Genomic DNA, 72,089 nt, shown 5'->3' on the forward strand with positions numbered 1-72,089 from the left:
CAATGGCATTACCATCACTGAATCCCCACTATCAACATCCTGGGAGATACCATTGACCAGAAACTGAACTGGACTAACCATATAAATACTGTGGCTACAAGAGCAGGTCAGAGGTTAGGAAGCCTGCAGTGAGTAACTCACCTTCTGACTCCCCAAAGCCTGTCCACCATCTACAAAGCATAAGTCAGGAGTGTGATGGAATACTCCCCACTTGCCTGGATGAGTGCAGCCCCAACAACACTCAAGAAGCTCAACACCATCCAGGACAAAGCAGCCCCACTTGATTGGCACCACATCCACAGACATTCACTCCCTCCACCACTGACACACAGTAACAGCAGTGTGTACCATCTACAAGATGCACTGCAGGAACTCACCAAGGCTCCTTCGACAGCACATTCCAAACCCATGACCACTACCATCTAGAAGGACAAGGGCAACAGATAGATGGGAACACCACCACCTGGAAGTTCCCCTCCAAGTCACTCACCATCCTGACTGGGAAATATATTGACTGTTCCTTCCCTGTCGCTGGGTCAAAATCCTGGAACTCCTTTCCTAACAGCACTGTGGGTGTACCTACACCACATGGACTGCAGCGGTTCAAGAAGGCAAAGTCAATTTAAGGATGGACAATAAATATTAGCCTTGCTAGTGATGAAAACAGAATTAAAAATATACACTCGCTGCTCTCTAATATTCTGTGTTACACAAACTATGGAGTTTCTAATGTACCACTCGGCTGGTTTTACTGTGCAGTATGATTATGGAAATCTGCTGACAGTCTCTGTCCTATCTCCTTTTGCCTGAACAGGCTGCCTTTTGCTTCAGAGCAACAAGTTGATTTGCAGAGTTAGTTTTCACTGTCAGCAAAGCTGTGAGTGTCCTGTCCAGTCACCCGTCCACCATCTGCTGACAACCAACAGTTTTTCCAACTTTAGTCATGAGTTCTTCATTCCAGAAGCATCCAGAGTGCTGGTCTATTCAGTATCACAAGTATATAAATGGGAGTGGTTTCTGGGATCAACACTCCTGCAGCTTTGTGTGGAGACAAGATTGCAAATAGTCGGCAGTATGGATCTTGCCATTCAATATCCCTGGTTCAGGCGTTCCCTGACATCTTTCTATCCAAGCCGCCTCTTTGATCAGTTTTTCGGAGAAGGTCCTTTCGACTATGACCTCTTTCCTATCTTTTCTTCCACCATCAGCCCCTACTATAGGCTGCCAGTATTCCGGAACTTTCTAGACTCGGGCATATCTGAGGTAAAAATCTCACTTTGTATAACTAAATTAATGATAAAGTGGCAGCAGTGTAATTCCAGTAATAATGAGTGACTTTCTTCAGAAACATTGTGTGTAATTTACTTCAGACATGTTGTTAAATGATTCTGTTCTATTAACATTTCAGGTTAAAATTTACATTGAATTAAGCAATAACTTGTCCTAGTAAATAGTTATCATTACTAATTCATCATCTGCTAGAGTTGAAAGATTTTGATTGCTCTTGTTACTGACAATTGTGCAGCATGAAAACGAGAGTGAGGGAGAGGGTGAGAAAGATGCTGAGGGAGAGGGTGAAGGAGAGGGTGAGGGAGAAGGTGGATAGGTGGTGAGAACAAGGGTGTTGGCAGTAGGGGTGAGGATGGGTGTGGTGCATATGGGCAGCGTGAGGGTGGGTAGGGTGAGGGTGGGCAGGGTGGGGGTGGGTAGGGTGGGGGTGGGCATGGTGGGCAGGGTGGGGGTGGGTAGGGTGGGGGTGGGCAGCGTGGGGGTGGGTAGAGTGAGGGTGGGGGTGGGGGTGGGGGTGGGGGTGGGCAGGGTGGGGGTGGTTAGGGTGGGGGTGGGTAGAGTGAGGGTGGGGGTGGGGGTGGGGGTGGGGGTGGGCAGGGTGGGGGTGGTTAGGGTGGGGGTGGTTAGGGTGGGGGTGGGTAGAGTGAGGGTGGGGGTGGGGTGGGGGTGGGCAGGGTGGGGGTGGGGGTGGGGGTGGGCAGGGTGGGCAGGGTGGGGGTGGGTAGAGTGAGGGTGGGGGTGGGTAGGGTGGGGGTGGGCAGGGTGGGCAGGGTGGGGGTGGGTAGAGTGAGGGTGGGGGTGGGGGTGGGGGTGGGCAGGGTGGGGGTGGGTAGAGTGAGGGTGGGGGTGGGTAGGGTGGGGGTGGGCAGGGTGGGCAGGGTGGGGGTGGGTAGAGTGAGGGTGGGGGTGGGGGTGGGGGTGGGGGTGGGGGTGGGGGTGGGCAGGGTGGGGGTGGGTAGAGTGAGGGTGGGGTGGGCAGGGTGGGCAGGGTGGGGGTGGGGGTGGGCAGGGTGGGGGTGGGTAGAGTGAGGGTGGGGGTGGGCAGGGTGGGGGTGGGGGTGGGTAGAGTGAGGGTGGGGGTGGGCAGGGTGGGGGTGGGTAGAGTGAGGGTGGGGGTGGGGGTGGGGGTGGGGGTGGGTAGGGTGAGTGTGGGCAGGGTGGGCAGGGTGGGCAGGGTGGGGGTGGGTAGAGTGAGGGTGGGGGTGGGCAGGGTGGGTAGAGTGAGGGTGGGGGTGGGTAGAGTGAGGGTGGGGGTGGGGGTGGGTAGGGTGAGTGTGGGCAGGGTGGGCAGGGTGGGGGTGGGGGTGGGTAGAGTGAGGGTGGGGGTGGGCAGGGTGGGGGTGGGTAGAGTGAGGGTGGGGGTGGGGGTGGGGGTGGGTAGGGTGAGTGTGGGCAGGGTGGGCAGGGTGGGCAGGGTGGGGGTGGGTAGAGTGAGGGTGGGGGTGGGCAGGGTGGGTAGAGTGAGGGTGGGGGTGGGTAGAGTGAGGGTGGGGGTGGGGGTGGGTAGGGTGAGTGTGGGCAGGGTGGGCAGGGTGGGGGTGGGTAGAGTGAGGGTGGGGGTGGGCAGGGTGGGTAGAGTGAGGGTGGGGGTGGGTAGAGTGAGGGTGGGGGTGGGCAGGGTGGGTAGAGTGAGGGTGGGGGTGGGTAGAGTGAGGGTGGGGGTGGGGGTGGGTAGGGTGAGTGTGGGCAGGGTGGGCAGGGTGGGGGTGGGTAGAGTGAGGGTGGGGGTGGGCAGGGTGGGGGTGGGTAGAGTGAGGGTGGGGGTGGGGGTGGGGGTGGGTAGGGTGAGTGTGGGCAGGGTGGGCAGGGTGGGCAGGGTGGGGGTGGGTAGAGTGAGGGTGGGGGTGGGCAGGGTGGGTAGAGTGAGGGTGGGGGTGGGTAGAGTGAGGGTGGAGGTGGGCAGGGTGGGGGTGGGTAGAGTGAGGGTGGGGGTGGGGGTGGGGGTGGGCAGGGTGGGGGTGGGTAGAGTGAGGGTGGGGGTGGGCAGGGTGGGCAGGGTGGGGGTGGGGGTGGGTAGGGTGGTTAGGGTGGGGGTGGGGGTGGGCAGGGTGGGCAGGGTGGGGGTGGGGGTGGGTAGGGTGGTTAGGGTGGGGGTGGGGGTGGGCAGGGTGAGTGTGGGCAGGGTGGGCAGGGTGAGTGTGGGCAGGGTGGGGGTGGGTAGAGTGAGGGTGGGGGTGGGGGTGGGGGTGGGCAGGGTGGGGGTGGGCAGGGTGGGTAGAGTGAGGGTGGGGGTGGGGGTGGGTAGAGTGAGGGTGGGGGTGGGCAGGGTGGGCAGGGTGGGGGTGGGGGTGGGAAATGCGTGCTGGTGGAAGTGTGTGCATAGTGAAGGCTGGCAGAGAAATAGAAAAAGATTGAAGAGCTAGCGGGTGTTGTGTTTTGGCCCCTGTTAGAAGCTGTGATCCGATAAATTGTGAATCTCTAATCGTGAGCTTTGAAATCCATTTGCCTTGGTTTTGCCCACTTACTTAATCCATCAATGTCTCTTTGTGATTTGATGTTTCCATCTACATCCTTTAGAGAGGCTTCTATCTTTGTGTGATTAGAAGACTTGGATTTGGGGCTTTCTTATTCCATTAGCTAAGTCATTAGTAGATACAGTGAATAGTTGAGGCCCTTGTGGGACACCACGAGTCTGTCACACTGTGCCAATGAGAGGACCTGCCCATTAGCCCTACTTGCTGTCTCCTGCCAGTCAGACAATCTCCTAACCAGGTCAATCATTTCTCTTCAATTCCATCAGCTTCAACTTTAGCTCACAGACTTTGATGAGGGACTTTATCAAATGCCTTCTGGAAATTCATATAAACAAACAGACATTCCCCTGTCCACTATCTTAGTCACTTCTTGAAAAAATTCATTCTGATTCATCAAGTATGACCCACCCTTTATAATTGCATGCTAACTCTCTCTGATCGGCTGAAAATTTTCAAGAAGGCAGCTCACCACCACCTTCTCAAGGGCAACTAGGGAGGGGCAGTAAATGCTGGCCCAGCCAGTGACACCCACATCCCATGAAGAAATTTAAAAAAAAAGATTGTCAGTCAATAAATCCTTAACCATAGACTCAAGTAACTTCCAGACAGCAGATGTTAGGCTCATGATCTATAATTCCCTGGCTTCCCTTTCTTAACAATCATAATGATCTACAATTTACCAATCTAAGGAATAGTTGCAGAATCAAGGGAGCTTTGGAAAGCATTAGCTGGGGCTACTGCAATGTTCTCACTGACTTCCTTCAAAACTCTGGGATAAAACCATCTGGTCCTGGCAATTTGTAACTCTTTAGTGTCATCATTTCCCTCTACACTGTCCCCATCAAACACTCCCAGGACAGGTACAGCACGGGGTTAGATACAGAGTAAAGCTCCCTCTACACCGTCCCCATCAAACACTCCCAGGACAGGTACAGCACAGGGTTAGATACAGAGTAAAGCTCCCTCTACACTGTCCCCCTCAAACACTCCCAGGACAGGTGCAGCACGGGGTTAGATACAGAGTAAAGCTCCCTCTACACTGTCCCCATCAAACACTCCCAGGACAGGTACAGCGCGGGGTTAGATACAGAGTAAAGGCGCAATGTGCCTTTACCTCAACCTAGCAGAATGGCCTCTCTCACTGCTGAAATGATATTGAGGTTTGAGTGAGGGTAGATTTGAAATTCACTGGGATACTGTCTGGAAAGAGGAAATACAAATACAAAGAAAATCTTAAATTAATTTTCTTTTTAAACAAACAATGCAGATTACAAGCTGATACGACAGAAATGTTTAAAATTATGAAAGGATGGGACAGAGAAGATAGAAGCAAATAGTTCTCAGTAATTCAGGGGTCAAAACAAGGGGCCAGAGACACAAGATTAAACGTAAGAAATTTAGAATAGAGTGCAGGAGAAATTCTTCACACTGAGAGTCATGAGGCTGTGGAATTTACTTCAAGGGTTTGAGACTGAGACAGAAAATGTTAACATTGGAGAATAGATTGGCTAGGTGGATGTAAGTGAAGATGATGAAGTGAGATTGGATTAAGCTGGGTAAATCTGGTTGGATCAGCCTGTTTGTGAGGAGGGGAACTGTCAAGATAGACTGGTTAGGCCGAATGCTCTGTTTCTTTGTTGTATATTTGATGTGCATCCATGAATATATTGAATAATTTTCCTCATTGCCAACTCTGGTGAAGAGTGATACAGGTACTTCCTATAATGTTCCAAGATGGAACTCAGTCTTTTGTGTGTGGTGTTACTGGCTACGAATATTGTATTTCAGGTCCGGTCTGAGAGGGACAGATTTATGATTAACCTGAATGTCAAACACTTCTTACCTGAGGAGCTGAGTGTCAAAATTGTTGATGACTTTGTGGAGATTCATGGGAAGCACACAGAACGACAGGTGGGTTTATGGACTCACTCCTAGATTTTTCTCTTGACTTTAGATCACCTTCCACCAAGTATCATTGGGTGGGGGGGTGCATTGTGACCTCACTCCACTCCCCCTGCCAGTGTCACTCACTCACTGCAATTCCGCAATCCCACAAACTCCACAAGAAGTTCGGCTACTTCCATCATCCAGTGGCTGAATCCGCTGCCTTTGCAACTGAAGTGTTACAATCAGTGGAACTAGCTGAGGAGTGGAAATGGAGGGGACCCTGAGTCCAGGCTCTGATCATCCTTCTAGGCCCAGTAAGATTCACCACATGGATCATTTTACAGTTTCTAGCAGCTGCTGCTTCAGTTTCCATTCAGTGTCGGAATTCTAGCTGTGACAGCTGGAGTGACACAGAGGAGGCAGCTGAAGTGGAAAACCATCGGAGAAACTAATCCATCTTGAAGCTGGTGGAATATCTGGATGACGGGGAGGAGTGGGATATCCAGTGGTGGATGGGATATCCTGCGGCTGGGTGAAGTATCTGGAGGCAGAGCAGATATCCTGGTGGGGTTGGGGAGATAAGTGTGTGGGATATCCCAGCGAGCAGGATCTCCAGTGTAGTGGGATATCCAGGGTAGTGAGATATCCTGGGGACTGGGATATCCTGGGAAGCGGGATATCCTGGGACTAGTCTCCCTGAGATGGAAGCAAGGTGTGAAATTGCTGCAGCTCCTTGTGAATTTGTGGAAGACTTGACCCCCTGTTGAACATAGGAACATAGGAAATAGAGGCAGGAGCAGTCCATTTGGCCCATTGAGCCTGCTCCACCATTCAACTAGATCATAGCTGATCTTCTACCATAACCCCACCTTCCCGCACCATCCCCATATCCCTTGATATCTTTAATATCTAAAAATCTATCAATCTCTGTCTTGAATATACTCAATGACTGAGCCTTCACAGCCCTCTGGGGTAGACCCCTGTAAGAATGTTGTATGCTTCAATGAGTTCACCTCTCATTCTTCTAAACTCCGGAGAATACAGCCCAATCTGCTCAATCTCTCCTCATAAGACAATCCCACCATACCAGAGGTCACTCTGGTGGACCTTTGTTGCACTCCCTTTAGCACAAGTATATCCTTCCTTAGGTAAGGAGACCTAAACTGTACACAATACTCCAGGTGGGGTCTCACCAAGGCTCTGTACAATTGCAGCAAGACATCTTTAGTCCTGTACTCATATCCTCTTGCAATAAAGGCCAACGTACCATTTGCTTTTCTAATTGTTTGTTGTACCTGCATGTTAGCTTTCAGTGACTCGTGAACAACGACATCCAGATCCCTTTGGACATCAACATTTCCCAGTCTCTCCCCACTTAAGGAATACTCTGCATTTCTGTTTTTCCTACTAAAGTGGATAACTTCACATTTTTCCACATTATATTCCATCTCCCCACTCACTTAGCCTGTCTAAATCCTCTTGAAACCTCTTTGCATCCTCCTCACAACTCATATTCCTACCAAGTTTTGTGTCATCAGCAAACTTGGAAATATTACATTTGGTTCCCACATCCAAATCATTGATATAGATTGTGAATAGCTGGGGCCCAAGCACTGCTCTCCACAAGTCACAGCCTGCCAACCTGAGAATGACCTGCTTATCCCTACTCCATTTCTGTTCATTAACCAATTCTCAATCCATGCCAGTGTATACCCCCAATCCCAAGTGCTCTAATTTTGTTTACCAACTTCTTGTGTGGGACCTTATTGAAAGCCTTCTGAAACTCTAAATACATCACATCCACTGGTTCCCCCTTATCTATCCTGCTAATTTCATCCTAAATAAACTCCAATATGTTTGTCAAACATGATTTCCCTTTCATAAATCCATGTTGTCTCTGTCCAATCTCCCCATTATTTTCTAAGTGTCCAGTTAGCACATCCTTTATAATAGATCCTTGCATTATCCTCAGTACTGATGTTAGGCTAACAGATCTGTAGTTTCCCACTTTCTCTCTCCCTCCCTTTTTAAACAATGGGGCTTTTCCAGTCCACAGGAATCATTCCAGAATCTATAGAATTTTGCAAGATAACCACCAATACATCCACTGTCTCTACAGCCACTTCCTTCCACACCCTGGGATGTAACTCATCAGGTCCAGGGGATTCATCAACTTTCTGTACCATTACTTTCTCCAGTACAATTTTCTTACTAAATGCTAATTTCTTTCAGTGTCTCCTTCTTGCTGGTTCTCTGGTATTCCTGGGATGCGTTTTATATTCTCCTCTGTGAAGACAGACACAGAGTCTTGTTTAGTTTTTCTGCCATTTCCTTATTCCCCATTATAAATTCTCCTGTCTCTGCCTGTGATGAGCCCACATTTGCCCTTGCTAGTCTTTTCCTTTTTACATACCTATAGAAGCTTTACAGTCTGTTTTTATGTTCCTCGCTAGTTTCATATTCCATTTTCTCTTTCTTTATCAGTTTCTGGGTCCTCCTTTGCTGAATTCGAAAATGCTCTCAATCCTTAGGCTCACTATTTTTTTGGAAACTTTCTAAGTCCCTTCCCTTGATCTAAAACAATCTTTAACTTTTCTTGTTAGCTACTGTTGGATCACCTTCCTGTTGGGTTTTTGTGTCTCAAAGCAATTTCTATTTGTTGTAAACCATGTATCAATTCTTTAAATGCTAGCCATTGCCTGTCTAGTGTCATACCTGTTAATGTAGTTTCCCAATCTAGCACAGCAACCTGACTCCTTTTTCTTTGTATTTTCATTTCTTTATCTTAAAGGTGCTAGTTTCAGATTGAATTACATTACTTTCAAACTCAATGTAAAATTCCATCATATTATGGTATCTCTTCCCTAAAGGCTCCTTTACAACTAGATTATTAATTATCCCTTTCTTATTGCACAATACTAGATCTAAAATAGCCCATTCTCTAGTTGATACCTCAACATACTGTTCTAGAAAACCATTGCAGACACATCCCAGGCATTCATCTTCCACAGCCTTTGTGCTAATTAGGTTTGTCCAGTCTATGTTTAGGTTGGAGTCCCACATGATCACTGTATTACCTTGTTACATGCATCTCTAATTTCCTGATTTATACTGTGCCCTATATTGCCACTACTGTTTGGTGGTCTATAAATAACTCCCACCAATGTTTTCTGCCCCTTGCTGTTTCTTAGCTCTACCAAAACTGATTCTACATCTTTATCTTCTGATCTAAGATCCTCTCTCACTAATGCACTGATCTCATCCTTCATTAACGGCACTACACCATCTCCTTTTCCCTTTTGCCTGTCCTTTGTAAATGCTGAATACCCTTAAATATTCAGTTTCCAGCCTTGATTACCCTGCACTATGTCCCCGTAATGGCAATTACATCAGACCTGTTTACTTCTATTTGTGCCGTCAACCTTATTACAATGAATTCAGATAGAATGCCGTATTTTATACTTAGTTGTTGCTGGTCTTTGTTTCTGTTGCCTTCCAATTTCACTTACTACTTTTCTTCCAACGATTGCCAGCTTTGTTTTTCTCCTACCCAAATCCCCTCTCAGGTTCCCATTCCACTCACAAGTTAGTTTAAACGCTTCCCAACAGCGCCAGCAAATTTCACTGCGAGGATATCATTTGGGGCCCTGCTAATGTGTTACCTGTCCTCCTTGTACAGGTCCCACCTGCCCCAGAACCAGTTCTAGTGCTTCAGAAATCTAAAGCCCCCACCTCCTGCACCATCTCTCCAGCCACAAGTTCATTTGCTTCATCTTCCTATATTTGTCCTACTAGCACTGGGAGTAATCCTGAGATAACTGCTTTTGAGATTCTTCTTTTTAATCTCTTTCCTAACTCCCTTAAATGTGATTTCAGGACCTCATCCCTCTTTAAACCTGTGTCATTGGCATCAATGTGGACCATGACCTCTGGCTGTTCACCCTCCCCCAAAAGAATGTCCTGCAGCTGTTCGGTGACATCCTTGACCCTGACAACATTCCATCCTGGTGTCACATCTAGGGCCACAGAAGCACTGCTTGGTCCTCTAACTATCAGGTCCCCTATCGCTCTTCCACTCTTCAATCTCCCCTCCTGTGCAGCTGAGCCACCCGTGGTCCCACAGACATGGCTCTGGCTGCACTCTCCTGAGCAACCATCATCCTCACCAGTATCCAAAATGGAAAACTGATCAGTGAGTGAGATGGGCTCAGGGGACCCCTGCACAAATGTCTTTGAAACAGCTTTTTAAAAATTTAATCTTTTACGTCACGTGGGCATCACTGGCTGGGCCAGCATTTATTGCCCATTCCTAAATGCCCTTGAGGAGGAGGTGATGATCTGCCTGCTTGAACTGCTGCAGTACATGTGCAGAGTAGAGAATATTCCATCACACTCTTGACTGGTGCCTTGTAGATGGTGGACAGGCTTTGGGGAGTCAGGAGGTGAGTTACTTGCTGCAGGATTTCTAGCCTCTGATCTGCTGTTGTAGCCACTATATTTATATGGTTAGTCCGGTTCATTATCTGGTCAATGGTAACCTCCAGGTTGTTGATTCAGTGATGATAATGCCATTGAACATCAAGGGGCGATGGTTAGGTTCTCTCTTGTTAGAGATGGTCATTGCCTGGCACTTGTGTGGCGTGAATGTTACTTGCTACTTGTCAGCCCAAACCTGGATATTGTCCAGGTCTTGCTGCATTTGAACACGGGTTGCTTCAGTATCTGAGGAGTTGTGAGTGGTGCTGAACATTGTGCAATCATCAGCGAACATCCCCACTTCTGACCTTATGATGGAAGGAAGGTCATTGATGAAGCAGCAGAAGTTGGTTGGGCCGATGATATTACCCTGAGGAACTCCTGCAGTGATGTCCTGGAGCTGAGATGACTGACCTCCAACAACCACAACCATCTTCCTTTGTGCTAGGTATGACTCCAACCAGTGGAGAGTTTTCCCCCTGATTCCCATTGACTCCAGTTTTGTTAGGGCTCCCTGATGCCACACTCGGTCAAATGCTGCCTTGATGTCTCACCTCACCTTGGGAGTTCAGTTCTTTTGTCCATGTTTGAACCAAGGCTGCAAAGAGATCAGGAGCTGAGCAGCCCTGGCAGAACCCAAACTGAGTATCAATGAGCAGGTTCTCACTGAGTAAATGTCACTTGATAGCACTGTTGATGATCCCTTCCGTCACTTTCCTGATGATTAAGAGTAGACTGATGGAGTGGTAACTGGCTAGGTGGATTTGTCCTGCTTTTTGTGTACAGGACATACCTGGGCAATTTTCCACATTGCTGGGTAGATGCCAGTGTTGTAGCTGTACTGGAACAGCTTGGCTAGGGGCATGGCAAGTTCTGGAGCACAAGTCTTCATTACTATTGCCAGAATATTGTCAGGGCCCATAGCCTTTGCAGCTAATGAGATAAGGTGGGTTTTTTCATAGAGAACTGGGAGTTGAAAAGACCAAGCGTTGTTGAGTTAGTCAGTGACATTGTGGGGTCAACCTGCCTGGACATAGCCCAGCTAGAAATGCAGTTGGGGCTATAGCTCTGGGCTGGATCTCAGGAGAATATGTGCTAAAGCTCCTGTGATAATTTCATGAAGATAAATTTCTCTAAATTCAGACTTTTATTTCCCTTTGTGTGAAATTGTGCTTCCTGACATCACCCCTGAATGGCCTGGTTTTCATTTTAAGGTTAATGCCTATCAGAGGGAATAGTTTCTCTCTACCTATGCTATAAAATCCTTGGATCATTTTAAACATTATTAGATGACTCCTTAATCTTCTCTACTCAAGAGAATACAAGACTAGTCTGTGAAACCCATCTTTGTAATTTAATCTTTTTAACCTCAGGATCATTCTGGTGAATTTACACTGCACCCCCTCAAAGCCGATATATCCTGCTTGAGATGTGGTGCCCAGAAGTAATTACAGTTACTTTGGATGGAAATTGACCACAGCTTTATATAACTTTGGCACAAATTTCACTCCTTTGTATTCTGGTCCCTTTGGAATAATTACCAACATCCTGACTCCCCAAATCCTGACCACCATCTACAAGGTACAAGTCAGGAGTGTGATGGAATACTTCCCACTTGCCTGGATGAGTGCAGCTCCCACAACGCTCAAGAAGCTTGACACCATCCAGGACAAAGCAGCCCGCTTGATTGGCACTGCATCCACAAACATTCACTCCCTCCACCACCGACACACAGTAGCAGCAGTGTGTACCATCTACAAGATGCACTGCAGGAATTCACCAAGGTTCAAGAAGTCAGCTTGCCACCACCTTCTTAAGGGCAATTAGGGCTGGGCAATAAATGCTGGCCCAGCCACTGGCACCCATATTCTGTGAAAGAAGAAAATAAATTCTTGATTACTGCTGAAAACAGAGACTTTCTTTGGTGAAGCTTCTCGTCTTGCACTCATAACAATTAACAATTTGCAAGACAATACCACCAATGTCAGCAAAAATGAAATATTTCTTCTGTATAAGAAGAGAGTGCTGATTGTTTGGCAAGTAGACACTGATTGGTAGAGGCATTGCCATTGAGAATGCACCAGTGGATGGTGACTGACAATTAACTGCCAAGCATTGTTTGCCATTTAAACCAGGCAGCTTGACCCTGATTGGTCAAGACATTTGCCCTGGGGAATGAATCAGTGAATGACTGTCACTTATTTTGTTTAACTGAAACAGGTGCAATGTATGTATATGTTCTTTCTCTCTGCAAAGAACAGAGCCTGTGTATTAATATATGTAGCTTCCAGTATACGCTAATGCACCACATTGCAAGCCCATGGACTCATTTTTGTTAGCAGTCTCTTGTGCGGAACATTATTAAATGCCTTCTGGATCAGCATATAAGTAACATCCATAAACATGCCGAACTCTCCCATGCAAATATACGAATTGGGAGCAGGAGTAGGCTATTCGGCCCCTCTAGCCTGCTCCACCATTAAAAAAATCATGGCTGATCTGATTGTGGCCTCAAAATTTTCATCTACATAGAATTTTACAGCACTAAAGTAGACCATTCACTCCAACAGGTCTACACAACTCCCCCAATCAGCTTCATCTCATTCTCTCAATATATCCTTCTTATTTTTAATTTGTTCATGGTATTTGGGTTATCAGTGCCTTTGTTATTTTTTGTGATCCTTCATTTTGGGCTCTCCCACAATTTGAAGCATTTTCTTTATGCCTACCTTATCAAATATCTTGATAACTTTAAAGATCTCTATTAGGTCACCTCACAGGTTTCACTTCCCCAGTATCTTCAGCCATTTCTCAGAGTTAGAACTTATCAGCTCCAATGTTATTCTTGTAATTTTTTTGCACCTTCTTCCATACCTTTATACTGTTTTATAATACGGAAACTAGCACTGTGTACATGATTAATACAGCATGACCACTTTTCAATTTTATTCCTCTAGAAATGAACCCCAGTGTTTTGTTTTAATGGTCTTTTTAACCCGTGTTGCTATTTTGAGTGATTTGTGTGTCTGAGTTACTACCTCTACTTTGCTCTTCAAACCCATTTAGACTCTTTTTATCCGAACAGTATGTGTCATATTTATTCTTCCTACCGAAATACACAATCTCATATTTATCTATATTCAAATCATTTGCCAATTACTCACCCAATGTGCAAATTTACTAATATCTTACTGTATTTGGTCACCTGATTCCTCAGTATAAACTTCAAACACCCTGCCCCACCCCCCCAAACTTACAATCTGGAGTCATCCAGAAAAAATCCTTTGAAATACCACTTCGCGTCTTTTGTCAATCCAATTAAATACCTTTAATTTATACTCTTTGCTTTCTAACCAGGTTTGTTAGACATGAATTAACTGTCAAAAATTTGTGCTGGATGTTATACAATGATACAACACGGAAGGAGACCATTTGACCCATTGGGCCTGTGCCAGCTCTCTGAAAGAACGTGCCAATTCATCCCCTTTCCCCATCGCTCTGCAATTTTTTTCTTTCCAAGTATTTATCCAGTTCCCTTTTGAAAATTACTGTTTAATCTGCTTCCACAACCCTTTCAGACAGTACATTCCAGGTCACAATTCACTGTATAAATATTTTTTCCCCATGTCACCTCTGATTCTTTTGTCAATCACCTGAATTCTGTGTTCTCTGGTTACCAACTCTCCTGCTACTGGACATTATGGGTGGAATTGAATGATTGCGGTGGTGGGGCCTGTCCACCAGCTGGAGAGCCAGAGCTGGACCGACCGACCCAGGAAAGAGGTCGGAGACAGCCACAGGGGAGGCTGGATGCCGAGGAGGGTAGATAAAAAGGCCTGACTAGGTGCTGTGAGACTTAGACCCCATTAAAATAAAAACAGAAAGGCCCTCCAACCCTCACCACTTATACCCCCTCACCCCCTCATATACTCTTCATTATGTTGACTGAGAACCCAGAAATCCAGTGCTTTTGTTGAAACACCTGAGCCCCCCAAAAAATATTGCTTGCTTGACAGCTCTGGTTCTCTAATCTCTGCTGTCAATTTCACAATCTTTATTTACACAAGGTTAAGTGGTTTCAAGGGTTTGTGGTTTCTGTTATTGATACTTTAATGGATCTGGATGGTTGACAATTTTATTGCCCTGTAGTGAAATTACTTTTTTTTAACATAGTGGAAAATAATGAATGAATGACTTTTTAAAAAAGCTTTTTTAAACAAACTACTGTCACTATAGGGTTCATTGGTTCTATACAGCGTATAGTAGGGCAATTAGCATAGAAATGCCATTGCTTGGCATCAGAGGCATGAGGGGCTATAGGGTATGGTGGGGGGGGCCTTACCTTGGCATGGGAGATGGGTGGGGGGGCTTACCTTGGCATGGGGGATGGGTGGGGGTCTTACCTTGGCATGGGGGATATGGTGGGGGGGCTTACCTTGGCATGGGGGAAATGAGAATGACCTTTTGAACTCATCTTTTAAAAATTGAACCTCATGCAGACTAGGGTTCATGACCCCTCTGAGAGGCCGTGAACCATACCCACAACTCTTTAAAAACCTGGTCCAACTCCCAGCAAATTGCTGAGGAGTAGGATGGGTCTATCTCTACAATGGAGCCAGTCGTGTGAGGGATGCTGGGTGTGGGCTTGCAACCTGATCCAGGCCGCACCCTTTAAAGGCACTCCTGACAAACAGGTAGTGCAGGAATGGGCTCGGGAATCCTGGAATTGAAACCTACCGTCAAATTTTGAAGGGCTCCCGAGTCATCCTGACTCGGTAAAAATCTAGCCCAATGATTGCGTTTATAAAGTAAAGATCCCATATGTTTTTGTAACAGACTCTCAAATTGTCCTCCCACTTTCACAAATGCCCCCAGGTCTCAGTCTTTCTGCACCTCCTTTAAAATTTCTCCATTTACTTTATATCCTCATTCTTCCGACCAAACACTAGCTCATGTCTTCCTCGAGCCTTATTGTCTCCAGGTACATAAACTCTTCCCTGTCTTGGATCAGCTCCACTCTTACAAACCTAGAATGAAACATCAGCCTAGTGCCAGCTCTTTGAAAGAGTTATTCAATTAATCTGCCTAATGTTCTTTCTCCATCACCATGTAAATGTTTTCCATTCAAGCATTTGTCCAAGTTCCTTTTGAAAGTTATTAGTGAATCTGCTTTGTTGACCCTTTCAGGCAGCATATTCCAGATCACATCATCTCACTGCGTGAAAAGAATTCTCCTTCTCACCTCCTCTGGTTTTTTTCACCAATTACCCTAAGGGGTTTCCCATATACTACAGTGCACACAGTGTACACTGTACTCCTATATATTACATTGCACACAGTGTACAGTATACTCCCATAGACTACAGTATATGCTGTGTTTAGTATACTCCCATAGTCTTACTAACGTCTGGAGGCTAGTGCCAAAATTGGGAGAGCGGTCTCACAGGCTAGACAAGCAATAGCCTGACATAGTCATCCTCACGGAATCATACCTTACAGATAATGTCCCAAACTCCACCATCACCATGCTCTGAGCATTAGAACCATGATAGGGTCTCCCTTGTCCTCATTTTTCACCCCACCAGCGTCCGCATTCAAAGGATCACCCTCCACCATTTCCGCCAATTCCAGCATAATGCCACCACCAAACACATCTTCCCTTCACCCTCCCTGGTGGCATTCTGTAGGGACCATTCCCTCCGGGACACCCTGGTCCACTCCTCCAACACCCCCAACACCCCAACCCCCTCCCACGGCACCTTCCCATGCGATCGCAGAAGGTGCAACACCTGCCCCTTTACCTCCCCACTCCTCACCGTCCAAGGGTCCAAACACTCCTTTCAGGTGAAGCAGCATTTCACTTGTATTTCCCTCAATTTAGTCTACTGCATTTGCTGCTCCCAATGCGGTTTCCTCTACATTGGAGAGACTAAACACAGACTGGGTGACCGCTTTGCGGAACACCTTCAGCCTGTCCAGAAGCATGACCCAGACCTTCCTGTCACTTGCCATTTCAACGCCCCATCCTGCTCTCATGCCCACATGTCCGTCCTTGGCCTGCTGCAATGTTCCAGTGAAGCTCAACGCAAACTGGAGAAACAGCACCTCATCTTCCGACTAGACACTTTACAGCCTTCCAGACTGAATATTGAGTTCAACAATTTTAGATCGTGAACTCTCTCCTCCAGCCCCACCTCTTCTTTATCCTCTTTCTTCAATATTCATTTTTATTTTTTAAATTTTTATTTATTTTATTCCACTTATTTTTATTATAACTATTTTTAAAATTTATTTTCATTTTTATTCATTGTTTTATCCCCACCTTTTATCCTATTTTTGATCTTTTTTCCCACCACTGTCCCCTCCCCCCACCCCACCCGCACTAGGGCCATCGGTCACTTGTTCATGTTGTTCTTTCCAGAGTGCTTACCCTGGTCCTGCTATTACCACATTGTCCTTTCTGATCTTAATGCCACCATCAGCACCTCCTTTAGCCTTTACCACCACCATTAACACCCCCTTTACCACCACCATTAACACCCCCTTTACCACCACCATTAACACCCCCTTTAGTAACACCATTAACACCCCCTTTACCACCACCATTAACACCCCCTTTAGTAACACCATTAACACCCCCTTAACCACCACCATTAACACCCCCTTTACCACCACCATTAACACCCCCTTTACCACCACCATTAACACCCCCTTTAGTAACACCATTAACACCCCCTTAACCACCACCATTAACATCCCCTTTGTCCTTTTGTCCATGACATCTTTGTCAATCTCTCCTTTGCCTCCACCTATCCCTGGCCTTCTATCCAGCTCCACCTGCTCTACCCCACTTAAACAGTATAAATTTCACCACATTTTTACTTCTCTCTAGCTCTGAAGAAGAGTCATAAAGACTCGAAACGTTAACTCTGTCTTTCTCTCCACAGATGCTGTCAGACCTGCTGAGATTTTCCAGCATTTTTGTTTTTGTATCACCATCACCATCCCTGGGTATGTCCTGTCCCACCAGCAGGACAGACCCAGCAGAGGTGGTAGCACCGTGGTATACAGTCAGGAGGGAGTTGCCCTGGGAGTCCTCAACATTGACTCTGGACTCCATGAAGACAAAAGGTCTCAGGTCAAACATAGACAAGGAAACCTCCTGCTGATTACCACGTACCGCCCTCCCTCAGCTGATGAATCAGTGCTCCTCCATGTTGAACACCACGTGAAGGAAGCACTGAGGGTGGAAAGGGTGCAGAATATACTCTGGATGAGGGGGCTTCAATGTCCATCACCAAGAGTGGCTTGGTAGCACCACCACTGACTGAGCTGGCTGAGTCCTAAATGACATAGCTGCTAGACTGGGTCTGCAGTAGGTGGGGAGGGAACCAACAAGAAGGAAAAACATACTTGACCTCATCCTCACCAACCTGCCTGTCACAGATGCATCTGTCCATGACAGTATCGGTAGGAGTAACCACTGCACAGTCATTGGGGAGATGAAGTCCCGCCTTCATACTGAGGATACCCTCCATCGTGTTGTGTGGCACTACCACCGTGCTAAAGGGGATAGATTTCAAACAGATCTAACAACTTAAGACTGGGCATCCATGAGGTGCTGGGGGCCATCAGCAGCAGCAGAATTGTACTCAAACACATTCTGTAACCCCATGGCCCAGCATATCCCCCACTCTACCATTACCATCAAGCCAGGGGACCAACCCTGGTTCAGTGAAGAGTGCAGGAGGGAATGCCAGGAGCAGCACCAGGCACACCTAAAAATGAGGTGTCAACCTGGTGAAACTATAACACAGGACTATTTGCATGCCAAACAGCATAAGCAGCAAGTGATAGACAGAGCTAAGTGATCCCACAACTAACGGATCAGAACTAAGCTCTGCAGTCCTGCCACATCCAGTAGTGAATGGGGGTGGACAATTAAACAACTCACTGGAGGAGGAGGCTCCACAAATATCTCCAACCTCAATGATGGGGGAGTCCAGCACATCAGTGGAAAAAATAAGGCTGAAGCATTTGCTACAATCTTCAGACAGAAGTGCCAAGTGGATGATCCATCTCATCCTCTTCCGTAGGTCCCCAGCATCACAGATGCCAGTCTTCAGCCAATTCAATTCATTCCAGGTGATATCAAGAAACGGTTGAAGGCACTGGATACTGCAAAGGCTATGGGCCCTGACAATATTCCGGCAATAGTACTGAAGATTTGTGCTCCAGAACTTGCCGCGCCCCTAGCCAAGCTGTTCTAGTACAACACTGGCATCTACCTGGCTATGTGGAAAATTGCCCAGGTATGTCCTGTCCATAAAAAGCAGGACAAATCCAACCCGGCCAATTACCGTCCCATCATTCTACTCTCGATCATCAGTAAAGCAATGGAAGGGGTCACCAACAGTGCTATCAAGCGGCACTTGCTGAGCAATAACTTGCTCACTGACACCCAGTTTCGGTTCCGCCAGGGTCACTCAGCTCCTGACCTCATTACAGCCTTGGTTCAAACATGGACAAAGGAGCTAAACTCCTGAGGTGAGGTGAGAGTGACTGTCCTTGACATCAAGGCAGCATTTGACCGAGTGTGGCATCAAGGAGCCCTAGCAAAAACTGGATTCAATTGGAATCAGGGGGAAAACTCTCCACTGGTTGAAACCATATCTAACACAAAGGAAGATGGTTGTAGTTGTTGGAGGTCAGTCATCTCAGTTCCAGGACATCATTGAAGGAGTTCCTCAGGGTAGTGTCTTCGGCCCAACCATCTTCAGCTGCTTCATCAATGACCTTCCTTCCATCATAAGGTCAGAAGTGGGGATGTTCGCTGATGATTGCACAATGTTCAGTACCATTTGCAACTCCTCAGATACTGAAGCAGTCCCTGTCCAAATGCAACAAGTCCTGCACAATATCCAGGCTTGGGTTGACAAGTAACATTTGCGCCACAGAAGTGCCAGGCAATGACCATCTCCAACAAAAGAGAATCTAACTATCGCCCCATGATGGCATTACCATCACTGAATCCCCACTGTCAACATCCTGGGGGTTACCCTTGACCAGAAACTGAACTGGACTAGCCATATAAATATTGTGGCTACAAGAACAGGTCAGAGGCTAGGAATCCCACGATGAGTAACTCACCTCCTGACTCCCCAAAGCCTGTCCACCATCTACAAGGCACAATTCAGGAGTGTGATGGAATACTCCCCACTTGCCTAGATGAGTGCAGCTCCCACAACACTCAAGAAGCTTGACACCATTCAGGACAAAGCAGCCCCGCTTGATTGGCACCACTTTCACAAACATTCACTCCCTCCACCACCGATGCAGAGTAACAGCAGTATGTATCATCTACAAGATGCATTGCAGGAACTCACCAAGCCTCCTTAGACAGCACCTTCCAAACCCATGACCACTACCATCTAGAAGGACAAGAGCAGCAGATAGATGGGATCACCACCACCTGGAAGTTCCCCTCCAAGTCACTCAACATCCTGACTTGGAAATATATCGCCGTTCCATCACTGTCGCTGGGTCAAAATCCTGGAACTCCCTCCCTAACAGCACTGTGGATGTGCCTACACCACATGGACTGCAGCTGTTCAAGAAGGCAGCTCACCATCACCTTCTCAAGGGCAATTAGGGATGGGCAATAAATGCTGGCCCAGCCAGCGAAGCCCACATCCCATGAATGAATTTTTAAAAAGCTACAGCATGCACCGTATATTATACTCCCATATACTACAGTATACACTTTGTTTAATATACTCCCACATACTACAGTGCATACAGTGTACAGTATACTCCCATATACTACAATATGCACTGTGTATAGTACACTCCCATTCTGCAGTGTACACGGTGTACACATAGACTACAGTGTACACTGTATAGCATTCTCCTGTATACTGCAATATACACAGTGTACAGTATACTACCATATACTGCAGTGTGCACAGTTTACAGTATACTCCCATATACTAAAGTATACACTGTTTATAGTATACTCCTATATACTACAGTATACCTTGTATAAAGTATACCCCCATATACTACAGTGCACACAGCGTGCAGTATACTCCCGGACGCTACAATATACGCTGTGTATAGTATACTCCCATAGACTACAGTGCACATAGCATACAGTATACTCCCATAGACGACTGTATCCACTGTGTATAGTATACTCCCATATACTACAGTATATGTTGTGTATAGTATACTCCCGTAGACTACAGTATGAGTTGGAACAGTCCCTCAGATACAGAAATGTGTGATAAAGGTTAGCAAGGACTCCCCAGACAGTGGGATCCCCCAGGATATTGAATCCATGGTGGAGTTAGAGGGAACTGCCCAGAGAGAGGAAAAACTCAGCAGGTCTGACAGCATCTGTGGAGAGAAAAAAGAACAGAATTAATGTTTCAAGTCTGTATGACACTTCTTCCGCTTTGAAGAAAGAGCCATACGAACTCAAAACGTTAACTCCATTTTTCTTTCTCTCCACAGATGCTGTTAGACCTGCTGAGTTTTTCCAGCATTTTCTGCTTTTGTTTCAGATTTCCAGCATCAGCAGTATTTTGCTTTTATCCCTACATACAGGACTGTGAAAGAGGGGTAAGAGAAATGTCCCCAGATACAGATTGTAAGAGAGGGGTAATAAGGATCTCCCCACATACAGAAAGAGGGAGAGGAGCTTAGGGGAACATCCTCAGATATAGGAAGTGAGGGAGGTGGTGAGGGTCCTCACCAGATGCAGGAATTTGAAAGGACATTGAGGAAGAACACTTCAGATGTAGAATTGTGATAAGGGCTGGAAGGGCACCTCTGATATTCTAATGTCCTTCAAGGAAGGTTATTTGCTGTCCTTGCACAGTCTGTCCCACATATGACTCCAGACCCAATGCAATGAGGTTGATTTTTAAATACCCTCTGAAATACCCTAGCAAGACATCGAAATATTTCAAACCCCTACAGAAAAGTTGAATAAGAATAAAACTGGACAGACCACCTGGCATCAACCTAGGCACCGGAAATGACAATGGCAAACCCAGCCCTGCCGACCCTGCAAAGTCCTCCTTCCTAACATCTGGGGGGCTGGTGCTAAAATTGGGAGAGCTGTCTCACAGACGAGTCAAGCAACAGCCTGATATAGTCATCCTCATGGAATCATACCTTACAGATAATGTCCCAGACCCAACCATCACCATCCCTGGGTATGTCCTGTCCCACTGGCAGGACAGGCCCAGCAAAGGTGATGGCACAGTGATATACAGTCGGGAGGGAGTTGCCCTGGGACTCCTCATCATCGACTCTGGACCCCATGAAGTCTCATGGCATCAGGTCAAACATGGGTAAGGAAACCTCCTGCTCATTACCATGTAGCGCCCTCCCTCAGCTGATGAATCAGTGCTCCTCCATGTTGAACACCAATTAGAGGAAGCACTGAGGGTGGAAAGGGTGCAGAATGTACTCTGGGTGGGGAACTTCAATGTCCACCACCAAGAGTGGCTCGTTAGTACCACTATGACTGAGCAGGCTGAGTCCGAAATGACATAGCTGCTAGACTGGGTCTGCGTTGGTGAGGGAACCAACAAGAGGGAAAAACATACTTGACCTCATCCTCCCCAACCTGCCTGCTGCAGATGCATCTGTCCATGACAGTATTGGTAGGATTGACCACCGCACAGTCATTGTGGAGGTGAAGTCCTGTCTTCACTTTGAGAATACCCTCCATCATGTTGTGTGGCGCTACCACCGTGCTAAATGGGATAGGTTTCGAACAGATCTAGCAATTCAAGACTGGGCATCCATGAGGTGCTGTGGGCCATCAGCAGCAGCAGAATTGTACTCAAACACAATCTGTAACCTCATGGCCTGGCATATCCCCCACTCTACCATTACCATCAAGCAAGGGGATCAAACCTGGTTCAATGAAGAGTGCAGGAGGGCATGCCAGGAGCAGCACAAGACATACCTAAACATGAGGTGTCAACCTGGTTGAAGCCACAATGAAAGCAAAATACTGCAGATGCTAGAAATCTGAAATGAAATCAGAAAATGCTGGAAAAACTCAGCAAACCTGGCAGCATTTGTGGAATCAGAAACAGAGTTAATGTTTCGAGTTCAATATGACTCTTATTCAGAACTGTTGAAGCCATAAATCAGGACTGCTTGCGTGCAAAACAGCATAAGCAACATGTGATAGACAGAGCTGTGATCCCCCAAACGACGGATTGATCCAAGCTCTGCAGTCCTGCCACATCCAGTCGTGAATGGTGGTGGACAATTAAACAACTCACTTGAGGAGGAGGAGGCTCCACAAATATCCCCATCCTCAATGATGGAGGAGCCCAGTACATCAATGCAAAAGATAAGGCTGAAGCATTTGCTACAATCTTCAGCCAGAAGTGCCGAGTGGATGAACCATCTCGGCCTCCTCCAGAGGACCCCAGCATTACAGATCCCAGTCTTCAGCCATTTTGATTCACTCTACGTGATATCAAGAAAGGCTATGAGCCCTCACAACATTCCGGCAATAGAACTGAAGACTTGTGCTCCAGAACTTTTTTCACCCCTAGCCAAGCGGTTCCAGTACAGCTACAACACTGGTAACCAGGGATGGGTAATAAATGCTGGCCCAGCCAGCGAAGCCCACACCCCATGAATGAATTTTTAAAAAAATCTACCTGGCTATGTGGAAAATTGCCCAAGTATGTCCTGTACACAAAAAGCAGGACAAATCCAACCTGGCCAATTACTGCCCCATCAGTCTACACTCCATTATCAGGAAAGATGACTCTGATGGAAGGTGTCATTGGCAGTGCCATCAAGCAACATTTACTCAGCGATAGCCTGTTGACTGATGCTCATTTTAGGTTCCACCAGGGCTACTCAGCTCCTGACCTCATTACAGCCTTGGTTTAAATATGGACAAAAGAGTTGAACTCCTGAGCTGAGATGAGAGTGACTGCCCTTGACACCAAAGCCACCTTTGACCGAGTGTGGCATCCAGGAGCCCTAGCAAACCTGGAGTCAATGGGAATCAGAGGGAAAATTCACCACTGGTTGGATGCAGATTTCAGGTTACAACAGATCAGCGATGATCTTATTAAATGGCTGACCAGGCTATAGGGGCTGAATGGCCTACTCCTGCTCCTTGTTCGTATGTTTGTATACCTAGCACCAAGTAAGATGGTTGTGGTTGTTGGAGGTCAATCATCTCAGCTCCAGGACATCACAGCAGGAGTTCCTCAGAGTAGTGTCCTAGGCCCAACCATCTTCAGCTGCTTCATCAATGACCTTCCATCAACATACGGTTAGTACCATTCAAACTCCTCAGAATCTTAAGGAGTCCACATCCATTTGCAGCAACACCTGGCAACATTCAGGCTTGTGCTGGTAAGTAGCAAATAACATTTGTATCACACAAGTGCCAGGCAATGACCATCTCCAACAAGAGAGACTAACCATCGCCCCTGGACTAACAGAATTTCAAACGCTGAATCCCTCATATTCTGAGGGTTACCATTGACCAGAAACTGAACTGGACTAGTCATATAAATACTGTGGCTACAAGAGCAGGTCATAAATTAGGAATCCTGCGACGAGTAACTCACCTCCTGACTCCCCAAAGCCTGTCCACCATCTCCAAGGCACAGGTCAGGAGTGTGATTGAATACTCTCCACTTGCCTGGATGAGTGCAGCTCCCACAACACTCAGGAAGCTTGACACTGTCCACGACAAAGCAGCCCACTTGATTGGCACCACATCCACATTCACTCCATCCACCAACGATGCACAGTAGCAGCAGTGTGTACCATCTACAAGATGCACTGCAGGAATTCACCAAGGCTCCTTAGACAGCACCTTCCAAACCCACGACCGCTACCATCTAGAAGGAGAAGGGCTGCAGATAGATGGGAAAACCACCACCTGAAAGTTCCCCTCCAAGTCACGCACCATCTTGACTAGGAAATATATCGGCCGTTCCTTCACTGTCACTGGGTTAAAATCCTGAGATGCTCTTCCTAACAGCACTCTGGGTGTACCCACACCACATGGATTGCAGCGGTTCAAGAAGGCAGCTCACCCCCACCTTCTCAAGGGAACTAGGATGGGCAATAAATGCTGGCCTTTCCAACTATGCTCATATCCCATGAACAAATAAAAGAAGAGGCGTGTGTGAGGGGGTTTAAAGGGAAGAAGGGGGTTGAAAAGAATTCCCCTAGACACTGAGTGTGTGAAAAAGATTACAATGGCAACAGCTTCTATTCATATACCGCCTTTAACACAATGAAGGACCTCAAAGTACTTCACAGGAACATTACACGACAAAATACAACACCAAACCACATAATGAGATATTAATGTCGTTTACCAAAAACTTGGTAAAAGATAAAGGTTGAAGGAATCTCTTAATGAGGGAGGTGAGATGGAGAGGTAGACAGGTGGAGGGAGGGAATTCCAGAGCTTGGAGCCCAGGCAAATGAAGGCACAGCCACCAATGGCGGAGTGGTTAAAATTGTAGAAGTGGAAGAAGCCAGAATTAGAGGAGCGCAGATATCTCAGAGGGTGTGGAAGCAGAGATTACAGGGATGTAAGAAGAATTGGAGAGACCTCACAATGTCTAGAAATGTGAGAGAGGAGCTAGATGGACCTCTCCAGGTACAGGAGCATAAAAGCGAGGTTAAAGGGATATTTCCAAATATAGGAATGTGAAAGATTGGCCTCCTCAAATGCTGAAGTGTGTGAGACTGGAGTTGGATGCAAGGGTATGAGAGCATGAAAGTTTAGTGGGAGCCACTCTCCCCCCACCCTGATACAGAAGTGTGAATGCTAAGTCAGAAGGGTCTCCCAGATACAGGAGTGTGAGAGAGGAGTTTGTGTACATATATTGCACACAATGGGTAAATGGGAAATCTCAATTCCATCCCATACATTGGATTGGGCCTGACTAACATTTCTTTCTCTATAGGAGGACCAAGGCCGGGTTTCCCGTGAATTTCGCCGCATTTACCATCTGCCCAGTAACTCAGACCAGGCGAATGTTACCTGCTCACTGTCTAATGATGGTTTACTGACACTGTGCTGCCCAAAAATCAGAACAGGAGATGATTCAAACCAGCAAGACCGACCCATCCCAGTGACCCGTGAAGAGAAGCTTGGTAGCCAACCCGAGATCAGAGCAGATCCATAAGCTGAAGAGATCAGTGATGACTGAGTCTCTATCGGGTTCAGCTGAAACTTCTGGTACTCACTTTTGAGTGAAGGTACCAATGGAATTGTTGGACCCAACTGTCAGTCATGACACTGATTGCAAATGTCAGTGGTATCTCTTCCAGATCTGTCTGTAACTGTCTCAATGCGATTTCTTTTTCTGTATTTTCTCTCAATGTACTGACAGTGGGCACAAAACCGACAATAAACTTTCAAACCTTTGGACTCCGGCTACACATTCCATCCAAACTCAAACAAACACACGATATTCTCATAAGGCTTTTTCTATAGGAACAGGAGGAGGCCACTTAGCCCTGGGAGCTTGTGCTACTGTTGAATGAGATCATGGCTGATCTGTGACCCATGTGCCTCACTTCTTTGATCTAGCATCAGTGCCATTTGTAGAAGATAATTCCAAATTTCTCCCACCCTTTGTGTGTCGAAGTGTTTCCTAATCTCACTTCTGAAAGGTCTGGCTCGAATTTTTAGACTCTATTCCCTAGATTCCCCAACAAGTGGAAATAGTTTCTCTCTATCGACTCTATTCCCCTTAATATCTTGAAATCTTTGATCAAATTACCCCCATAAACTTCTAACTTCCAGGGAACACAACCCTAGTTTGTGTAATCACTCCTTGTAATTTAATTCTTGGAGCCCAGATATTGTTCAGGTAAAATCTACGCTCACTCCTTCCAAGGGTAATATGTCTTTCCTAGTTGCAGTACCTAGAACTGATCATGGTACTCCAGAAGTCGTTTAACCAGGGTTCTGTGTAGTTGAAACATGACATCTCCCTCCTTGTATTCTAGTCCTCATGATATAAAAGCCAGCTTGTACTTGTTCCTGATATTCTTATGATCCCTATAGCTTTAGTCTCTTTAGATCTCCACTGTATCTGGCTTTTTCCTGTTTAGAAAGGAGCATATTCCATCCTTTTTATTCCACAATTACCGACATTGAAATTCATTTGGCAGTTTTTCCCATTCACATCATCCATCAATATCTCTTTAAAATTTTTATGCCTCTATCAATGGGCGAGGGACAAAATTAATAGGTGAAAATGAGGAAAATTGCAAGTAAGACATTCCTGCACAGAAGGAGGCCATCCAGCCCATCATATCTGTGCTAGTTGTCTGCAAGAACAATTCATTGAGTGTCACTCTACCACCTTTTCCCCATAGCACTTTGCACTTTTTCTATTTTCTATTCAGATAAGTATTCCATTGAAAGTCACAAATGAGGCTCTTCCCCAACACTCTGAGACAGTGCATTCCAGACCCTAACCATTCGATTGACCCTCTCACCACCACACTCTCAGACAGTGCATTCCAGACCCTAACCACTCGATTGACCCTGTCTCCCCAGACTCTCAGTCAGTGCATTCCAGACCCTAACCACTCGATTGACCCTGTCTCCATCTCGCTCTCAGACAGTGCATTCCAGACCCTAACCACGCGATTGACCCTGTCTCCCCAGACTCTCAGTCAGTGCATTCCAGACCTCAACCACTCGATTGACCCTGTCTCTACCAAACGCTCAGTGTAAGTCAGATCCTAACCACTCGATTGACCCTGTCCCCACCACACTCTCAGTGCATTCCAGATCCTAACCACTTGATTGACCCTGTCTCCACCACACTCTCAGATGGTGCATTCCAGATCCTAACCACTCGATTGACCCTGTCTCCCCCACACTCTCAGACAGTGCATTCCAGACCCTAACCACTCGATTGACCCTGTCTCCCCCACAATCTCAGACAGTGCATTCCAGATCCTAACCACTCGATTGACCCTGTCTCCCCCACACTCTCAGACAGTGCATTCCAGATCCTAACCACTCGATTGACCCTGTCTCCACCACACTCTCAGATGGTGCATTCCAGATCTTAACCACTCGATTGACCCTGTCTCCACCACACTCTCAGACAGTGCATTCCAGATCCTAACCACTCGATTGACCCTGTCTCCAACACACTCTCAGTCAGTGCATTCCAGATCCTAACCACTCGATTGACCCTGTCTCCAACACATTCTCAGTCAGTGCATTCCAGACCTCAACCACTCAGTTGACCCTGTGTCCACCAAACTCTCAGACAGTGCATTCCAGATCTTAACCACTCGATTGACCCTGTCTCCACCACACTCTCAGACAGTGCATTCCAGATCCTAATCACACGATTTACCCTGTCTCCCCAACACTCTCAGACAGTGCATTCCAGATCCAAGTTACTTGCTGCATGATAAAGATTTTCTTCATGTCGCCGTTGCTTCTTTTGCCAATTACCTTAAATCAGTGTCCTCTGGTTCTCAATCCTTTCACCAGTTTCTCCCTATCTACTCTGTCCAGACACCTCATAATTTTGAACATCTCTATCAAATCTCCTTTCACCTTTCTCTTCTCTAAGGGCAATTGTCCCAGCTTTGCCAATCTTCCTTTGCAACTTCATCCCTGGAACCATTCTCGTGAATCTTTTCTGCATCCTTTCTAATGTCTTCACATCCGTCCTAAAGTGCAGTGTGCAGAACTGGATACAATACTCCAGGTGAAGTTGAACCAGTGTTTTATACAGGTTTATTATAATTTCCATCCTTCTGTGCCCTGATTAATCAAGCCTAGGATACTGTATGCTTTATTAACTGCTCTCTCAATCTGTCCTGCTACCTTCAATGACATGCACATATACACCCAGGTCCCTCTGCTCCTGCACGCTGTTTAGAATTTGGCTTTTTAATAGGTTTACACATTTCTTTTGTGCTATGTCCCTATTTGCAGTTAGCCCTTGTTTCCTCTGCCTTCCACTTTTGCTTTCTACGTTTCTGTCTTTAACTCCTATCTCTCTTTCCCTGTCTTGTGTCTCCCAGCTCAGGTTCCCATCCCCTTGCCACTCTAGTTCAAACCCTCCCCCACAGTATTAGCAAATACCCCTGAGAGGATATTGGTCCCGGTCCTGCTGGGGTACAACCTGTCCAGCTTGTACAGGTCCCATCTTCCCCAGAATCAGTCCCAATGCCTCAGGAATCTAAATCCCTCCCTCCTGCACCATCTCTCCATCCATGCATTCATCTGGTCTATTCCCCTATTCCTGATCTCGCTAGCACGTGGCACTGGGAATAATCCTGAGATTACTACCTTTGAGGTCCTGCTTTTTAATTTATTTCCTAGCTCCCTATATTCTGCTTTCAGGACCTCATACCTCTTTTTACCTATGGAGTTGGCACTGATGTGGACCACAACCTTTGGCTGTTCACCCTTTCCTTTCAGAATGTCCTGCAGCTGCTCAGTGACATCCTTGACCCTGGCACCAGGGAGACAACATGCCATCCCGGTGCCACGTTTGTGGCCACAGAAATGTCTATCTGTTCCCTTTACGATACAATCCCCTCTCACTACTGTTCTCCCACTCTTTTTTCTCCCCCTCCAAACCCCGCCTGTGCAGCTGAGCCACTCATGGTGCCACGGACTTTGCTCTTGCTGCATTCCCCTGAGAAACCATCTCCCCCAGCAATATCCAAAATGGAAAATCTGTTGGAGAGGGAGATGGACCCAGGGGACTCCTGCACCATCTGTCTAGTGCCTTTACTCAGCCTGGTGGTCACCCATTCTCCTGCTGCCTCTGCACTCTTTACATGTGGTGTGACCACCTCACTGTGCGTGCTTTCCACGAAGATCTAATCCTTGCGGATGCTTCACAGTGACTACAGCCGCAGCTCCAGCTCCAAAACATGAATTTAAAGTAGCTGCAGCTGGAGACACTTCCTGCACACGTGGTCACCCCGGACACTGGAAGTGTCCCTGATTTCCCACATTGCACAGGGGGAGCATTCCACTTCATCGAGCTGCCTTGCCATGGCTTATCCTTAAACTACTCCCTTTACTTTTAATTCCTCTAGTTTAGAGAATATTAAGGACAGAAGAAATACTCACCAGGTCCTATGTACCAAGTACCATTTTCTGAGGAAAGACAGAAAATGAAAGGATTACCTCCTTCCCTCTTCAGCGAACTCCGTCACTCCCCAAATTCTAATTGACGCACTCAAATGTAGACAAAGACAACACTTGAGTGCAGACAAGGCAGCACTGTTGATGGCCTGATTTATGCTGTTGGAATCTAGCTTCTGAAGACCTGTTTAAGTCAGTTATCTAATTAACAAGTTGCAGCAGTAAGCAGAGCCTATTAAACACCTGTTTCAAAGTTGGACTAAAACTGAACTTCTCACAAACCTGAGGGCAACTAGTGCTTAAATGCTAAATTAAAGAAAGACTAGACTTCAGATAGAAATTACCCATTGCATTAACCGTTAAAAGCATGTCACCCAAAAAACACCGCTTGAAGCAATCTAATGCAGCCCAAAGTAGCATTCCAGTGCAGACCTCTCAACATAGAAGCTCTCAGGAAGGAACTTTAGTGATGAAACTCTCGCCGAAACATCTTAACATTGACAATGCTCTCAGTGACAGAGCTCCCACAAATCTCCAAGTGTTGGAACTCTCAGTGATTGAGATCAGAGTGAAGAATGATTTAATCTCGGAGCTCCCAGCAATGGAGCTATCAGTGATCAATCTCTCAGTGACAGAGCTGTCACTGACGGAGCTCTCAATGGTGAAGCTCTCGGTGACAGATCTCAGTAACTGAGATGTCAGCGAAGGAGCTCTCGGTGACTGAGATCTCAGTGACTGAACTCTCAGTGATGGTGCTCTCTGTGACTGAGATCTCAGTGAAGGAGCTCTGAATCACTGAGCTCCCAGTGATGGAGTTTGCAGTTAAGGCGATCTCAGAGATGCATCTCCCAGTGTCTGGGCTCACAGTGATGGAGGTCTCAATAATGGATTTCTCCATGTTGGAGCTAACTGTGAAGTAGCTTGCAGTGAGTTATAGACTCATTGAAGTCTACAGCACAGAAAAAGGCCCTATGGCCCATTGAGTCTGCGTTGGTAAAACAAGTACCTAACTATTCTCATCCCATTTTCCAGCACTAGGCCCATAACCTTGTATGCCATGGCATCGCAAGTGCACATCCAAATACTTCTTAAATGTTATGAGGGTTTCTGCCTCTACCACCCTTTCAGGCAGTGAGTTCCAGATTCCCACCACCCTCTGGGTGAAAAATTCTCCCACAAATTCCCTCTAAACCTCCTGCCCCTTACTTAAATCTTTGCCCCCTGGTTATTGATCCCTCCACCAAGGGAAAAGTTCCTTCCTGTCTACCCTATCTATGCCCCTCATAATTTTATACACCTCAGTCATGTCCTCCCTCAATCTCCTCTGCTCCAGGGAAAATAACCCCAGTCTATCCAATCTCTCCTCATAACTAAAACTCTCCAGCCCAGGCAACATCCTGGTAAATCTCCTCTGCTCTCTCTCTAGTCCAACACATCCTTCCTATAATGCAGATTCCAGAACTGCACACAATACTCTAGCTGTGGCCTAATCAGTGTTTTATACAGTTCCAGTATAACCTCCCGGCTCTTATATTCTATGCCTTGGCTAATAAAGGCAAGTGTCCCATATGCCTTCTTAACCACCTTATCTACCTGTCCTGCTACTTTAAGGGACCGGTGGACATGCACATCAAGGTCCCTCTGATCCTTGGTACTTCCCAGGGTCCTACCATTCATCGTGTATTCCGGTGCCTTGTTTGTCCTGCCCAAGTGCATCACCTCACACTTAACCAGATTAAATTCCAATTGCCACTGATCAGCCCATCTGACCAGGCCGTCTATATCCTCCTGTAATCTAAGGCTTTCCTCCTCATTATTTACCACCTCAGCAATTTTCGTCTCATCCGCGAACTTACTGATCAACCCTCCTACATTCAAGTCTGAATCCTTTATATATACCACAAACAGCAAGGGACCCAACACTGATCCTTGTGGAATTCCACTGGACACAGACATCCAGTCACAAAAACAACCCTCAACCATCACCCTCTGCTTCCACCACTCAGCCAATTCTGGATCCAATTTGTCAAATTGCCTTGGATCCCATGTGCTCTAATCTTCGTCATCAGTCTCCTATGTGGGATTTTATCAAAAGCCTTGCTGAAGTCCAGGAGAACACGTCAAATGCATTGCCCTCATATACACACCTGGTCACCTCTTTGGAAAATTCAATCAAGTTGGTCAGACATGACCTCCCCTTTACAAAACCATGCTGACTGTCCTTGATTAATCCCTGCCTCTCCAAGTGTAGATTAATTCTGTCCCTCAGAATTGCTTCCAATGGTTTCCCCACCACTGAGGTTAGACTGACTGGCCTGTAGTTCCCAGGTTTATCCCTTCCACCCTTCTTGAACAATGGTACCACATTGGCTGTCCTCCAGTCCTCTGGCACCTCTCCTGTGGCCAGAGAGGTATCCAGTGACGGTGATCTCAGTGATGGATCTGTCAATGATAGAGATCTCAGTGACAGATCAATCAGTGATCGAGCACTCAGTGATGGAGATCCCAATTATGGAGCTCTCAGTGACGGATCTTTCAGTGGTCGAGATCTCAGTGACAGATCGCTCAGTGATCAAGATCTCACTGCTGGAGCTCTAAGTGATGGAGCTCACAGTGATTGCGATCTCAGTGAAGAATCATGGAGCTCCCAGTGATAGAGTTTGCAATGAGGCAGCTATCAGTGATGGAGATTCAAGTGTCGGAGCGCTCAGTGATGGAGCTCTGAGTAACTGAGATCTCAGGGATGGAGCCCTGCTTTACTGGTCTGCCGTTGCAGGTCATAGGACTGACTCGCCTTCCTCTGTTTCTGCATAGCTGCGGGACCCTCAGGAGGAGCTCAGGTCAGATCAGTGATGGAGGTAACACGTCCTGGGCATTAGAAGACTGAAAGAAAAAAGTTTGATCCTTTAATTCTGTTGAATAATAACAAAACCAATGCCCAGCTGGCCTTAGAGAGTTGACAGTTACATTCCAGCGAGGCAAGGCAGCATAGGCCTCAATTTTCAGTTTCTAAAAGTGAGTTTGCTGAATCTGCAGAATTGCCTCCTCTACTTATTCAGCAAAAGGCTCTGTCTTGTTTGTAATACTGTGTTGGGAAACCTGATTGACGTGCACGTCATTTTTGCTGAAAGGTCATTAATTTTGCTTCTCTCACAAGTGAGGTTGCCTGACTCCCTCGTCCCCTGTGCCTGGTCCCCAAACATAGGAGTACATACAAAGTAGAAAACAGCAAAAAATGCAGGATAGTCAAATACTGAGAAAGACTGAAATCAAGCTTCATCTGGAAGTAAAATCACAGTAATTATGTAGTAGATTCATTTGGAAATTATGGAAGAAACACAACTTGCTTTTGATCATATTGCAAGGCTTTACTAACATTTAAATAAGTTGTTCATTTCTCCTTACAGCAGATACAAATTAGAACAGATTATTGCACAATCCCTAAAGTGGATTCATTCCTAATTGGACCCAGATAATAAAAAAAACTTTCATGTACAAGCAGCAGAATCCCAATATATTTCCTGATAAATCCAGTGCATCGTTGGAATTTCAAACCCAGTGCACAGCCACCAAGCAAATCCAGGGACACAATGATTCCCTCTTCTGGAGCTGACTGGATTTCCCAATTGCTAACAGTGTTTAGCTGCGAAATCCCAGGGTTCCAGCAGAAGGTGATGGTTAATTTGTCCAGAAATTCAGAAACTTCACTTCATGAAAACACAGATTCATGGTGGGAATTGTGATACTCATGGGAGTGTGAGCATACTGCTCACTCCCAGCTGATCTGAATGAGTGGCTCCATACACCAGCAATAGCCTGGTCTATGTTTGAGGTAATTCTGACCAGCAAATCTTCTCACCTGCTGACTGGACAGAGATGCTCTTGATATATGGTGCTTCCTTGAACAGGCCTGAGTTTACTTTTGGTGTGAATCGATAATTAAAGTGACTTATGCCTTCGATTGCAGCTTATAAACATTGATGGGGCAGTGGAAACATCCTTTGGTTTTTGAAGTTTTCCAGACACAGAAACACTTTAGAATAACAAACTGAGAGAATTTACGCCGTTGATTGAGTTTTGTTCAGTGCTGCTATTTATCAGAATATTACAAACTGAAGGTTTTATTGCTTGAGAGGGTACAGAGTTCACACGGCTGAGCAGGTTAATTCACCAGCACAATTTTGTCAAGTTGTGCTGCTGTGAGATCTTCCATTTCATAGTCCACTCCCAATCCCTTGTTCTGCTCTGATGATGAGAACAGAGTTTGTTGGAGGAACTCAGAGAAGGTGGGGTGTAAATCCAAAGGGCTTGTGCTGGGAAGAGGCTGTGACAGGCTGACACCCACTAAGCAGTGCAGCTGTGACTGAGCTCCATAGACTGTTTCAGAGTCTGTATGTGTAAAGTCAGACAGAAGGAAAGAGGGAGTTAGATGAGATGCAGTTTTAAAACCATTGGCTGTTTCCACTGCACTCTGGAACACAGGAGTCTTGACAGATTTGGGTTGTACAAAGCATTTAGGCTGGGAACTGTTTAGATATCTCAGCTGCAGCTTTCTGTAAAAAAGGAAGTTAGGAATTAGAGAGATAATTTAGAATGTTTTACAATACCCCTCTAGCCCATCCTCTCATATTAACAGAAGTTCAGAATCTGAATCAAAAGCTACTCCCACTGAACCCTAAAAGCAGCAACACCTAGAGGTGCATCTGATAGGTCCCTGTTACGAACATACGAACAAGGAGCAGGAGAAGGCCATTCAGCCCTTCACCTGCTCAGCCATTTAATAAGATCATGGCTGATCTGATCGTAGCCTGCAATCTGCATCCCACCTACCCCCGATAACCTATCTCTCCCTTGCTTACCAAAAATCTATCCACCTCGACCTTCAAAATATTGAAAGACTCTGCTTCCAGCACCTTTTCAGGAAGAGAGGTCCAAAGACTCACGACCCTTTGAGTGAAAAGATTTTGCCTCATCTGTGTTTTAAATGAGAGGCCCATTATTTTTAAACTGTGACTCCTAGTTCTAGATTCTTCCGCATGACGAAACATCCTCTCCACATCCACCCCGTCAAGACCCCTCAGGATCTTATGTGTTTCAATCAAGTTGCCTCCTACTCTTCTAAACTCCAGTGGATACAAGCCTAACCTGTCCAACCTTTCCTCATAAGACAACCTGCCCATTCCAGGTATTAGTCTGGTAAACCTTCTCTGAACTGCTTCCAATGCATTTACATCCTTCCTTAAATAAGGTGACCAATGCTGTACACAATACTCCAGATGTGCCAGATCTTTGCCTACTCACTTAGCCTATTGATATCTGTTTGAAGTCCTCTTCACAACTAACTTTCCTGCTTATCTTTGTGTCATCAGCAAATTTGACAACCATCCCATCCATCCCTTCAAGTCATTTATATAAATTGCAAACAGTTGAGGCCCCAGCACTGATCCCTGTGGCATGCCGCTCGTTACATCTTGCCAAGCTGAAAAAGACCCATTTATGCCTACTCTCTGCTTCCTGTTAGCCAGCCAAACTTCTATCCATGCCAATATGTTATCCCCTATGCCATGAGCTTTTATTTTCCACAATAACCTTTGATGTGGCACTTTATCAAATGCCCTCCCCTCCCAGGCAGACATGGTTTTATGTATTTAGACAATAAGCATCAGGCTATTGGACTGTGATATGAGGTCAGAGTTCACGGTTAATAGGCACAAACCATCCCCATCCGGCTACAAACATCAGATTACAATCAGAAGGGAGAACCCAGAGGACTGTCATTAACTTCTGTTATTGCTGGGAAACATTTGTTCAATTTCTGCCAACTGATCTCTACGCATTTCCTGCAATTTTTCCATTCCCGAGCAGTCTTGGATTTTTTATCTCTTGGATAGAACTCTGGGCAGCAGCTGCTCTCTGATTACATTTATATATTGGAACTCTATCCCATTAACTCTGGGTTTTAGATAACAGGATTGGAAAGTTTCCCATTGACTTTAATAGGTCCTCACCTTTGTTGGTGCAAAACTTCCTCCAGTAAATTCCTGCCTTCTGCTGAGACCCCAGTGTTGTAACTAGGCAAAACGTACGCAACCTGAGTCACAAACACAACTACATCAGTAACAATCACAACCGCTGGTTAAAAAGGTAAAATGTTGCAAACGAAAGATTATAGAAAATTGTTTGAGCAGTTTGGGGTTGACCTGCTGCAGGCTGCAAGGAAGGTGTTGCTGAGACGGTCGATTCTGTGGCCCAATACAGGATGGAGACCTCCAGACATGCCGAGTAAAACCGGCGATTTTGTTAAGCCCTTTTGCTCTGGTGCTTTTACGCAGTTGCTGTCGGAAAGGTTTCAGACCTGAAAAACCAAGAACAGAACTCAGTGGCAGCCCAATTGGCTCATCCACACACACAAGGTAATATTTTTCTTTTTAAGATAAAAGTAAAATACTGCGGATGCTGGGAATCTGAAATAAAGACAGAAAATGCTGGAAAAACTCAGCAAGTCTGACAGCATCTGTGGAGAGAGAAACAGAACTGTGAAGAAGGACCATACAGACTCAAAACGTTAACTCTGTTTCTCTCCTCACAGATGCTGCCAGACCTGCTGAGATTTTCCAGCATTTTCTCTCTTTATTTTACATTTTTCTTTCAACTGCTAAGTTGCAAAGCTGAAGCTTTCCTGGAGATTTACCTGATGTTAGTGAGGTGTCAGAGGCTCTTCGGCCTTCCTGGAAGGTGACCGGCAGCTGAGTATCACTGATTCCAGATCCACGTTCCTGTGCCTGCAGTATCGGAGTTGCAGAGGTGGTGTACACAAAAGGTGGGGCCATTGCCTTGTCTGTAAGGCTTGTGCTATTTGTGGAGTGGAATTCATCGTCGGATGAGGACATTAGGCAGCTATCGGAACATACACCCTCTGGTATATTGGTCTGTGAGGAGATGACAATACCTGTGGAAAGTGGCAACCATGTCAATGCTGCTGCCCTTTGCAATGGCATCTCGAGGACTTCAACTGCACTTTGTCCCAGTGTTCAAACCTCCCTATCCCAAGTAACAAACCCAATCACACACATTCCAAATCCATATTGCTACTTACTCATGACTTCTGTAAATATAAAGGCAATCACTTTGTCACAACACAATTTCCCTGGAGCAAAGGAGATTGAGGGGTGATTTGATAGAAGTGTAAAAGATTCACAAAATTGCTGCAGTGCAAAAGGAGGCCATTCTGCCCATTGCGTCTGCATTGGCTCTCTGAATAAGCAATTCACCTGGTGCCATTCTCCTACCTTCTTTCTGTAACCCTGCACATTCTTCCTTTTCAGATAACAGTCTAATTCTCTTATGAATACTTCAGTTGAACCTGCCCCCACCACACACTCAGGCAGTGCATTCCAGACCTTAACCACTCGCAGCATAAAAAAATTTCTCCTCATATCACTTTTGCTTAATTTACTAATTAATATAAATTGTGTCCTCTCATTCTTGATCCATTCACAAATGGGAACAGTTTCTCCCTACCAACCTCTTTCATACTCCCTCTTTGTTGCTCTTATTTGCTTCTTCACCTTTCCTTGGAACTTTCTATATTCAGCCTGGCATCAACTGTATTTTCAACCTGACAACTGTCATAAGCACATTTTTTCTTCTTTATCTTAAGTTCTACCTCCTTTGTCATCCAGGGAGCTCTGGATTTGTTTACCCTACCTTTCCCTTTCCAGGGAATATACCTTGACTGTGCCAGAATCATCTCTTCTTTGAAGGTAGCTCATTGTTCAGCTACTGTTTTTCCTGCCAGCCTTTGACTCCAATTAATTCGGCCCAGATCCATTCTTACCCCATTGAAGTTGGCTTTCCCCCAGTTAATTATTCTCACTCTGGATCGTTCTTTGTCCTTTTCCATAGTCAGCCTAAACCTTATGATACAATGAACACTGTCCCCTAAATGTTCCCCTACTGACACTTGGTCCACACATTTCCAATTACAGGTCTAGCAGTGTCTCCTCCTCATTGGACTGGAAATATACTGCTGAAGAAAATTTTCCTGTATACACTCTAGGAACTCTTGCCCCTCTCTGTCCTTTACACTATTCCACTCTATATTTGGATAATTAAAGTCCTCCATTATAAGTGCTCCATAATTTTTGCACCTTGCTGTTTTATCTTTGCAAATTTGTTCCTCCACATTCTTCCGGCTAGTTAAGATTAAGGTTAAGATAAGGTAGACAAAGAAAAGCTGTTCCCATTAGCTGATGGTACAAGGATTAAGGGAACACAGGTTTAAGGTTTTAGGCAAGGGATGCAAGGGGACTGTGAGGGAAGACCATTTTTATACAGCTAGTTGTAATGACCTCCAACTCACTCCTCGTGAGGATGTTGGAGGGGAGACGATCAATGATTTTAAAAGGACATTGGGCGCTTGAGGAGAATAAACTTGCAGGGCCATGGGGACAGAATTTGGGAAAATGAGACTGGCTGGTTTGCTCCGCAGAGTGCTGGCATGAACTTGATGTGCCAAATGACCTCCTTCTGTGCAGCAATGACTGTATAAAATTGTGCATCACTGTGCGCAAGCTTGTGTCATTGTATATGTGTGTGTCGCTGGGTGCATATGTGTGTGTGTGTATGTATATATGTGTGTGTGTGTGTATATATATATATATATATATATGTGTGTGTATATATATATATATATATATGTGTGTGTGTGTATGTATATATGTGTGTGTATGTGTGTGTGTGTGTGTGTGTGTGTGTGTGTGTGTGTGTGTGGGGGGGGGGGGGGTGGGCAGGGAAGTCACTCTGTTAAGTTAACTGGCCTAAAGTACTTCACATTACAACAGTACAAGCACACCCAAGTCTCTTTGAACATCAACTCATATCAGTTTCACATGTTTCAAAAAAGTTCTGTTTTTCTATTCTTATGACCAAATTGAATACATTATATTCCATCTGTCATCTTGTTGCCCACTCACTTAACCTGTCTATATCTCTTTGCAGTCTCTCTGTATCCTCAGGCTGGAACTTACAGTTCCCTGCTGGGCATGTTTTTGGTGGGGAGGGCATGTAAAATATGGAAGGCAGTGCCAGGCGGGTCAGAGTGAAAAGACCATATTTGAAATGACTTCTTTAAAAAGGGCGAAGGAAGGAGGATGCTCATCACTCAAAGGTGCCCTGTGCGCATCGGGGGCAACCCCCAAAATGTTACCCCCTCTTCATTCCTCCCTGCCTAACCTCAAAAATATGGCCCCCTATTCCTCTTTCCCCCTCCCTAGACTATCCGATCTCTCCAGCCCTAAAAGCCCTGGGCATACCTGTCTCCAGTCATCGTGTTGTTCTTCCCAGGGCCTCCTTGCAGTCTCGGCAATGCCCACTACTGGGTTCTGGAGCTACTGGGTCTGCGAGAGCTGTTGGCCAGTCTGATTGGTTGGCAGCTCTCAACAGCCGGACTTGCTCCCACTGAGGGGTGGAAGTCCAACCCTCAGCCTCTTTAGGCTGCCCCCAGTGTGTTATTGTTGTGGGGCAAGCTTTTTAAAAGTTGGTCCTCCTCCCAGGGGAGAGGGAGCACTCTGCTCACCCCACTTCGCCCTCTGACCCCTAGAAATCTAGCCCCTCCTCACAGCTTATATTTCCACCTAGCTTTGCATCATTAGCACATTTGAGATACATTATTTTCTGTCTCTTTGTCTAAGTGATTAATATAGATTGTAAATAACTGAAATCCCAGCACCGATCCTAGCAGCTTCCATTAGTCATAGCTTCACAACTTGAAAGTGTCCCATTTATTCTATCTGTTAACCAATTCCTCTATCCATGCTAATATATTACCCCCAAATCCATGAGCCCTTATCTTGCCTATTAACTTTTTGTGTGACCCCTTATCGAATGCCTTTTAGAAACCCAAATATACTACATCTACTGGCGGCCCCTCACGCACCCTACTAGGTAGATCCTCAAAAAACTCTAATAAATTTGTCAAACACAATTTCCCTTTCAAAAAACCATGTTGACTTTGTCCGATCAAACTATGATTTTCTAAGTGCATTGTTAAGACTTCCTTAATAATAGATTCCAGCACTTTCTCGATGACTGATGTCAGGCTAACTGGTCTACAGTTCCCTGTTTTCTCTCTCCATTCTTTTTTGAATAGCAGTCTTACATTTGCTAACTTCCAATCTACCGGGACAGTTCCAGAATCTAGGGAATTTTGAAAAATCATAGCAAGCACATTAGCTATCTTTTCAGCTATCTCTTATAAAATTCTAGGATGTAGACCATCAAGTACTCGGGATTTGTCAGATTTTAGTTCCTTAAGTTTCTCCATTATATTTTCTCTGCTGCTATTAATTAATTTCATTTCATTACTCTTTTTAGAGCCTAGGTTACCCTCTATTTCCGGTACATATTATGAACGAACATATGAATTAGGGGCAGGAGTACATCACTCGGCCCTTCGAGTCTGCTCTGCCATTCAATAAGATCATTGCTGATCTGACTGTAACCTCCTGCCTACCCCTGATAACCTTTCACTCACCCCCTTGTTTATCAAGAACCTATCTACATCTGTCTTGAAAACAGTCAAAGTCTCTGCTTCCACTGCTTTTGAGGAAGAGTTCCAAAGGCTCACGACCCTCAGATAAAAAATTTCTCCTCAACTCTGTCATAAATGGGCAACCACTTATTTTTAAATAGTGACCCCTGGTTCTAGATTCTCCCACAAGAGGAAACATGTTCTTCACATCCACCCTGTCAAGACCTCTCAGGATCTTATATGTTTCAATCAAGTCGCCTCTTACTCTTCTAAACTCCAATGGATACAAGCCTAACCTGTCCAACTTTTCTTCATAAGACAACCCATCCATTGCAGGTATTAGCTTGGTAAGCCTTCGCTGAACTGCTTCCAACGCATTAACATCTTTCCTTAAATAGGAGACCAATACTGTACACAGTACTCCAGATGTGGTCTCACCAGTGTCCTATATAACTGAAGCATAACCTCCCTACTTTTGTAATCAATTCTCTTCACAATAAATGATAACATTCTATTAGCTTTCCTAATTACCTGCTATACCTGCACACTAACCTTATGGATTCAAGCACTAAGACACCCAGATCCCTGTGAATCTCAGAGCTCTGCAATCTCTCACCATTTAGATAATAAGTTTATTTTTAATTCTTCCTGCCAAAATGAACAATTTCACATTTGCTCACATTATACTCCATTTGCCAGGTCTTTGCCCATTCACTTAATCTATCCATTTCCCTTTGTAGGCAGACCCCTTATGTCCTCTTCACAACTTATTTCCTACCTATCTTTGTATTGTTAGCGAATTTAGCAACCATACCTTTGGTCCCTTCATCCAAGTCATTTATATAAATTGTAAAATGTTGAGGCCCCAGCATTGATCTCTGGCATGATTCTTGTGTCTTCTACTGTGATAGACTTTCATCATTGATAGATTCTGACTCTATCTAATAGAACAACACATCCTCCTTGAACTGCTGGACACCAGAATCCCTCTCTCCAGGAAACTGTGAGTACTGACAAAGCCTAGCCTGCATTCTCCATGTCACTCAATGCCCCAGCAATGCTCTAAAACCCAGGAATTCTCCCCAGTGCTTCCAAAATCTCAGGGTCTCTCTCTTCAGTGTTCCTAGAACCTCAGCTAGTGTTTCCAGACTCTCAGCCTTCCCCCAAAATACTGCTATTCTGAGGTACTCTAACCAGTAGCCAAGCTCTTCCCAATCTCCAGTTTACAGCAACTGAGAAATTGAGGCTACTCTCAGGCCATTGAGATATGATGATTCACACTCATGGACAGACTGAAGCTACATTATATTTGGTAAAAACTTACAGGGAGCAGTGTGGCTGTTGAAGTGTGCAGATACCTCAGCCACTGTGTTTCGCCGGCTTGCACCGCTTAGGCTGTGCAAAGAATTCTGGATTATCCCCATCATATGTTCCTCCACGTCCTGTTCCTGTCTCACCTCTTCACTGATAGCAGTTTCCAGCAAGCTGCTGCGAGATAATGATCGATTCCTAATCATAACATTGACTGATGCATCAACTGGTTGAAGCACTGGCTGCTTAATCAATGAATAGGAAATAAAAGGAAGTTCAGTGATTTCTCTTCTGAAATAAATTACTTCATACAATCTTTCCAGAATGCAGCAGCCAAATCATTTTTTAAATGTTGTTTAATATTCTTAGATATTTAACAACATTAAATCACTGCAGAAATCATCCCCTTTAAATACATTCTTGGACTAACCTGGAAAGAACAGGCAATGTCACATTCCAAGTCACAGTGAAGCATAGGTGTGGAGAGGGGTTCAATTTGTACACGAGGGATTAGCAATTCCACAGCAATAGCCTCTTGAGAGACCTAAAAGCCAGTAAATAAAAAATAATGCAGCGACCACATGAAGTGTGCATGACAACCCTCAATGCAACAAGTATAGAGAGACTATTACTGGAACTGAGCGTGATGCTTAGACTAGTTAATATACATTTCTGATAGTCACTTGCTCCTTTAACATTACATTTTACACAGGAGTGATGGTGGCATTGTGGTAGTATCACTGGCTTATTAATCCACAGGTCCAGGCTAATGCTCTGGGGACATGGGTTCAAATGCCACCATGGCAGCTGCTGGAATTTAAAGTCAATTAATAAATCTGGAATATAAAAATGCTAGTCTCAGTAATGGTGACCATGACAGCTATTGTTGATTGTCATAAAGACCAATCTAGTTCACTAATGTCCTTTATGGAAGGAAATCTGCTGTCCTTACCCAGTCTGGCCTACATGTGACTCCAGACCCACAGCAATGTGGTTGACTCTTAACTGTCCTCTGAAGTTCGTTTCAAAGGCAGTTAGGGATGGACAACTAATGCTGGCTTTGCCAGTGCCACCCACATCCCATGAAAGAATAAAAACTTTAGAAAATAAAAGCAGTCATCAATGGTTACATGAACTCTATCTAACATCGTTTATAACTCACCTCTGTTTGCATGTGTTTGGGGGCTGTTCTGGGCACTTGATATTGTGATGAAGTCTGATAGTTTACTGTCTGGTTACTTCTGTGCTCTTTAACTCGTTCCAGAAGAAGGTAATAGATCGCAGAAAAATGGTTGTAACTGCTGTTCTGTAATGACTGTAAAATTTAAAAAATCAATAGGACTGTTGGAATGAAGTAACACAAGGGTCTAAAATTACTGCATCTACCTTTGTAGCTAAAAGCCAAACACAAGGTATCTGGAATTATAACCACTTGTACTCAGTAACATTCAGTCAACTCTGGAAGTATAGAAAATTGAAGCCTTCCCAGTGTTTTAAAAATTATTTAAATTATGGAAAGTTATCTTTAAAAAATTAGTTCTACTTTGGTATCTAACATCAAAGGAAATGTTTTCAATTTTCTACAATTTCCATTTTGCCTCGTTCATTTGTACATACAGAGGTGTAAATATAAAGCACATTACTGCCCCAAACATGCATTTACTCCACAGCATTGGCTCAAATTCCTACTATCACATATGCTGCTTTACCTCAATGGTCTTCTGTCTGTCAATGCCAAGGTTGTTCATGAGGCCAAGGACCTGCTGGTTGTAATTGCCGAGATTTGAGTTGTAGTCTTTGAGAGAATAAGTCGGTGGTTCCTGTGCCAACATCCAGCGGTGTTGTTTAATCTGTGAGACTGTAATCCGCTTCATAGGATCCACCATCAACATCCGTCGAATTAAACTTTCACAGTCTGTTAGAGCAAATAATCAGTTTTAATCAGGGTTAAGTGCAAATTGCACAGAAATTTCATTTATAGGAGAAGCATTTATAAGAACATAAGACCGTAAGAAATAGGAACAGGGGTAGACCATTCAGCCCCTCAAGCCTGCTCTGCCATTCAATAAAATCATGGCTAATCTTCTTGTATTTCGATTTCCACATTTCCATCTAACCCCGATAACCTTTGATTTCCTTGCCTAACAAGAATCTATCTACCTCTGACTTAAAAATATTCCAATGACTCCGTCCCCACCACCTTTTAAGCAGAGAATTCAAAGTCGCACAATCCTCTGAGGGAAAAAAATTCTCTTCATCTCTGTCCTAAAAGGGTGACTCCTAATTTTAAAACAGTGCCCCCTAGTTCTGGACTCACCCACAGGAGGAAACATCCTTTCCATGTCCACCTTGTCAAGGCCATTCAGGGTCTTGAAAACTTCAATCAAGTCACCCCTCACTCTTCTAAACTCCAGCGGAAACAAGCCCAGTCTGTCCAACCTTTCCTCATAAGACAACCCACTCATTCCAGGTATCAATCTAGTAAACCTCCTCCATTGCACTTACATTCTTCCATGATTTGATCATATTAATCTGATGAATAGTAAAAACAAATGAAAAGGTTCTGCCTAGAAATGGTGAATGTGCAGAGGCTAAATGTACCTTCAGATAAGAAGAATGGGATTCGGAAGCGGCCCTCTATCACCCTTTGCCTCAGAACCGGTAATGTCGGCCCATCAAATGGCAGGGATCCACAAACTAGAACATACAGGACCACTCCCAAGCTCTGTTGAAACAAAAGAACATTTGTCATTTCTTCACCTGCACCATAATCAAAGATGTCCTAAGTCCATGAGCAAGTTCCTTTTCCTTTACGTACCCAGATATCAATGTGGGGACCTTCATATTCTTTCCCTTCAAAGACTTCTGGTGCTGCATAGGGTGGGCTTCCACACCAAGTGGATAATGACTCACCATGCTTATAAAAATTTCCAAAACCAAAATCTGTGAAAGAAGAGGCAGATTACTCACCCAACATATTTATGCTGCTGTGTCTTAAGAACATCACTTAGAACTTACACAAAACACAACTTAACTTCAGAGGCTACAAAGAATCTTTTACCTATGACCATGACCACCTAAAAGGACAAGGGCAGCAGATAGATGGGAAAACCGCCATCTGGAATTTCCCTTCCAAGCCACTCACCATCCTGACTTGGAAATATATCGCCGTTCCTTCACTGTCACTGGGTCAAAATCCTGGAACTCCCTTCCTAACAGCACTGTGGGTGTACCTACACCACATGGACTGCAACGGTTCAAGAAGACAGCTCACCACCACCTTCTCAAGGGCAACTAGGGATGGACAATAAATGGTGGCCCAGCCAGCAATACCCACATCCCATGAATGAATAATAAAGATGTGTCTTCAGTTTCAGCATCACAACATCCCAAAACCCAAATACCTTCACTCTCTACTTGATACATAACACTCCAGTTTTTAAGCTGCTCTGACATTCTTCTACACTAAAAATTCTATGAAACCACAACTTATTCTTGTAAATGGGGCAGTTATGGCAAGGAGGTAAAAAAAGAAACTAAAAGCTCAGAGTATGGGGTAACATATTGGCATGGATAGAAGATTGGCTAGCTAACAGGAAGCAGAGAGTTGGCATAAATGGGTCTTTTTCTGGTTGGTATGGTGTGATGAGTGATGTGCCACAGGGATCAATGTTGGGGCCTCAACTTTTTACAATGTATATAAATGACTTGGACTGAAGGAATGGTTGCTAAATTTGCTGACGATACAAAGATAGATAGGAAAGTAAGTTGTGGAGACGGCATATGGAGGCTACAAAGTGATATAGAAAGGTTAAGTGAGTGGGCAAAGATCTGGAAAATAGAATATAATGTGGGCAAATGTGAAATTGTCCATTTTGACAGGAAGAATAAAAAAGAAACTTATCGAAATGGCGAGAGATTGAGGAACTCTGGGATTCACAGGGATCTGGGTGACCTAGTACATGAATCACAAAGGGTTAGTATGCAGGTTCAGCAGATAATTAGGAAAGCTAATAGAATGTTATCATTCTATTAGGGGAAGGTGATGGCATAGTGGTATGGTCGCTAGACAAGTATTCCAGAGACCCAGGGTAATGCTCTGGGGAGCTGGGTTTGGATCCCGCCATGGCAGAATTAAAAGTCGAATGATGGCCATGAAACCATTGTCGATTGTTGCAAAAACTCATCTAATTCACTAATGTCCTTTAGGGAAGGAAATATGTTCCCTTACCTGGTCTGGCCTACATGCGACTCCAGACCCACAGCAATGTGGTTGAGTCTTAAATGCTCTGAGTGAGGGATGGGTAATAAATGCTGGCCTAGCCAGCAATGCCCACATCCAATGAATTTTTAAAAAGTTACCGGGGAATTGATTATTTAGAAGAATAAGAGGTGACTTAATTGAAACCTTTAATATCTTGAGGAGTCCTGACAGGATGGATGTGGAGAGGATGTTTCCTCTGTGGGAGAATCTAGAACAAGGGGTCACTGTTTAAAAATAAGGGGTCGCTAATTTAAGACAGAGATGAGGAGAAACTTTTCTCTCAGAGGGTAGTGAGTCTTTGGAACTCTCTTCCTCAAAGGCAGTGGATGCAGAGTCTTTGAATATATTTAAGGCAGAGCTGGATAGATTCTTGATTAACAAGGGGGTGAAAGATTATCGGGGGTGGGCAGGAATGTGAGGTTGAGGTTACATTCAGGTCAGCCATGATTTTACTGAATGGCAGTGCAGGCTTCAAGGGTCAAGTGGCCTACTCTGCTCCCAATTCATATGTTTGTATGGCCTATTCCCCTGCACCATCAACCCCTGGCTGCATCAACCACACCACTGACTGCACCCTCGCACCCCTGAATGCCTCCCACACCCCTGACAGCCCTCTGGCACCCTTGCCTGTATCCCCTGCACCATCAACTGTCCCCTATCAGGGTCAGTGCAGAGAGCTCTGTCTACTGTCTGGAAAGGTGGTAATGACAATGAGCAGCAGGGCCAGGAGCCACTTTCACCTGCTTTTTACTGCAATAAGAATGCAGCCCAGGAACAAGCTGGTCCCCAAACCTGAACAAAAACAACTGGACATAGCAGAGGGAAAGAAAAATTTAGGAAAAAAGGTTCAGTCCTCTCCTCAGAATGAAATGCAGAACTAAGTGGCATCAACATGACACAAAACAGTACTGAGGTTGACAGAAACTGGTTTTTACCTGCAATCTTAATGTTCATATTATCATCGAGCAGCAGATTCTCACTCTTCAAATCCCTGTGAACAATGTGATGATTATGACAATATTCCACGGCCATCAGGATCTGCCAAAATTTGGCACGGGCCTCGCTCTCGCTCAATGGGCCATTTGTAGACAAGTAATCTGTAGATTACAAAGGATGATGGTTACTACTGCTTACCTTTCACAGCAAATAGAAATCAACTTTAAACCTATTGCAAAATACTTACAAAGAGGAAAGACAAACTTACCAAACATCTCACCATTCTGTGCAAACTCTGTCACTATATACAACATGTCCTTCGTTTCCATCACCTTTGGAATGAAAAAAATAGATTATCCAGGATAATAAACTTATTAATTTGAATGTTCAAATATTGTTAAATGTACTACGCTTTTCAGTTTAACTTTGTTAACAAGTCAAGCTGAGTTTTAATTCAAGAAGTCGCTTCATAAAACACATTTTTAAGGTGACACAAAGCTCCTGCACCAGGGCACTCATTGAAGCAAGCTGACTGATGGGGCTGCTCCTGCTCTCTGTCAGCTACAAGAAGCCATGAAAAATCACCGTGTGGCAGTTTTAATGCTGGTCCTTATGGACTCAAATTAGATTAGTGGTGTGGGAAAGAGAGGCCAAACTGACATGAATGGGGAACACTTCAAAAATGCAACTGAAACATATTAATTGGACAGTGCAGAGGGAGCTTCACTCTGCACCTAATCCCGTGCTGTACCTGTCCTGGGAGTGTTTGATGGGGACAGTGTAGAGGGAGCTTTACTCTGTATCTAACCCCGTGCTGTACCTGTCCTGGGAGTGTTTGATGGGGACAGTGTAGAGGGAGCTTTACTCTGTATCTAATTCCGTGCTGTACCTGTCCTGGGAGTGTTTGATGGGGACAGTGTAGAAGGAGCTTTACTTTGTATCTAACTCCATGCTGGACCAGTCCTGGGAGTGTTTGATGGGGACAGTGTAGAGGGAGCTTTACTCTGTATCTAACCCCGTGCTGTACCTGCCCTGGGAGTGTTTGATGGGGACAGTGTAGAGGGAGCTTTACTCTGTATCTAACCCCGTGCTGTACCTGTCCTGGGAGTGTTTGATGGGGACAGTGTAGAGGGAGCTTTACTCTGTATCTAACCCCGTGCTGTACCTGTCCTGGGAGTGTTTGATGGGGACAGTGTAGAGGGAGCTTTACTCTGTATCTAACCCCATGCTGTACCTGTCCTGGGAGTGTTTGATGGGGACAGTGTAGAGGGAGCTTTACTCTGTATCTAACCCCGTGCTGTACCTGTCCTGGGAGTGTTTGATGGGGACAGTGTAGAGGGAGCTTTACTCTGTATCTAACCCCGTGCTGTACCTGTCCTGGGAGTGTTTGATGGGGTCAGTGTAGAGGGAGATTTACTCTGTATCTAACCCCGTGCTGTACCTGTCCTGGGAGTGTTTGATGGGGTCAGTGTAGAGGGAGATTTACTCTGTATCTAACCCCGTGCTGTACCTGTCCTGGGAGTGTTTGATGGGGACAGTGTAGAGGGAGCTTTACTTTGTATCTAACTCCATGCTGGACCAGTCCTGGGAGTGTTTGATGGGACAGTGTAGAGGGAGCTTTACTCTGTATCTAACCCCGTGCTGTACCTGTCCTGGGAGTGTTTGATGGGGACAGTGTAGAGGGAGCTTTACTCTGTATCTAACCCCGTGCTGTACCTGTCCCGGGAGTGTTTGATGGGGACAGTGTAGAGGGAGCTTTACTCTGTATCTAACCCCGTGCTGTACCTGTCCTGGGAGTGTTTGATGGGGTCAGTGTAGAGGGAGATTTACTCTGTATCTAACCCCGTGCTGTACCTGTCCTGGGAGTGTTTGATGGGGACAGTGTAGAGGGAGCTTTACTCTGTATCTAACCCCGTGCTGTACCTGTCCTGGGAGTGTTTGATGGGGACAGTGTAGAGGGAGATTTACTCTGTATCTAACCCCGTGCTGTACCTGTCCTGGGAGTGTTTGATGGGGACAGTGTAGAGGGAACTTTACTCTGTATCTAACCCCGTGCTGTCCCTGTCCTGGGAGTGTTTGATGGGGACAGTGTAGAGGGAGCTTTACTTTGTATCTAACTCCATGCTGGACCAGTCCTGGGAGTGTTTGATGGGGACAGTGTAGAGGGAACTTTACTCTGTATCTAACCCCGTGCTGTCCCTGTCCTGGGAGTGTTTGATGGGGACAGTGTAGAGGGAGCTTTACTTTGTATCTAACTCCATGCTGGACCAGTCCTGGGAGTGTTTGATGGGACAGTGTAGAGGGAGATTTACTCTGTATCTAACCCCGCGCTGTACCTGTCCTGGGAGTGTTTGATGGGGACAGTGTAGAGGGAGATTTACTCTGTATCTAACCCCGCGCTGTACCTGTCCTGGGAGTGTTTGATGGGGACAGTGTAGAGGGAGATTTACTCTGTATCTAACCCCGCGCTGTACCTGTCCTGGGAGTGTTTGATGGGACAGTGTAGAGGGAGATTTACTCTGTATCTAACCCCGTGCTGTACCTGTCCTGGGAGTGTTTGATGGGGACAGTGTAGAGGGAGATTTACTCTGTATCTAACCCCGCGCTGTACCTGTCCTGGGAGTGTTTGATGGGACAGTGTAGAGGGAGCTTTACTCCAATTTACTTCATATTGTACCTGCCCTGGGATTACAATTGGAAAATGTTCCAGGCTTTACATTAACATCTATAAAATTAAGTAAATTAAAAGGAAAAAGATAGTCAAGATCTCTTGTACAATTGTTGGGTATGAAATTTAAAAGAAACTTGAATATATCTAGAAAGACTTTTTGCCAATGAACACTTTCTAATTAGAATTTTGCCTTAAGTTGGTTAAATAAATGACTAACACACACAAATGTTTTAGAAACTTCATGAATGCACAATGAAGAAAGCGAAAAGGCAATAGCAGCTGACTGGCTGAGTACTAACACGGCTCCAAATACGTCAGAGAAAAGAGCAATTACCAAGTACTGCAAGGAAAGCAGTGTAGTTCCAGGAAATGACAAGTTCAAATGGGCAAGCAAGCAGAGCACGATGTGCTGAACACTCTGGGACCACAGCCAGACTATCAGGCACGTCACATCCCAACTCAGGAGGAGAAAAACTACCATTCAATGATTTCCTTTGGCCTAATGACAAAGGAGTTTGACACTTGAGTGAGAAAAAATCATGTGAAAGGTCACTGGAACCTCCTGATCATCAAGGCAACTTGATCAATGGTGAAAGCTGCACTTCAAATCCTGGCCCCAGCTCTGTAAATGCACAGTTTATTTACCAGTAAATGGAGAGAGGGGGCTAAAAGCTCAGGGAGTGGCCCTGCTGCCTGAGGGTTAAACACAGGTAGGATTTTAACTACAGGAAATGATGTGCTTGAGATGCAATGTTCCAAGAACACTGAAGTAAAATAGTTTGCTATGTGCAAATTAGGTGCTACATTTCCTACATTAAAATAACAACTGCACTTCATTGGCTGAAAAGTGTTTTGGGACATCCTGTGGCCATGAAAAGCAGCAAGTTTCATCTTTCTATAAAAGGAACTGCAAGAAATATAACATTTGCAACTGAAAGATTAATTTTTGGCCTGGGTTTATTAAAGCCGGGAGCATGGAATAAAATGACATTTCTCTTCTTAAATTGAGAACAACTTAGTCCATTGGACATGACTGATGTGAATTGTACATTGATTATTCTCTGTATAACAATGGTTAATTAGAAGTGCCTTGGTCAAACTCTAACCTCATTATCCCTACGTAACACTGAGAGCAAAACCAAACTTTCATTCTCTCCCCATAGCCCTGTATTAATCCTAAACTAATCCCACTGTCTCGTTCTCTCCCCATAGCCCTGTATTAATCCCAAACTAATCCCACTGTCTCTTTCTCTCCCCATAGCCCTGTATTAATCCCAAACTAATTCCACTGTCTCGTTCTCTCCTCATAGCCCTGTATTAATCCCAAACTAATCCCACTGTGTCATTTGTATCCCTTGGCCCTGAATCAATCCCAAATTAATCCCACTATCTCATTCTCTCCCTATAGTCCTGTATCAATCCCAAACTAATCCCACTATCCAACTCACTCCCCATAGCCCTGTATTAATCTGAAACTAATCCACTGTCTCGTTTTCTTCCCATAGCTCTATATCAATCCCAAACTAATCCCACAGTCCAGCTAACTCATCATAGCCCTGTATCAATCCCAAACTAATCCCACAGTCCAGCTCACTCCTCATAGCCCTGTATCAGTCCCAAACTAATCCCACTGTCTCATCCTCTCCCCATGTTTCGTATTAATCCCAAACTAATTCCACTGTCTCGTTCTCTCCCCATCGCCCTGTATCAATCCCAAACTAATCCCACTGTTTCGTTTTCTCCCCATGGCCCTGTATCAATCCTAAACTAATCTCATTGTCTCATTCTCTCCCCACTGCCCTGTATCAATCCCAAACTATTCCCACTGCTTCTCTTTCTCCTCATAGCCCTGTGGTTATGATGTGTTTGAGTCCACTCAGGGAGTCTGAATTGATGCGGTAACATGCACTTTTCCACGCATGTTGTGGTCTGGTGCTATGAATAGTGAGAGGCTCCAACGTTCTTTCTATCACATGGCTGACCAGGAATCTCTCCCATTCTTACCGCTAGTCACTGGCGTGTGTTAGAAGGATTTGCAGGTTGATATTCAATCTGTTTGACCATGTTATGAACGCACCATCTTTGGCCATCAAGTCCTGGAGTGGAACTTGAACCTGAACTTCTGGCCCAGAGGTAGGGACACTACCAGCTGCGCCACAAGACCTCCCCCATACCCCTGTATCAATCCCCAAACTAATCTCACTGCCTCATGCTTACACACAGATCTCTGTCAATCCTCTGATTCAAATGTTAATTTCCCTAAAAAGGCACACTGGTCTCTATTTCAGACATTCTCAATAGAAAAACATGCTACTGTGCAAAGAAATTTATGCTGCCCTCTCTAAGAGGTTTGATAGAAGTGCTCAAAATGATGAGGGGTCTGGACACAGTAGATAGGGAGAAAATGTTGCCATTAGTGGAAGGCCTGAGAGCGAGAGGGCACAGAATGAAAGTGATTGGCAAAAGAAGCAATGGCGACCTGAAATTTTTTTTAACACTGCAAGTGGTTAGGATCTGGAATACACTGTCTGAGAGTGTGGGGGGACAGGGTCAATCGAGTGGTTAGGATCTGGAATACACTGTCTGAGAGTGTGGGGGAGACAGGGTCAATCGAGTGGTTAGGATCTGGAATACACTGTCTGAGAGTGTGGGGGAGACAGGGTCAATCGAGTGGTTAGGATCTGGAATACACTGTCTGAGAGTGTGGGGGAGACAGGGTCAATCGAGTGGTTAGGATCTGGAATGCACTGTCTGAGAGTGTGGGGGAGACAGGGTCAATCGAGTGGTTAGGATCTGGAATGCACTGTCTGAGAGTGTGGGGGAGACAGGGTCAATCAAGTGGTTAGGATCTGAAATGCACTGCCTGAGAGTGTGGTGGAGACAGGGTCAATCGAGTGGTTAGGATCTGGAATGCATTGTCTGAGAGTGTGGGGGAGACAGGGTCAATCAAGTGGTTAGGATCTGAAATGCACTGCCTGAGAGTGTGGGGGAGACAGGGTCAATCAAGTGGTTAGGATCTGAAATGCACTGCCTGAGAGTGTGGTGGAGACAGGGTCAATCGAGTGGTTAGGATCTGGAATGCACTGTCTGAGAGTGTGGTGGAGACAGGGTCAATCGAGTGGTTAGGATCTGGAATGCACTGTCTGAGAGTGTGGTGGAGACAGGGTCAATCGAGTGGTTAGGGTCTGGAATGCACTACCTGAGAGTGTGGGGGAGACAGGGTCAATCGAGTGGTTAGTGTCTGGAATGCACTGTCTGAGAGTGTGGGGGAGACAGGGTCATTTGTGACTTTCAAAAGAGATATTATCTGAAGAGAAAAGATTTTCAGGGCTATGGGGAAAAGGCGAGAGAGTGGCACTAGGTGACTTGCTCTCTCAGAGCTGGCACAGATTCGCTGGGCTAAATAGACTCCTGTGTTGTAACCATTGTATAATCCTAAGCAATAATTAAAAATTGATGACCCTCCCATTATATTCCAATCTAATTAGCTTCATTAAAACTGTTTCTAATGTTAACATTTTGTATTTTATCTCCTTTTAACTTTCTTTGCTCCAGTGGAAGCAGTCCCAGTGTCTCAAGTCTCTCCTCGTATTTCTGTTTTCCCATCTTGGTATCATCCTGGTGAATTGATGCTGTGCTCTCTCTCTGTGGCTTTAGTGTCCCTTTATAATGGGGGGCATTGAAAATGACACACTGTGTTTGAGCTATACCTAGCTGTTACCTTCTTCAGATTCATACAGAATTTACAATACAGAAGCAAGTCATTCCATCCAATCTGCAAGTTTCTTAATGTCTCCTTTTGATGTATTCTTCCTTTGGATTAACGGCACTCAGTTTGCTGAAAAGAGAGACATGTTGCCGAAGCTTTTCGTCTTGCACTCATTAGGACAAACGCAAGAATGCCAAAGTTCAAATGATCGCAACAATTCATACTATAGAAGAGAAGGGTGCTGATTGGTTGGCAAGTTGTTTTGGTTGGCCCACACATTTCCAGCTCCTCAAGCTCCTGGGTAATTCAAAAAGGTGCAAGGCTTGAACATATTCCTTTTGTCTGCAGAGAACCGGTTCCCACGTAAGAATGTATGTCACTTCTAGAAAGTGTAAACAAGCCACATTATGAGCTTGACTAAATATCTTTCCTATTTTTGTACTCAATGCCTCGACTTATGATGCCCAAGATCCCATATGCTTTGGTCCAATATGTCCTTTCACTTGAAAGGTCTATGCAGATGAACTCCCAGGTCCCTCTGTCCCTGCAAATGTTTTAGCACTAAACCATTTAGTATACATTGCTTCTCCCTATCCCTTCTGCCAAAATGCATCACTTCACACTTCTTATTGAATTCCATCCATCACTTGTCTGCCAATTCTGCTAGCCTATTTATTTCCTGTTGCAGTCAATTAGTATCATCCTCACTTCTCCAAATTCCATTCTTTCATTCAAATTTCACTCTTTTTCCGAATATCCAAGTCATATATAAGTCACAAAAAAACAGTGGTCCTAGCACTGGCCTGCTGGAACACCCCTGTGTACCATCCTCCAGTCTGAAAAACAACCATTTACAATGATTTGATGAAGAGTCATATTGGACCAAAACGTGAACTCTGTTTCTCCCTCCACAGATGCTGCCAAACCAGCTGAGTTTTTGCAGCACTTTCTGTTTTTATTTCAGATCTCCAGCATCCACAGTACCTTGCTTTTACTTATAATGTTTTCTGCCCTTCAGCCAAATTACAATCTAAATTGGCACTTACTCACCTATTCCATGAGCCTCAATTTTATTAACCAGACTTTTGCTGCTGCTGCTTGTAGCTACTCTTCCGAGGAGATGTGCTGTCATGGCATATAATAAGTAAAATAAAAATACTACGGATGCCGAAATCTGAAATAAAAACAAAAAATGCTGGAAAAAATCAGCAGCCTGGCAGCATTCTTAAGAACGGTTGTTTTTCAGACCAGAGGGAAGTACACAGTTGTGTTCCCCACGGGTCAGCGTTGGTACCACCTGCTCCTTTTTGACACACACATATATATAGATAGATAGAGAAAGAGATATTATATATTATATTATAACCTGGTTTTGGTCATTCAGAAGATAATTTCAAAGTTTGCACACGTTGTGAATCTTGGAGAAGTAATGAAGTGAAGAGGAGTAACAGACTAACCACAGGAGGACTGCAGAAATCCAGCATATACATATTCCTGGCTGAGAAATCACAATGATGCGATAACAGAATTTTCGATATTTCAGTAAAGAGTAATAATTGGTGAAAACAGAAATACAATACTAAAACGATTAAGCATATATCGGCACTGTGATGGGTTTGATATTAGACACTGAAAAGCTGGACGTTGTGAAAGCTTGATAAATGCTCTGCTGAGAATGATGCTCCCAGGACGGATCATATTCAACTTTTATGAATTCATCAGAAGCTTTAAAACCGCAGTTTGCACTCAGATGGATCGGAGAACCAGAGACTCCAGGGCCAGTTCCAATACCACCCAGGGCTGGTTCTCTGCCCCCCCGCCCCCCACCCAACCCCCCCCGGCTTCTGTACCTGGTATAGTTTAATGATGTGCGGGTGGTTGAGCAGCTTCATGATTTGGACCTCACGGTAAATCTTTTCCAGGTTGCCGGGGTCCAGCCGAGTCTTGTCGATTATTTTGATTGCAACCTGGAAGGAGGAGAGAGCGGATTTCAGCCAGTTTGCAGCCGGGACCATCCAGACAAATAAACCCCGTTCCGCAGCCCCGACCCAACTGTCCGGGAAGTTTGTGGACCCTCTGTCTGGATCAGCACTCACCCGGCTCCTGGTCACTCGGTGCCTCGCCAGCTTCACCACCGCGAAATTCCCTTTTCCCAGCGTCTTCTCGATCTCATAAAAGCCCACCCTGAGGGGCTGGGACCCGGAGCCGGAGCGTGGCTGGGACCCGGAGCCGGACCCGCAGCGGGGCTGCGACTGGGGCTGGCCCGGGAACCCTTCCCAATCCGTCATCACCATCACTGAACCCGGGATCTGCTCGGACTGAGCCCGGGATCCACACTCCCCGGGATCCCCCTCTCTCTGATTGACGTGTTCCTGACGTCAAGGCAAAGAACACGGGCGCAAGCAGCAAGCGAATGACAGACTCAGTCACCATGGCGACTCCGCTGACGTAATCACTGGGATCCGTTACCATGGAGAAATACCGCCTTACGTCAGTGAGCAGGGGATCAGCTGTCCAATCAGGTACAAGCTGGTTAGGGTGCCATCTGCTGGGACCATAGAATGATTACATCATTGAGGGAGACCATTCGGACCGTCGTGTCTGTGCTGACTCTCTGAAGTGACAATTTAGTTAGCCCCACTCCTGCACCTTCACCCTACACATTCTACCTTTTCACATGTTAATCCATTAATTAAAAGGTGGTGGAGTTGCATTGCTGGTTAAAGAGGAAATTAATGCGATAGTGAGGAAAGATATTAGCTCTGACAATATGGAATCTGTATGGGTAGAGCTGAGAAACACTAAAAGGGGCAAAAAACATTAGTAGGGGTTGTATATAGACCCCCAAACTGTAGTGGTGATGTTGGGAATGACATTAAACAGGAAATTAGAGACACATGTAATAAAGGAACATCTGTAATTATGGGTGAGTTTAATCTGCATATGGATTGGGTAAATCAAATTAGTAACAAGACTGTAGAGGAGGAATTCCTGGAGTGTATACGGGATGGTTTTCTGGACCAATACAGTGAGGAACCAACTAGAGAACAGGCCATCCTCGACTGGGTATTGTGTAATGAGAGAGGAATAATTGGCAATCTAGTTATGCGAGGCCCCTTGGGGATGAGCGACCATAATATGATAGAATTCTTCATCAAGATGGAGAGTGATGAAGTTGATTCTGAGACGAGGGTCCTGAATCTTAATAAAGGAAACTACGATGGTATGAGGCGCGAGTTGGCTATGATGGATTGGGAAATGTTACCTAAAGGGATGACAGTGGATAGGCAATGGCAAACATTCAAAGAGTGCATGGGTGAACTGCAACAATTGTTTATACCTGTCTGGCACAAAAGTAAAACAGGAAAGGTGGCCAAACCATGGCTTACAAGGGAAATTAGAGATAGTATTAGATCCAAGGAAGAGGCATACAAATTGGCCAGAAAAAACAACAGACCTGAGGATTGGGAGCACTTTAGAGTTCAGCAGAGGAACAAGGGATTGATTGAGAAGGGGAAAATAGCATACGAGAGTAAGCTTGCAGGGAACATAAAAACTGACTGTATAAGTTTCTATATGTATGTGAAGGGAAAAAGATTGGTGAAGACAAATGTGGGGCCCTTACAGTCAGAAACAGGGGAATTTATAATGGGGAACAAAGAAATGGCTGACCAACTAAATACATACTTTGGCTCTGTCTTCACAAAGGAGGACACAAATAACATACCAGAAATGTTGGGGAACACAGGGTTTAATGAGAGGGAGGAATTGAAAGAAATCAGTATTAGTAGGGAAATGGTGTTGGAGAAATTGATGGGATTGAAGGCCGATAGATCCCCAGGGCCTGACAATCTACATTTCAGATTACTTAAGGAAGTGCCCTAGAAATAGTGGATGCATTGGTGGTCACCTTCCGAGATTCTATAGACTCTGGAACAGTTCCTACAGATTGGAGGGTAGCTAATGTAACCCCACTATTTAAAAAGGGAGGCAGAGAGAAAACAAGGAGTTATAGACCAGTCAGCCTGACGTCAGTAGTGGGGAAAATTCTTAAGTCCATTATAAAAGATTTAATAGCTGAGCACTTGGAAAACAGTGGCAGAATCAGACAGTCAGCATGGATTTACGAAAGTGAAATCATGCTTAACGAATCTACTGGAATTTTTTGAGAATGTAACTATTAGAGTTGATGAAGGGGAGCCAGTAATGTGGTTTATTTGGATTTTCAGAAGGCTTTCGACAAAGTCCCACAAAAGAGATTAATGTGTAAAATTAAAGCACATGGGATTGGGGGTATTGAGATGGATAGAAAACTGGTTGGCAGACAGGAAACAAAGTGTATGAATAAACGGGTCTTTTTCCAAATGGCAGGCAGTGACTAGTGGGGTACCACAGGAATCGGTGCTGGGACCCCAGCTATTCACAATATATATATATTAATGATTTAGATGAGTGAATTAAATGTAATATCTCCAAATTTTCAGATGATACAAAGCTGGGTGGGAGGGTGAGCTGTGAGGAGGATGCAGAGATGCTTCAGTGTGATTTGGACAAGCTAAGTGAGTGGGCAAATGCATGGCAGATGCAGTATAATGTGGATAAATGTGAGGTTATCCACTTTGGCATCAAAAACAGGAAGGCAGATTATTATCTGAATGGCTACAAATTGAGAGAGGGGAATGTGCAACGAGACCTGGGTGTCCTTGTACACCAGTCGCTGAAGGTAAGCATGCAGGTACAGCAGGCGGTAAAGAAGGTAAATGGTATGTTGGCTTTCAAAGCCAGAGGATTCGAGTACAGGAGCAGGGATGTCTTGCTGCAATTATACAGGGCCTTGGTGAGACCACAGCTGGAATATTGTGTGCAGTTTTGGTCTCCTTATCTGAGGAAGGATGTTCTTGTTATAGAGGGAGTGCGGTGAAGGTTTACCAGACCGACTTCTGGGATGGCGGGACTGACATATGAGGAGAGATTGAGTCAGTTAGGATTATATTTGCTGGAGTTCAGAAGGATGAGGGGGGGTCTTATAAAAACCTATAAAATTCTAAGAGGACTAGACAAGGTAGATGGAGGAAGGATGTTCCCGATGGTGGGGGAGTCCAGAACCAGGGGTCACTTTCTGAGGATACGGGGTAGACCATTCAGGACGGAGATGAGGAGAAATTTCTTCACCCAGAGAGTGGTGAACCTGTGGAATTCGCTACCACAGAAAGTAGTTGAGGCCAAAACATTGTACGTTTTCAAGAAGGAGTTAGGTATAGCTCTTGGGACGAAAGGGATCAAAGGGTACGGGGAGAAAGCAGGAGCAGGCTATTCAGTTATATGATCAGCCATGATCATAATGACCGGCAGAGCAGGCTCGAAGGGCTGAATGGCCTACTCCTGCTCCTATTTTCTATGTTTCTATTTAATCCAATTCCCATTGGAAAGCCTCAATTGACCCTGTCTCCACCACACTCTCGGACAGTGTATTCCAGATCCTAACCACTCAATTGACCCTGTCTCCACCACACTCTCAGACAGTGCATTCCAGACCCAGCCTCTCGATTGACCCTGTCTTCACCACACTCTCAGGCAGTATATTCCAGACCCTAACCTCTCGATTGACCCTGTCTCCACCACACTCTCCAGGCTCTAACCACTTGCTGTGGGAAAAAGTTTCTCCTCATGTCACCATTGCTTCTTTTGCCAATCACCTTAAATGGGCCCTCTTGTTCTTGATTCTTTCACCAATGGATACTGTTTCTTCCTATCTACTCTATCCAGACCCCTCATGATTTTGAATATTTATCAAATCTTTTCTCAGCCTTCTCTTGAAGGAAAACAGTCCCAACTTACGAACATACAAAATAGGAGCTGAAGTAGACCGTCGGCCCCTCAAATGCTCTACCTTTCAATAGATCATGGCTGATCTGTTTGTATTACTAATTCCAAATTCCCATCTACCCCCAATAACCTTTGATTTCCTTGCCTAACAAGAATCTATCTACGTCCATTAAAGATATTCAATGACCCCACCTCCAGCGCCTTCTGAGGCAGAATTCCAAAGTCGCACAACCCTCTGAGAGATAACAATTCTCCCCACCTCTGTCCTAAAAGGGTGCCCCTAATTTTAAAACAGTGCCTCCTAGTTCTGACTCACCCACGAGAGGAACCATCATTTCCATATCCACCTTGTCAAGGCCGTCCAGGATCTTATATACTTCAATCATGTCACCACTCACTCTCCTAAACTCCAGTGGAAGTAAGCCCAGTCTCTCTAACCTTCTGCCATAAGACAACAGACTCATTCCTGGTATCAATCTAGTAAACTTCCTCAGAACTTCCTCCAATGCATTATCATCCTGTTAAATAAGGGGACCAAAATTGCACACAGTATTCGAGGTGTAGTCTCACCAATGCCCTGTATAACTGAAGTATAACATCCTTACTTTTATGTTCAATTCCTCTTGTAATGAAGGATAGCATTCCATTAGCCTTCTTAGTTACTTGCTGTACCTGCATACTAACTTTGCGTGACCCATGCATGATAAGACGTGGATCCCTCTGCACCTCGGAATCCTGCAGTCATTCGCCATTTAAGTAATACATTTCTTTTTTATTCTTCCTGCCTAGGTGAATAACTTCACGTTTTCCCACACTGTACTCCATCTGCCAGATTTTAGCCCACTCACTCAGCTGTCTATAACCTCCTCATCTCCTCTTCACAACATACTTTCCTACCTATCTTTGTGTCATTCACAAATTTAGATACCGTGCCTTTGCTGCTCTCGTCTAAGTCATTGATATCAATTGTGAAAAGTTGAAGCCCCAGCACAGACCCCTATGGGACTGTGCTCGTCACATCCTGCCAATCAGAAAGTGACCCATTTATGCAAATTCTCTGTTTTCTGCCAGCCAGCCAATCGTCTATCCATGCTAATATGTTACCCCTTACACTATGAGCTTTTATTTTCCGCAATAAACTTTGATGTGGCACCATATCGAATGCCTTCTGGAAATCCAAGTATAGGATATCTACAGGCTCCCCTTTATCCAAGTTACTCCTTCAAAGAACTCCATAAATTGGTTAAACATAATTTCCCTTTCACAAGACCAGGCTGACTCTTCCCAATTACCTTGAGTTTTTCTAAGTGCCCAGCTATAACTTCTGTAATGGTCGACTCTAACCCTTGCCCCATGACAGACGTCAGGCTAACTGGCCTATTGTTTCCTGTTTTCTGCCTCCCTCCCTTCTTGAATAGAGGGGTTATATTTGCTTTCCAGTATAATGGAAACTTTCCAGAATCTAGTGATTTTTGGAAAATTAACATCAACGTGCCTACGACCTCACTAGCCATCTCTTTTAAGACCCTAGGATGAAGTTCATCAAGACTCAAGAGATTTGTCAGCGCACAGCTTCAACTGTTTGCTCAGTAAGGCTTCCCTAGTGATTGTAATTTCACTACGTTCTCTTCTCCCTTCCACCTCTTGATTTACAACTATTACTGGAATGTTTCTTGTATGCTCTTTAGTGAAGACAAGCAAAATATTTGTTCATTTCATCCACCAGTTCCTTATTACCTACTATTAACTCCCGATTCTCACTCTCTAGAGAACCAACACTCACTTTACCTACTCCTTTCCTTTTTAAATACCTGAAGAAGCTATTGCTATTTATTTTAACATTTCCAGCTAGCTTCCTCTCATACTCATACTTGACAGGTATGATGTGGCGGGAATTATGGAGACATGGCTGCAAGGGGATCAGGACTGGGAGTTAAATATCCAAGGATATACATCCTATTGAAAAGATAGGCAGGTTTGCAGAGAGGGTGGGGTTTGCTTTGTTAGTAAGAAATTAAATTAAATCGATAGCAAGAAATGATGTCGGGTCAGATGATGTAGAATCTGTGTGGGTAGAGTTGAGGAACTGCAAAGGTAAAAAAAACCATAATGGGAGTTATGTACAGGCCTCTGAACAGTAGTCATGATGTGGGGCACGAGATACACCAGGAGATAGAAGAAGTGTGTAAAAAAGGCAAGGTTACAGTGATCATGGGGGATTTCAATATGCAGGTAGACTGGGAAAATCCGGTTGGTAGTCTACGAGATGGCTTTTTGGAGCAGCTTGTGGTGGAGCCCACTAGGGAACAGGCAATTCTAGATTTAGTTATGTGTAATGAGGCAGATTTGATAAGGGAGCTTAAAGTGAAGGAGCCCTTAAGAGAAAGTGACCATAATATGATAGAATTCACCCTGCAATTTGAGAGGAAAAAGCTGGAAGGTGCAATGAAAACTGAAAGGTCTGAAGGTGGATAAATCACTGGACCAGATGGATTACACCCCAGAGTTCTGAAGGAGATAGCTGAAGAGATAGTGGAGGCGTTAGTAGTGATCTGTCAGGAATCACTGGAGTCAGGGAGGGTCCCAGAGGACTGGAAAATCGCTAATGTAACCCCCCTGTTTAAGAAGGGAGTGAGACAAAAGAAGGGAGATTACAGGCCGATTAGCCTGACCTTGGTTGTTAGTAAGATTTTAGAGTCCATTATTAAGGATGAGATTTCAGAATACTTGGAAGTGCATGATAAAATAGGGCAAAGTCAGCATGGTTTCATCAAGGGGAGGTCATGCCTGACAAACCTGTTAGAATTTTTTGAGGAGGTAACGAGTAGGTTAGACAAAGGAGAGCCAATGGATGTTATCTACATGGACTTCCAGAAGGCCTTTGACAAGGTGCTGCACAGGAGGCTGCTCAGTAAGATAAGAGCCCATGGTGTTAGAGGCAAGGTACTAGCATGGATAGAAGATTGGCTGTCTGGCAGGAGGCAGAGAGTGGGAATAAGGGGGTCCTTCTCAGGATGGCAGCCGGTGACTAGTGGAGTTCCACAGGGGTCAGTGTTGGGACCACAACTTTTCACTTTATACATTAATGATCTAGATGAAGGAACTGAGGGCATCCTGGCTAAGTTTGCAGATGATACAAAGATAAGTGGAGGGACAGGTAGTACTGATGAGGCAGGGAGGATGCAGAAGGATTTGGACAGGTTAGGAGAATGGGCAAAGAAGTGGCAGATGGAATACAACATGGGGTTTGGTAGGAAGAATAGAGGCATAGACTATTTTCTAAATGGGGAGAGAATTAGAAATCTGGAGTGCAAAGGGACTTGGGAGTCCTAGTCCAGGATTCTCTTAAGGTTAACTTGCAGGTTGAGTCGGTAATTAGGAAGGCAAATGCAATGTTGACATTTATTTCGAGAGGACTAGAATATAAAAGCAGGGATGTGCTGCTGAGGCTTTATAAGGCTCTGGTCAGACCACATTTAGAATATTGTGAGCAATTTTGGACCCTGTACTTCAGGAAGGATGTTCTGGCCCTGGAGAGGGTCCAGAGGAGGTTCACGAGAACGATCCCAGGAATGAAAGGCTTAACATATGAGGAATGTTTGAGGACTCTGGGTCTATACTCAATGCAGTTTAGAAGAATGAAGGGGGATTTGATTGAAACTTACAGAATACTGAAAGGTCTGGATAGAGTGGACGTGGGGAAGATGTTTCCATTAGTAGGAGAGACTAGGACCCGAGGGCACAGCCTCAGAGTAAAGGGAAGACCTTTTAGAACAGAGATGAGGAGAAACTTCTTTAGCCAGAGTGTGGTGAATCTTTGGAATTCATTGCCACAAAAGGCTGTGGAGGCTAGTTCATTGAGTGTATTTAAGACTGTGTTAGATAGGTTCTTGATTGGTAAGGGGATCAAAGGTTACGGGGCGAAGGCAGGAGATTGGGGTTGAGAAACTTATCAGCCATGATTGAATGGTGGAATAGACCCGCTGGGCCGAATGGCCTAATTTCTGCTCCTATGTCTTATAGTCTTATAATCTACTTATTCTGAACTTATTATGGCTCTGGGGGAGATGGCATCTGTGCACGCCAGATGGGTTGCACCTGAATGGAGCTTAGACTGAGTTCCTTGCGGGGTGCTTTGCTTGGCAAGGGTGTGGGAACCAAGACAAAATATCAGAGAGGAAGACCAGGGTGCACAAAATATTGGGAAGGACGGATAACACTAATATAGAGAATAGTAAGTTAATAGGTGAAGTTGGGGTGAGGGAGAAAGTAATAAAATCTAAATCAGGGTTATTATGTATGTATGTGAATGTACGGAACATAGTAAATAAGTTTGGGGCGTTATAGGCACAGATTGCCATGTGGAAATATGATGTTGTGGTGATAACAGAAACCTGGTTCAAAGAAGGGCAGAACTGGGTGTTAAATATTGCAGGGTACAAGGTGTTCAGAAGAGATAGGAAATGAAGGAAAGGGGGAGGGGTGACAGTATTGGTTAAGGAGAGCAGTTCAGTGCTGGAGAAAGAGGATGTTCCAGAGGTTCAAGGATAGAATCAAATTGGCTAGAGCTAAGGAACAAAAAGGATACAATTACATTGCTTGGTGTAGTCTATAGATCGCCAACTAGTGAGAAGGACGTAGAAGAACAAATCTGCAGGGAAATTGCAGACAGATACAAGCATTGTAGAATAGTTATAATGGGTGACTTTAATTACCCAAATGTAGACTGGGACAGTGGTAGTGTAAAGGGTGGAGAGGGGCAAAAGTTCCTCGATTGTGTTCAGGAGAACTTTCTACAGCAGTATGTGTCCAATCCAACAAGAAAAGACACACTGTTGGACCTGGTCTTTGGAAATGAGGCGGGCCAAGTAGATCAAGTGTCAGTGGGGGAACATTTAGGAGACAATGATCATTGTATTGTACATTTTAGGATGGTGATAGAAAAGGACGATAGGCATTCCAGAGTAAGGATGATTAACTGGACTAGAGCCGACTTCGATGGGGCAAGAACGGAGCTGGGCCAGATAGACTGAAATGAAAGATTGTCAGGAAAATCTGTAGCTGAATAATGGGCTACCTTCAAAAAAGAATTGGTTTGGGCACAGTCAAGGTATATTCTATCGAAAGGGAAAGGTAGGACAAACAAATCCAGAGCTCCCTGGATACAAAAGGAGATTGAAATTAAGATAAGGAAGAAAAAGTGTGCTTGTGACAGTTGTCAGGTAGAAAATACCATTGAGAATCAAGAGGAATACAGAAGGTTCGGGGGGAGGCGAGAAAGCACATTAGAGAAGCAAAGAGGGATTATGAGAAAAGACTGGCAGTCAACATAAAAGGGAATCCCAAAGTCTTCTATAAGCATATAAATAATAAAAGGTTGGTTAGAGGACAAGTAGAGTTGATTAAGAATCTAAAAGAAATTTACACATGGACGAAGGGGTGATGACTGAGGTATTAAAAAAACTTTGCATCAGTCTTTACCAAGAAGGTAGATGTTACCCAAGCCTTAGTGATGGACGAGGAAACTCTGCCACTAGAAGTGTTCAAAATTGATAAAGAGGAATGCTGAATAGACTGTCGGTACTTAAAGTTGACAAGGCACCAGGACTGGATGAGATGCATCCAAGGATATTGAAGGAAGTGAGAGTAGAAATTGCAGGGGCACTGGCCACAATCTTTCAGTCTTCCCTAGACTCAGGGGAGGTGCTAGAGGACTGGAGAATTGCAAACATTTCGTCCTTGTTCAAAAAAGGTTGGAAGGATAAGCCCAGTGATTACAGACCAGTCAGTTTAACTTCAGTAGGTGGCCAAGATTCTAGAAACAATTATTCGGGATAGAATTAGTAGTCACATGGAAAAATATGGGTTGATAAAGAAGAGCCAACATGTATTTCTAAAGGGGAAATCGTGTTTAAATAACTTGCTGGAGTTTTTTGAAGCAGTAACAAAAAAGGTCGATGAGGGTAATGCTGTTGATGTGGTGTACATGGACTTTCAAAATGCATTTGACACAATACCACACAACAGACTTGAGAGAAAAGTTATAGCTCATGAAATAAAAGGGACAGTAGCAACGTGGATACAAAATTGGCTGAAAATAAGAAGCAGAGAGTAATGGTCAATGGATATTTTTCAGGCTGGAGGAAGGTTTGTAGTGGAGTTCCCCAGGGGTCGGTTATGGGGCCTTAGCTTTTCCTGATATGTATTAATGATCTAGATCTTGGTGTGAACTTGCCTTTATCAATCGAGACAAAGATTACAAAAGTAGGGAGGTCATGTTGGAGTTGTATAGAACCTTAGTGACGCCACAGCTGGAGTACTGTGTGTAGTTCTGGTCACCACATTATAGGAAGGATGTGATTGCACTGGAGGGGGTGCAGAGGAGATTCACCAGGATGTTGCCTGGGATGAAACATTTAAGTTGTGAAGAGGGGTTGGATAGACTTGGGTTGTTTTCGTTGGAGCAGAGAAGACTGACGGGCGACCTGATCGAGGTGTACAAGATTATGAGGGACATGGACAGGGTGGACAGGGAGCAGCTGTTCCCCTTAGTAGAATGGTAAGTCACAAGGGGGCATAAGTTCAAGGTGAGGGGCAGGAGATTTAGGGGGGATGTGAGGAAAAACTTTTTTACCCAGAGGGTGGTGACGGTCTGGAATGCACTGCCTGGGAGAGTGGTGGAGGCGGGTTGCCTCACATCCTTTAAAAAGTATCTGGATGAGCACTTGGCAAGTCATAACATTCAAGGCTATGGGCCAAGTGCTGGTAAATGGGATTAGGTTGGTAGGTCAGGTGTTTCTCACGTCGGTGCAGACTTGATGGGCTGAAGGGCCTCTTCTGCACTGTGTGATTCTGTGACTGCCTCAGCTCCTCTCCCAGTTAGGAAAGGCCGCACTTAGATCCTCGGGCTCTATTTATGCCACTCCCAATTCCCGACTGCCTTTGCTCCGTTCCCAGATAGAAAAGGCCGTGCTCTGATCCTCGGGCTATATTAATGCCACTCTCGATTCCCGACCACAGCTGCTCTGTTCCCAGATTTCTAAGTTACCAAAGTTCCTTATCCCTAGAACCATTCTCATGAATCTTTTCCGCACCCTTTTTAATGCCTTCATATCCTTCCTAAGGTGTAGTACCCAGTACTGGATGCAAAACTCCAGTAGAGCTTGAACCAGCATTTTATTCAGGTTTATCATTGCTATAGTACTCTATGGCTGCACTTATAATGCTCAGGAAACTATGTGTTTATTAACTGTTGTCTCAATCTATCCTGCCATGTTCAATCATTTATGCACATATATATTCAGGTCCCTCTGCTCCTGCACCCATTTTAGAATTGTACCCCTTATTTAATATTGTCCTTCACTGTTCTTCTTATCAAAATGAATCACTTCACACAGTTCTATCTTAAATTTCATCTGCCACTTGCCCACCCATTCAACAAACTGCCTATGTCCTATACTGAAGTTCTACACTATCCGCCTCATAGCTCACAATAGTTCCAAGTTTTCTGTCATCCCGAAATTTCGAAACTGTGCCATGTACACCAAGGTCTAGGTCATTAAGTATATCAGGAAGAGCAGGGGTTCTAACACCAATCCCATGGAACTCCATTATAAGCCTTCGTCCATTCCAAAAAATATCCATTACTTACATACAAACATAGAGGTTAGGAGCAGGAGTAGGCTACATGGCCTTTCGAGTCTGCTCTGCCATTCAATAAGATCATGGCTGATCTGACTGTAACCTCCCGCCTACCCCCGATAACCTTTCATTCACCTGCTTGTTTATCAAGAACCGATCTACATCTGCCTTGAAATCAGTCAATGACTTTGTTTCCACTGCCTTTTGAGGAAGAGTTCCAAAGATTCACGACCCTGAGAGAAAAAAGTACTTCTCACCTCTGTCTTAAATGGGCTACCCCCTATTTTTAAACAATGACCCCTCGTTCTATATTCTCCCACAAGAGGAAACATCCTCTCCACATCCACCTTGTCAAGAACACTCAGGATCTTATATGTTTCAATCAATTCATTTCTTGCTGTTCTAAACTCCAGTAGATACAAGCCTAACCTGTTCAATCTTTCCTCATAAGACAACGCATCCATTTCTTGTATTTGTTTAGTAAACCTTCTGTGAACTGTTTCCAACACATTTACATCCTTCCTTAAATAAGGAGATCAATACTATACACGGTACTCTAAATATGGTCTCATACGAACACACAAAATAGAAAAGTAGGCCATTCAGATGCTCCAGCCTGCTTCGCCATTCATTAGGGTCGTGGCTGATCTGTTTGTGTTTCGAATTCCATGTTCTCATCTATCCCCGATAACCCTTGCCTAACAAGAATCTATCAAATTCCGCCTTAAAAATATTCAATGACCCCGCCTCCACCGCCTTCTGAGGCAAAGTTCCAAAGTCGCACAACCCTGTGAGAGAAAAAAATTCTCCTCATCTCTGTCCTAAAAGAGAAACCCCTAATTTTAAAACAGTACCCCCTAGTTCTGCACTTACCCACAAGATGAAATTTCCTTTCCATGTCCACCTTGTCAAGATCATTCAAGGTCTTATACTTCAATCAAATTACCCCTCACTCTTCTAAACTCCAGTGAAAACAAGCCCAGCCTGTCCAACCTTTCCTCATAAGACAACCCACTCATTCCAGGTATCAATCTAGTAAACCTCCCCTGAACTGTCTCCAATGTATTTACATCCTTCCTTAAATAAGGAGACCAAAACTACACACAATATTTGAGGAGTAGTCTCACCAATGGCCTGTATAACTGAAGCACAACAGCCTTACTTTTATAAAAGCAAAATACTGCAGATGCTGGAAATCTAGAACAAAAACAAAAATACCTGGAAAAACTCAGCAGGTCTGACAGCATCTGCGGAGAGGGATACGGTTGACGTTTCGAGTCTGTATGACCCTTCATCAGAACTGAGTTTTTCAAGGTATTTTTGTTTTTATGCTTACGTTTATGTTCAATTTCTCTCATAATAAAGGATAGCATTCCATTAGCCTTCTTAATTACTTGCTGCACCTGCATACTAACTTTTTGTTACTCGCACTAGAGCAGCTCAAAGAACTCCAATAAGTTGGTTAAACATGATTTCCCTTTCACAAAACCATTCTGACTCTTCCTGATTAGCTTGAGTTTCTCGTAATGTCCAGCTGTAACCTCTGTAATGATCGATTCTAACACCTTCCCCATGACAGACCTCGAGCTGACTGGCTTATAGTTTCCTGTTTTCTGCCTCCCTCCCTTCTTGAATAGAGAGGTTATATTCCAGTTTCCAGTTAGCAAATTTTGGAAAATTAACACCAACGCCACTACTACCTCATTAACCACCTCTTTTAAAACCTTAAGATGAAGTCCATCAGAACACGGAGACTTGTCAGCCTGCAGCTCCATCAATTTGCTCAGTACTGCTTGCCTGGTGATTGTAATTTCAACATGTTCCCCTTTCCCTACAACATTTATATTTACAGCTATTACTAGAAATTTTTGTATCCTTTATAGTGAAGACAGAAGCAAAATATTTATACATTTCATCCACAATTTCCTTATTATCTACTATTAATTACCCACCAACCCTCTCTAGAGGACCAACACTCACATTACTTACTCTTTTCCTGTTTAAATGTCTATAGAAACTCCTGCAATCCGTCTTCACATTCCTAGCTAGCTTCCTTCATACTCTAATTTCTTTCTCTTGATTAACCTTTTGGTCATTCTCTGCTGCTCTTTACATTCTGAGCAATCATCTGACCTGCCACTCATTTTTGCACAGTTATATGCTTTTTCCTTAAGTTTGATGCTTTCCCTAACCTCTTTAGTTAACCACGGATGGTGCGTCCTCCCTTTAGATTTTTCTTTATATAGGAATATACTTATACTGGGTATTCTGAAATATCCCTTTCAATGTATGCCACTGCTTCTTTAATGATCTTTCCCCTAGCCTAGTATCCCAGCTCACTTCAACTAGCTCAGCTTTCATGCCCACATATTTGCCCTTATTTAAGTTTAAAATACTAGTTTTAGACCCATTCTTTTCCCTTTCAAAATGGACGTAAAATTCAATCATATTGTGGTCACTGCTACCTTTTTCTATTCTTTCACAAGATGTGGGCATTGCTGGCTAGGCCAGTATTTATTGCCCATCCTTAAGTGCCCTTGAGAAGGTGGTGGTGAGCTGCCTTCTTAAATGGCTGCAGTCCATGTGGTGTAGGTACACCCACAGTGCTGTTAGAGAGGGAGTTCTTGGATTTTGACCCAGCGACAGTGAAGGACGGTGATATATTTCCAAGTCAGGATGGTGAGTGGCTTGGAGGGGAACTTGAATGTGGAGGTGTTCCCAAGTGTCTGCTGCCCTTGTCCTTCTAGGTGGTAGTGGTCATGGATTTGGAAGGTGCTGTCTAAAGAGCCTTGGTGAGTTCCTTCAGCGCATCTTGTAGATGGTACACACTGCTGCCACTGTGCGTCAGTGGTGGAGGGAGTCAATGTTTGTGGATAGGGTGCCAATCAAGCAGGCTGTTTTGTCCTGGATGGTGTCAAGCTTCGAATCTAAACTGAGCATCAGTGAGCTGGGGGTTATTACTCAGTAAGTGATGCTTGATAGCACTGCTAATGACCCCTTCCATTACTTTACTGATGATCAAGAGCAGGCTGATGGGGCAGTAATTGGCCAGGTTGTATCTGATCCGTTGGTTGCGGAATCGTTTAGCTCTGTCTATCACGTGCTGCTCCACTGTTTGGCATGCAAGTAGTCCTGTGTTGTAGCTTCAGTAGGTTGACACCTCATTGCTAGATATGTCTGGTGCTGCTCCTGGATAGAAGAGCTGAATGCACTCTTCACTGAACTAGAGTCGATCCTCTGGCTTGGTACTCTTGGTAGAGTGGGGGATATGCCAGACAGTATGGTTACAAATTTTGGTTGAGTACAATTTTGCTGCTGCTGATGGCCCACAGCACCTCATGGATGCCTCATCTTGAGTTGCTAGATCTGTTCGAAATCTATCCCATTTAACACGGTAGTAGCGCCACACAGCATGATGGAGGATGTCCTCAATGTGAAGACAGGACTTCTTCTTCTTCACAATGACAATGCGATGGTCACTCCTACTGATATTGTTATGGACAGATGCATATGCAGCAGGAAGGTTGGTGAGGATGAGATCAAGTATGTTTTTCCCTCTTGTTGGTTCCCTCACCACCTGCTGAAGACCCAGTCCAGCAGCTATGTACATTACGACTCGGCCAGCTCAGTCAGTAGTGGTGCTACCGAGCCACTCTTGGTGATGAACATTGAAGCCCCGCACCCAGAGTACATTCTGCGCCATTGCCACCCTCAGTCCTTCCTCCAAGTAGTGTTCAACATGGAGGAGCACTGATTCATCAGCTGAGGGAGGGCGGTACATGGTAATCAGCAGGAGGTTTCCTTGTCCCTGTTTGACCTGATGCCATAAGGCTTCATGGGCTCCAGAGTCGATGTTGAGGACTCCCAGGGCAACTCCCTCCTGACTGTATATCATTGTGACGGCACCTCTGCTGGGCCTGTCCTGCCCTTGGGACAGGACGTACCCAGAGATGGTCTTGGTGGTGTCTGGGACATTATCTGTAAGGTATTATTCCATGTGTATGACTATGTCAGGCAGCTCTCTCAATTTTGACACAGCCTCCAAATGTTAGTAAGGAGGACTCTGCAGGTTTGACAGGCCTGAGTTTCCCGTTGTCGTTTCCAATGCCTATGTTGATGTCGGGTGGTCCAGGTTCATTCCTATTGACTTTTTTTGGGGGTTTCATACAACTGAGTGGCTTGCTAAGCCATTTCAGAGGGCATTTAAGAGTCAACTACATGTAGGCCAGACCAGGTAAGGACAGCAGATTTTCTTCCCTAAAGGACATTGGTGAACCAGATGGGTTTTTATGACACTCAGCAATGGTTTCATGGTCATCATTAGACTTTCAATTACAGATATTATTGCAGATTTGATTGAATTCAAATTCCACCATCTGCCATAGTGGAATTCAAATATGTGTCCTCAGATCATTGCCCTGTGTCTCTGGATTACTAGTCCAGTGGGAATACCACTACGCCACCGCTCCCCCTGAGGTCATTAATGAATCCTATGACGTTACACAAACCAAGTCTAATATAACCTAATTCGCTACTCACTCTGGCATAACACCTGTCTCCTTGTGCACCCCTTACTGATCATGCGATTTGAAAAGCCTGTCTCTTGTATACGCCCTCTGATCAATGTCACGAAACCACCATATTTTTCATATTATTGTGGGGTATTGAAAAGGAGGCTTACGTTTGTGTGTGTGCATGGATGGTTCTGTCTGTGTGGCTGATATGATTGAATTAGAGTTGGTAGGTAGACTGCAAGTTGAAATTATCAAAAGAGTTAGTTGTTAAAAGGGTATTTGAAATGCTAATGAGCATTTTAAGATAAGTGGGGAGAAGTTTAGTCTTCAAAGAAACATGATAAATTTTTACAACTGACAGGATAAATAGGACAATGTTCATTTTTCCCAAAAGGAAAGGCTATACTGACAACATGAAAGATTTTTATGGTATGAGAAAAGTAAACTCCAAAGACATATGGAAATAATGGGATTTACAGATTAAAAAGGAAGGGATATAGACTCATAAACATCTACAGCACAGAGGGAGGCCATTCGGCCCATTGTGTCTGCACTGGTTAACAAAGATCTGACTACAACTAATCCCATTTTCCAGCGCTTGGCCCATAGCCCTGGAGGGTATAACTTTGCAAGTGAATATCTAAATACTTGTTAAATATTACAAGAGTTTCTGACTCAATCAGGCAGTGAGTTCCAGACTCCCACCACCCTCTGGGTGAAAATATTACTCCTCAACTCCCCTCTTAGCCTTCTACCTCTTACTTTAAATCTATGCCCCCTGTTCATTGGCCCCTCTACTAATGGAAAAAGTGCCTTTCTATCCACCCTATCTATGTCCCTCAAATTTTTATACACCTATCAGGTCCCCTCTCAACCTTCGTTGCTCCAAGGAAAACAACCCCAGCCTATCCAATCTTTCCTCATAGCTCAGATCCTCCAGCCCAGGCTGCATCCTGGTAAATTACCTCTGCATCTTCTCTGGTGCAATCACATCCTTCCTATTCTGTGGTGACCAGAAATGCACGCAGGACCCCAGTTGTGGCCTAACCAGCACCAGCAGTTCCAGCATAACCTCTGTGCTCTTGTATCCTACGCCTCGGCTAATAAAGGCGAGTATCCCATATGTCTTTTTAACCACTTTATCTACCTGCCCTGCTACCTTCAGGGGCCTATGCATATGCGCACCTATGTCCCTCTGATCTTCAATACTTTTCAGGATCCAGTGTATTTAAAGAAGGATGGTAAGTTGTATCAGGGGTGGTCATGTAAGATCTAAAAGATATATTGTATGAAACAGACTTAGGGAAACAGTCTCTAGCCACTTTGCAGAAGACTGCTGTTGCAATAACCAAAGTTGTGTTAAAAAGCATTTTGGAATTCCACTATCAACTAGG

At 44.8% G+C, this 72,089-nt stretch overlaps 2 protein-coding genes across 5 annotated transcripts; one reads left to right on the plus strand and one right to left on the minus strand.

The window, feature by feature from the left end:
- The first annotated feature begins 1,074 nt into the window (after positions 1 to 1,074).
- cryaa (crystallin, alpha A) lies at positions 1,075 to 25,333 on the plus strand. Its single transcript, XM_041211868.1, has 3 exons — positions 1,075 to 1,263; positions 5,553 to 5,675; positions 25,112 to 25,333. Exons 1-3 carry the CDS (start codon positions 1,075 to 1,077, stop codon positions 25,331 to 25,333), a joined length of 534 nt encoding a protein of 177 aa, XP_041067802.1.
- A 7,306-nt stretch (positions 25,334 to 32,639) lies between these two features.
- sik1 (salt-inducible kinase 1) lies at positions 32,640 to 55,067 on the minus strand. 4 transcript variants are annotated; one of them, XM_041211260.1, is made up of 14 exons: positions 54,811 to 55,067; positions 54,565 to 54,681; positions 46,603 to 46,666; positions 46,334 to 46,495; positions 43,953 to 44,077; positions 43,736 to 43,859; positions 42,844 to 43,049; positions 42,297 to 42,449; positions 41,565 to 41,678; positions 41,148 to 41,379; positions 35,984 to 36,241; positions 35,493 to 35,647; positions 35,301 to 35,383; positions 32,640 to 33,845 (listed from the first exon to the last, which is right to left on the minus strand). In XM_041211260.1, exons 1-14 carry the CDS (start codon positions 55,006 to 55,008, stop codon positions 33,455 to 33,457), a joined length of 2,382 nt encoding a protein of 793 aa, XP_041067194.1. In that variant the 5' UTR covers positions 55,009 to 55,067; the 3' UTR covers positions 32,640 to 33,454. The 4 variants fall into 4 exon arrangements, with proteins under 4 accessions (XP_041067194.1, XP_041067195.1, XP_041067193.1 ...); XM_041211261.1 differs by lacking the exon at positions 54,811 to 55,067 and adding an exon at positions 52,727 to 53,096; XM_041211259.1 differs by having other exon boundaries at positions 41,148 to 41,376; positions 54,565 to 55,067.
- Positions 55,068 to 72,089: the final 17,022 nt, after the last annotated feature.

This window comes from Carcharodon carcharias, chromosome 18 (assembly GCF_017639515.1).
Source record: "Carcharodon carcharias isolate sCarCar2 chromosome 18, sCarCar2.pri, whole genome shotgun sequence".
Classification (NCBI taxonomy): Eukaryota; Metazoa; Chordata; class Chondrichthyes; order Lamniformes; family Lamnidae; genus Carcharodon; species Carcharodon carcharias.

Bases quoted from the DNA above. Each gene is read 5' to 3' on its own strand.
- cryaa (XM_041211868.1), top strand. From the start codon at position 1,075: ATGGATCTTGCCATTCAATATCCCTGGTTCAGGCGTTCCCTGACATCT. The intron at 1,264-5,552 runs GTAAAAATCTCA...ATTGTATTTCAG, and splicing joins TAGACTCGGGCATATCTGAG to GTCCGGTCTGAGAGGGACAG. The intron at 5,676-25,111 runs GTGGGTTTATGG...CTTTCTCTATAG, and splicing joins GGAAGCACACAGAACGACAG to GAGGACCAAGGCCGGGTTTC.
- sik1 (XM_041211258.1), bottom strand. From the start codon at position 55,008: ATGGTGATGACGGATTGGGAAGGGTTCCCGGGCCAGCCCCAGTCGCAG. The intron at 41,679-42,296 runs GTGAGTTATAAA...ACTGGCTTTTAG, and splicing joins CCAAACACATGCAAACAGAG to GTCTCTCAAGAGGCTATTGC. The intron at 35,648-35,983 runs GTAAATCTCCAG...TTGGTTTTTCAG, and splicing joins TGACACCTCACTAACATCAG to GTCTGAAACCTTTCCGACAG.